The sequence below is a fragment of the Pseudonaja textilis genome, chromosome 2 (genome assembly GCF_049901715.1).
Source record: "Pseudonaja textilis isolate UNSWEBS1 chromosome 2, rPseTex1.2, whole genome shotgun sequence".
Taxonomy (NCBI): Eukaryota; Metazoa; Chordata; class Lepidosauria; order Squamata; family Elapidae; genus Pseudonaja; species Pseudonaja textilis.
Window position 1 is genome coordinate 257,059,696 of NC_141991.1, and position 60,948 is coordinate 257,120,643.

The 60,948-nt window shown below is 52.1% G+C and overlaps 4 protein-coding genes across 4 annotated transcripts in view; 2 read left to right on the forward strand and 2 right to left on the reverse strand.

Annotated features, from left to right (window-relative positions):
* Positions 1-5,675, reverse strand: part of LRPAP1 (LDL receptor related protein associated protein 1) — a 6,640-nt gene extending 965 nt beyond the window's left edge. The window contains exons 1-7 of the mRNA XM_026720810.2: positions 5,452-5,675; positions 5,203-5,347; positions 3,723-3,847; positions 2,807-2,927; positions 2,166-2,330; positions 1,650-1,732; positions 955-1,131 (exon numbers count right to left, since the gene is read on the reverse strand). Of these exons, the coding sequence (XP_026576595.1) occupies positions 955-1,131; positions 1,650-1,732; positions 2,166-2,330; positions 2,807-2,927; positions 3,723-3,847; positions 5,203-5,347; positions 5,452-5,619 (984 nt within the window). The 5' untranslated portion in view covers positions 5,620-5,675. The remainder of the gene's footprint in view (positions 1-954; positions 1,132-1,649; positions 1,733-2,165; positions 2,331-2,806; positions 2,928-3,722; positions 3,848-5,202; positions 5,348-5,451) is intronic.
* Positions 5,676-6,122: 447 nt separating this feature from the next.
* TMEM8B (transmembrane protein 8B) lies at positions 6,123-21,563 on the reverse strand. Its single transcript, XM_026720815.2, has 13 exons — positions 21,397-21,563; positions 14,789-14,978; positions 14,117-14,324; positions 13,386-13,519; positions 12,749-13,020; positions 11,264-11,619; positions 10,949-11,045; positions 10,699-10,822; positions 9,324-9,466; positions 9,002-9,180; positions 8,249-8,395; positions 7,614-7,730; positions 6,123-7,256 (listed from the first exon to the last, which is right to left on the reverse strand). Exons 1-13 carry the CDS (start codon positions 21,470-21,472, stop codon positions 6,903-6,905), a joined length of 2,397 nt encoding a protein of 798 aa, XP_026576600.2. The 5' UTR covers positions 21,473-21,563; the 3' UTR covers positions 6,123-6,902.
* Positions 21,564-39,494: 17,931 nt separating this feature from the next.
* Positions 39,495-41,217, forward strand: LOC113449699 (avidin-like). Its single transcript, XM_026720809.2, has 4 exons — positions 39,495-39,660; positions 40,065-40,275; positions 40,488-40,608; positions 41,082-41,217. The coding sequence occupies exons 1-4, from the start codon at positions 39,559-39,561 to the stop codon at positions 41,113-41,115; spliced, it is 468 nt and encodes a 155-aa protein (XP_026576594.1). The 5' UTR covers positions 39,495-39,558; the 3' UTR covers positions 41,116-41,217.
* Positions 41,218-43,748: 2,531 nt separating this feature from the next.
* FAM221B (family with sequence similarity 221 member B) lies at positions 43,749-50,802 on the forward strand. Its single transcript, XM_087927623.1, has 7 exons — positions 43,749-43,874; positions 44,340-44,809; positions 45,245-45,388; positions 45,745-45,855; positions 48,890-49,093; positions 50,195-50,314; positions 50,528-50,802. Exons 2-7 carry the CDS (start codon positions 44,347-44,349, stop codon positions 50,737-50,739), a joined length of 1,254 nt encoding a protein of 417 aa, XP_087783749.1. The 5' UTR covers positions 43,749-43,874; positions 44,340-44,346; the 3' UTR covers positions 50,740-50,802.
* Positions 50,803-60,948: the final 10,146 nt, after the last annotated feature.

Sequence of the window (60,948 nt, forward strand, 5' to 3'; positions counted from 1 at the left end):
AGGGTTGCCATGTGAAAGAGGCAGCAATGGCCCCGGGAAGGAGCAGAGGGCACCGCCGGCTGCCAGCCCGACTGGGAATCCCCCACCCGGCCCAAGACTCGGTTTGGAGCTACCCAGAGCAGCCTCCTTTCCAGCCTCCATGGAAGCCGCCCCTCTGCTCCATCCGGTGCTCTGCAGGTGGCGGGGGGGGGCGCAGGCGGCCTTCCCTCCCCCCGGCCTTCCACCCAGCAAGCGATGCCGAGAGGCTGGCTGTGAGGAGCCACAGGGGTTCCCGGCTGCTGAAGCCCCGGTGGGAGGCAGCCCATTGTCCCAACAGCTCCCTGGGCCGAGGGAAAAGTAGCTGGGCTTTTGCCAAGCCCCCTGCCAACCCCCGGTGCATTTATCCTCTCCGAATGGCCGTATTTGACCGTCTCTCTTCACGGCGGGAGGTGGGTTTGTCCCCTGCAGGAGCCCCTCTCAGGCTCAGCCCAGGGCCAACTCCCAAAGGACCCGGCCGAGCTGCTCTGCCTGTTCTGCTGTGGTGGGTCCTCTGTGTTCGAACGTAATGCCGACTTCTCTGCCCTCAAGGTCCCCGCAGGTGGTCAGGGGAAAGGAACACCCGCAGGGCGGGAGCTGGGGAGCGCCCCACAGGAAGGCTTCCGGCCTGACCCGGGGGCCCCTTGCCCAAGGGCCACTGCAGGGCTCCCCTCTTGTTCCGGGTCAGGGTCGAAGCTTAGGGAGGGAAAGGGCTTCGCAGGGCTTGGAGCCCCAGACCAGCTGCTCTCCCCCCTCTCCATACACGTCAAGGGCGGTTTAGGGATACCGACTTGGGATTCTTCACTTCTGCCACAAAGATTTCCTGGTCGGGGTTTTTTTTTCTGAGGCTGGAGGTCGGACGGGTGAGGACGTAGCAGCTTCTCTGCCCCTCCCAGGAGGGGCAGGAGGCCAGGCCAGGAGGTCCCCCCTGCTGCCCACCTTGTAGCCCAGCTCCTTCGTCTTCTCTTCCAGCACGGCATATTTCTCCTTGTTGCGGCCGAGATGCTCCTTGTCCCCGGTTCCCTCCACGTGCTTCAGTTTCTGGTGGGAGATCTCCAGCTGCTTCTGGTAGTGGTGGTGCTTCTCCACCTTGGCCTCAAAGTGCTTCAGCTCCTCCTGGAGTACAAAAGACGCCCCGGTCGCTGGTCACGCAGCCACCCAAAGGCCCCCAGCCGCTCTAGGCCACACCAGCGCTTGCCATCTCCTGCATGCACAGCCGCACAGCCCCTCTCAGCTGCCAACAGGCCAACCACCGAAGCCCCTTCAAAGAGTGCGGGGGGGGGAGGGAGGGAGGGAAGGGGGGGCAGTCGCGCTGGTTACAGAAGGCTCCCTGACCAGCCCAGAGACAATACACTGGACGGTCAGCTGAGATCACCCCAAGTGTGCAAAGTTACCAGACCAGGGCACCGCCTGGACATCCAGCTGTGGGGGACACCACCAGTGGGACTCTGCGCTGACCAGGTGGCCGGATTCAGTGGCCCCTCTCCGTTCTATGGGTCAGCCACAGGTCCGCAGGGGCTTTCGGGACCCCTGGGAAGAGTGAAGGGCGGAGGCCTGCGAGAGAGCCGCCCTCTCCTCTCCCAAGGGCAGAGGGCAGGAGCCAACGGGGTAACGGAGGCGCCCAGGCTGCCTACCCGGAGAGAGTCAAGCTCCTGCGCGGTGAAGTTAGTGGACTGAGCCAACTCCCACAAGTCAATCACACGGGGCTCTTCGAATTCTGGAGGAGGAAGAGACAGGCGCATTTCCAGGGCTCTGCTGGGATCTGTGTGTCTGGGATAGACGCCTTTCCGGCGGGACTTGGAAGAGGCGGCCAAAAACACTCAGCGCCTTCTGTGCAAAAAGGCAGAGCAAAAGCACGGGGCCCCTGGGCTCCGGCGGTTGGAAGCGGCCTGGAGGAAGGGCTGAGACCACCTGGCCTTCCCTCCCAAGGACTCTCAGCTGGTCTGGGCCTCCTCTCCCAAGGCCGGCCTGGAGTGAGTCCCAGGGCCCTTCCTGCCCCCTCCGGACAGCCTCAGGGCAGCCGCAGACCTGCCTCCAGGCCGTGAGTCCCACATTTGGACTTGACACCAACTAAGAGTGGGGAGACCCTTGGCTGCCTCCCCCCTCCCCAGGGCCTGCGGTTCCCTGGGGAGAGGGGAGGGAGCGCCTACCACTGGCAGAATCGTAGCCCTGGTGGCTGACTCTGCGCAGGCGCTCGAAGCCCTGGTTGATGCTGTGCAGCTGCTCCTTGAGCTCCGAGTGCTTGCGATGCAGCAGCTCCTTCCTGGCTGCGCTCTCTTCCTCCGCCGGGCGGTCGATCGTGTTTTTGTGGACATCTGCAAGGAGAGGAGCTGGCACCCACTGCAGGCCCGCCCAGGGCACCGATCTCGCAGCACAGGTGGGGCCCCACTAACCCCTCCTGGATGAACGATCGCCAAGGCAGAGCAGGAAACCCGGGGGAGTGTCTCTTGTTCAGAACCAAACGGGAGGAAGCAGCGCCCAGCAGTGCCCCAGAGAAAGGCCCTGCAGGGGCCCTGAAACTCCAGCCAAGGCGGTGGGCACAGGAGGAGATCAGGGGCTCCCTTGGGCACCTGCCCTCATGCCGGGTCTTCTTCCCGCCGGGCAGGGACCTCAAAGCCAAAGGGAAAGACTGGGAAGCAGCCCCGGGCACTGGCTTCCTGCTTAGAGACTGCTTCACTCCACGACAGACCACCTGAGCCAGCCGGGCGCCCTAAGGCAAGGCTCTGCCTGCCTGCCTGCCTCGCTGCCCCCCCCTCCAACTCCCTGGGGGCTCACCCCCCTCCCTCCCTACCTTCCGTCCGGCTCACAGTCTCCAGCAGGATGTTGTATTCGTGGACTTTCTCTCTGTGGTGCTGGAATTCCCTCCACAACCTCTCCAGCTCCTCCTCCGAGAACTTCCCGGAGCTTTTGGCCTTGAAGAGAGAAAGCAGGAGGGTTGCTCCTCTCTGCCCAAAAGTGGCCTCAGTGGAAGAGTCGCTTCCGAAAACTTTGCAATGGGACACTGGAGATACATTTCCCGGGGGAATCGAACGGGAAGCATTTAATAATTTAGCTGCAGTTGATATTAAATGTTAACATGAATGCTTCAATACCGAGTTGTTAATAGCGCTCTTACACGTTTATATGGTTTTCGTACACGCATGACTCTATTGGATTATTGCACGCTGCCCAAATTACCGCTGGTGAGGCGAGCGGCCCTTTAGATTTGATTCGTTAGCTAACCCCCCTGATATCCTATTCTCTGGAAAGAGATTCTGCTACGGGGCACCACTCCCGCCCCCCCCGCCCCCATTCTGCGGGAGGAAGGCAACTCTTCGGGGCCCAGCAGGAGGCAGCCCAGCAGGGCCTCCCAGAGCGGAGGAGGCCAGATCGGTTCCCAGCGGCCCTGTGACCGGAGGCTCCCTGCTTGCAGGCACCACCGGGACTGGGAAGAGGCAGCCAGTCTCTGCCAAAAGGGGCTCCGGGGGGCGTCCTTGCAGTACCTGAAGCCCCTGAACCAAAGGGGGGCTTCTTATCCCTCCCAACCAGGTTATAGGGTGCCAATGATCTTCCTTCTCCCCGCAACGCAACTGGGCATCGTGTCCCCTCAAGCCTGGCTTTTTAACATGCCCACTTGGGGGGAAACGGAAAAGAAAACTCTGATCCAATGAAAAGCCGAAGCCCTCCAATAAGCGCCCCCCCCCCCACTCTGGGGGCTCCAAACCGACCTTGTTCCAGAGTTTCTCCAGCCGGGGGTCCCCAAGGCCATCCTGCGCGAAGCCCTCCTGGATGTGGTTGGTCTCCCAGTGCTGCCCCTCCTTCTTCCCACTCAAGCCGTACTTAGTCATGGTCACTGGAGGGAAACCGAAGGAGAAACAGGCAGCGATTTGGGCCCAGGTCACCCGCACTTATTTTCACCGTTTTGCGAAACTGGGAGTGAGCAGCCACTGGACTCCCCTGGGGTGTCAGGAGGATCTGGCCCTTTCTGCACTTTGGGAAATCCCCCCCACAACCACAACCACAGAGTGGACTGACCTTTAATCGGATTCAGTGAAGCAACATATTCTGGACAAAGCAAGCGCACATCCGGGGCCATTTGACCTATTTTAGTCAAGTATTAACTGCTGCCACTTCAGGCTTGCTTGTGCCTCGCTACCACGAGAGACAGTCTGGGTGGGAGGGAGGGAGGGTGCTGTGGGGGGGAGTGAAAGCCCCTGCTGCGCCTTCCCCACAGGCCGCTACAAGGTTAGCCAGCAGAGAGAAAGCGGCAGCTGCCTACCGACCTACACCTGAAGCGACCCGTTCCAAAAACACCCTCCTTGACCCGGATCGGCCACGGGGGTCTGTCAGTGATGGGAGGGAGAACGCGAAGGAGTCAGGGGCAGCTCACACCCCAGTCAGCCCTTCTTCCCTCTCCCACCATCGGGTAGGAGATCTAGAAGCACAGCCAGCCGCACCAACAGGTTGAAGAACAGCTTTTATCTGGGGATAACATCGTAAGTATGTAGCATGGTGGACTCGCAGGGCCGGCACAACACGTTCATATTGGTGCAATATATTATAACGTAATGTTACGCACGGAGACGTGTGGAGGACCGTGTGTTGTTAGCACGATTTGTAGGGTGTGGGGTTTCCGTTCTTTCCCGGAGAGTCACTGATATGTACTGGCGCTGAGAGGGGGGCCCTAAGGGAGGCTCAGCCGATCTCAGGGTCCACGGGTTGTGCCCTGACCATAAAGGTCCAGCTGGGTTGGAGTTTGGCCTGCGATCCTCAGCTCTGGCTCGGCCACAATGCACCCGACGTCCATGGAGCCTTGGCCGGCCACGGGAGCCAAGGGCCGCTTCTGATCTGGGAACTGCTCCGACATCAGTTAATGATCCACCGGTTCCGGCGGGGGGGCTGAGGGGAGGGGGCTTCTAGGGGGTCCTGGCCAGGTGGAGAGGCCGGGCCAGCCGGGGCCCTTTAGGGAGCACAGGCAGAGGACTCGGGCAGCGGGACCGGGGAGCCCAAGACCAGCCCGCCTTTCAGGGGCAGCTCAGCGCATTCGCGGAGTTAACCGGCAGCCACGAGGCCTTCGCGGGGGGGGGGAGATGGAGGAACCGGCGGCCTCGGGGCAAGCAGGGAGGCAGGCAGGGAGGAGCCGCCGTCGGGGGAGCGGACCGGCCTCTCTGCCAAAGGGGGCGGTGGGGGTCCCGGCTCCCCTCTCACCCTCCAGGCGGCGCCTCAGGCGGGCCTCCCGCTCCCCGTCCTCGTCCAGCCCGGCCGCCTTCAGCTTCTTCCAGCTCAGCTCGTCCTTCTCCTGCAGCCGCAGGTCGCTGTGCAGCTCGGCCAGGCGCACCGCCGGGAGCCCCACCTGTGCCCGGAGGGAGGGAGAGAGGCGGCCGCCCCGTCAGTCCCGCCGCCCGGCCTCGCCTGCGCCCGTGTCCGTCCCCCCGCGCCCGCCCGCCCGCCACTCACGCGCTGCGCCTTCTCCCACAGCTGGTTCAGGCGCACCAGGCGGAACTCGGCGGCGGAGGCCGTGGCGGCGGCCTCGTTGGCCTCCCGCGAGTAGAGCCCGCCGCCCGCCTCGGCCCCCGCCAGCAGCAGAAGCAGCAGCAGCATCGGGAGGCACCGCGCGGCCGCCATGGCGCTCCCCGCACGACGGACCCCAGCAGCCGCGTCGCCGGAAGCAGGCCCCGCCCCTCAGCCTGGGCGGAGCCTCGGCGGCCGCGCCACTTCCGGGGAGGGGGAGCTCTGCCTCCCTGCAAAGGCTGTCGGGAAACGGGAGGGCGGATCCCGGAAGGAAGCCCCTCCCCTGGGGAGGGCGGGGCGGGCGAGCCGGGAGCCCCGCGGGGAGAAGGAGGGGCGGCGAGGCGGACCTGCGGGCTTTGCCGGGGCGGCCCCGCGTGGAAGGTCCGCGGCCTCCCTGGCGACTCGAGCGGCGCTGCGTGGAAAGCGAAGGGAACGGAGTCCGAGCCGCCCCGAGCTTGCCCGGGATTGGGGGCTGGAAACGGTGGGAGGCGGCCTAGAACTGCCCGCCCCATCAGCCACAGCCGGCCGCCCTGGTGGAAGCGCGGTGCCCCCCCCCCCCCGCTCGCCGGCCGGTGGGTCGGTGCAAAAGGCGCGCGGAGGCCGAGCAGAAACCGGCTGGACGGGCGTCTCCCTTTAATGCCGGTGCGATACAGCGGGCGGAGCGGGAGTTTGCTGGGCCCTGTTGGCGGGGCCCGGGCTCCCCTCGTTCCCCGGCGGCTCTCCCGGTGGATGGAGAGCCCGCGGGGCCGTGCCGGACGTGGCCCTGAACTTGGAGGCCGCTGCCCAGAAAGACCGGCCAGCTGAGGAGACCCCCGACCCCCCCGCATCACCAGGCCGTCGCAGCGGCCGGTCCCGTTGGGGGCCGCCAGGAGGTGGGAAAAGATCGGCGCCCAGGAAACTTTCCCGGCGTGGGCAGGGCCCGGCTGCCCCAACCGCTGCAGGAGGGGAGACTTCTGGGGAAATCTTGGGTCTCCCTCCTCAGTCAGGCGGGGGTGGGGGGGCACCAGCAGCCGCCTGGCCTTCCTGTGGGGATCCAGCCAGACCGGGCGGCTCCCCCAGACTTCTGAGGCTGGAAGCGGCTGCTGCTGTGCCCCTCTGAGGGTGCAAAGCCTTGAGCTTGCAGGGATGGGGGCTGCTCCCCCCTGGAAAGGCTCTTGCAGTGCAGTGTGTGCATATCGGGGAGGGGCGCAAGGGGAGGGCCTGGTGCGGGAGGAAGACTCCTCTTCTGCATCGTCCCTGGGCGGCCAGGCCGGTAGGAACATGGCAGGCTCCCCTCCCTTGGCACCAGAGGTCCCTGGGCCAAGGCGGGAGGGGTCCATAGTTGGCACAGAGTCCAGAGCAAGAGTGGTCCGCCAGGCTGCCCGTCTGTCTGAAGTCCCCTAAGCCGCCCCCCTGCATCAGCTGGTGCAGACGCTGGTGATGGAGACGCCAGGGCCAGCCGTGCCGGGATCCACCAGGCCCAACTCCTCCTGCTCATTGATGCACAGCTGGTAGCCGCAGCCCTTCCGGCGAGGCAGGGGCCCCGCCAGCCCGGACGCCTCTGCCTTGGGCTGGGGTGGCAGCAAGAAGCCCACGCTGCCGGCAATCAGCATGTGCCAGATGCTGTGGATGTAGAAGTAGTTCTCCTCCGTCTCCACAAATGCGTAGAGCAGCACGGCCGAGGCGGCGATCAGGGCCCCAGGCAGGAGGCAGAAGGTCCAGCGCTGCCAGGTGGGCGGGTAGCAATGCCGCCGGCGGATGCTGCGCACCGTCTGCAGGCGGAAGAAGGTTGGAGCCAGCCGAGGGGTGGCCGCTCGTGCCCCTCAGCCGTTCTGGGCAGCTCCACCCCCCACCGCCCGGCCATCCCCCTGGGGCTGCCTGCCACAGGAGGCCCGGCCACAAGGTTTGCTGGAAATGGAGCCCCCCTGCCCCCACCCCCCGCGCTTGGGGGAGCAGGCGTGGCCCCCCTTTTCTGCAGGGCGAGGAGGCGGCTGTTCCCCCAAAGCCAGGCTGCCTCCCGAAGGGGCTGGACGGTTCGTGGGTGTGAGGCCCTTGCTGCGCGTCCAGAGGCCTTTCCACCTGGAAGCCCCACAGCGAGGCTGGGGCGGGGGGGAGGCCGGGGTCCTTACCCAAGCAGCGGCCATGACGCCCACGGCAAAGAGGCTGGGCCCCAGCAGGTTCCAGAGGCCGTGCCGGTCCAGCTGCAGGGCCATGGAGAGCAGCATGGCTCCCAGCAGGTACAGCACCTGTTCAGGGGAGAAGCGCAGGGGGTCAGGAGCAGCGCCCCCTTCAGGGCCCTCCGCCTCCCCAGCCCTCCCTGCAGCAGAAGAGGCGGCCCAGCAGGGGAGCCCCGAGCCCCACAGGTGGCTGGTAGCAGCAACACACACATGCACACACGCACACACACACGCACGGGCCATGGGGCTTCCTTGCTGGCATGCCAGGGTCACCGCTCCTCTTACACACACACACACCCCGGCAGGGCCCGAGCCTCCTGGACGCTGCTGGGGCTCTCCTGCCCCACAGCCTCTGACCCCGATGAGAAGACTGTTCCCCACACTGGCACAGCAGCAGCGCAGGGGGAGGGAGCGTGCCCAGGCGTTCCTTTACTCTGGACTGCGGGGGGGAGGGTCAAAGCTGAGATGATGGCAATTTCTAGCCTTTCCTATGTGATCCAGGGCAGCATCCACCGCGATCCCCCTTTCCCACACAACAGCCCTGTGCGGGAGGCCACCCTGGGTTCCCGGCTGCTCCTTCTCTCTACCTGTTTGATGACGGGCTGTAGGCAGGCCATGGCGATGACGGTGACCCAGACAGACATGAGGGAGCCCAAGAAGTCGCAGAACTGCAGCACGTCGTAGTCCATGATGCAGAAAACCACGATGCCCGGCTGGTCACACGCGTGGTAGAACTGGCGGGGGCAGAACGGGTCACTCCCATGCGCTTGCCTCCACCCGGGCAGCCCTTGCCCTGCAGCCTGGCCAGCTGGCCTTTCCTGTGGGGGCCCCTGCCAGGCCAGACCCCCAGAGACTTCAGGGAGGTCTTGGGGCAGGGGGTGGGCGGGTGGGGGAGATAGAGCCCCCCTCCCAGGACTCAGTTGCACCAGAGCGGTGAGGGAGGCGACTCTTCTAGCATGCTGGGCAGCTGGACTGGCCATTGTGGCTGCTGGGGAGGCTTTGCCAGTTAAAGAGGCTTTGGCCAGAAGGCCACAAGGCTCCTTCGGGGCTCATCCAACCCAGGGCGTCACCGGGAACTAGAAAAGGGGTGGGCGCCCCCCCCCTTCCACCCAGAAGGCTGAGTGGCTGGCCAATCCCTGGCTTAAAGCCACTGGGGCAGGAAACCAAGTTAGAGAAATTTGCACGTCGGAGCAGGCAGCACCAGAGCCAGTCTGGACCTGCCTCCCCATCTCCCCCCCCCCCGAACACTGAAGGTGAGCCTCCCCCCACCAACAGCTCCCTGCCCTTCCCCTCCCTCTGTGTCTGTCTTGGGGAGGGGGCCCATCCCTGGCAGGTCTCACCGTGGAGAAGAACATGGTGAAGATGTAGACGGCTGCCTCCAGCAGGTAGCCGGTCCGCACCGCAATGGCCACTGGCGGGACGAACATGAGGTTGCTCAGGCACAGGAGGAGGGTGGAGAGCAGCTGGAAGCCGTAGGAGAAGGCGGCTGCATTGTCGGTGCAGCCCCAGCCGCTCCAGCCTGCAGGCAAGGACCGGCATCAGGGACGGCCCCTGCCAGGCTGGGCTCCCCCCACAGAGCAGCAGCCTGGAGCCAGGTGGGAAGGGAGCCCCTCCCTCCAGGCAGCATCGAGGGGGGGGCAGGCCCACCCACTACCCACTCACCTGCTTTGCACTCACAGGCCGCGTATAGGTAGTTGTTGGAGCGCAGAAGCTTGCACTGGCCGTAGGGGCCGCAGTCATTGATGCAGGGGGAGAGGAAGGCGCGCAGGTACACCTCGGCAGTCACGTTCCCACAGGACGAGGGCCTGCAGGGAGGGAGGGAGGGAGGGAGCACCCTGTCAGCATCCCCACTGCTGCCTGAGGCCAGGCAGCCGGGCCCAGCTGCCCGGAGGGAGAAGGCCCAGAGGCCAGCAAGCGGAAGGAGAGCCGGGGCTGGGGGGGGCTGGGGGGGACCCAGAGCCTCTTCCAGGGGTGCCACCCAAGAACTGCCAGGCCTCCCACTGATGGGGGCAAAAGGGGCGAGCCGCCTTTGGCGTTTCTGGCTCCTTTGAAGAAAGAAGACATGGTTGATATGGGAAAAAACTCAGAGAATTGTGTAGAAAAGTGAACTTTAATAACTCAAAAACTCCTCGTGGTTCAACCTCTTGAATATTGAAGGAGTTATTAACAAGGGATGCAGAGAATGTTACGGAATAATACGTGGTACAATGTACAGGTTCTGCGTGTTTGAAGATTGAAGTAGTGCTGACCAACTGAAAAACCCATTCCAAGCCCAATGTGTTTAAGGTGTATATAAACAGTCTCCCCCCATTTTTCCTGAGGGTCTTTCCACCTTCTTCTACTTGTGGGAAACCTATCCTTTGCTTAGGCGTAAATAAATGAGCCGTGGTGGCGCAGTTGTTAGAGTGCAGCACTGCAAGCCCGACTTCTGCTGCCGGCAGTTTGAATCTCACCGGCTCAGCCTTCCGTCCTTCCGAGGTGGGTAAAATGAGAACCCAGATTGTTGGGGGGCAAGAAAACCGCTTAGAGAGGACTGTAAAAAGGACGATGAAGCGCTATGTAAGTCTAAGTGCTCTTGCTATTCGTCTGCCTTTCCGCTTCAGATGCTGTTTTGAGCACCTTGGGGCACCTCGGGCTACGGCCTCACTGCGGAAGAGCCCCCAGCAGCTTCTGCAGGCACCCCAGGGCTGCTTCCTGCTAGATGAGGCATTTCCCCCCACAGCTGAGCCCCCCCCCCCTCCACACACACCCCCAGCAGCCCCACAGAGAGGCTCACAGAAGCTAGGGACTCTCCTGCCCTGACTGTTGCAGCACCGATATCAAGGGGGGCGGGGGACACATGGATTCCGTCCCTCCTTCGAAACAGGCCATGCCCTCTCAAAACATTTAGCTGGGCATTTGGACAAGAGGATCACTCTTAACTCAAGAGGGGCAGAATATAAACGGCCAGCAGGAAAGTTAACTGCCGGGCACAGGCAGGGGCATCTCCAGCCAAGCAGGCTTGCCTTCCTGGGGATGCCCCGCCAGGCTGCCCTACCTTCGGTCCATGGTGCAGAGCGAGCGCAGACTCAGGTACCAGCTCCCCGTCTGCGGGTAGGGAATCCGCACTCGGGCGAAGGGGGAGGCGGCGCTGATGGACAGCAGGAACCCAGCCAGCAGCTCTGCCGGGGAGAAGCAGCGGCTGAGGGCGGCCTCCTGGCCTTGCTTGTGCGGTGCAGCAAAAGCCCCCTGCAAGGGGAGCCCCTGCCGGTCACCGCAGATGGGCGGAGGGGGGCTTCTGACCTTACCTGTCTGGCAGGTGATCGAGGAGTCCCCTTCTGAGGCCAAAGGCACCTCGTGGTTCAAACAGGCAAAGATGGAGGCGTTCTCCCCACGCAGAGAGGACTAAAGGACGAGAGACGAGGAGGCTGCACCATCACCCCAAGCCCTTCAAAGTCACCCCTCGCTGTCTTGGGGTGCCACTTTGGGGCAGAGGGTGGCTGGAGGAGACCGACTCTCTACTCCTGCCTTCACCTGGGCTCCCACCCCTGCCCAGCCAGCTGCTTCCGCGCCCCGCAGCCGCTGACCCGCTGACCCTCCCAGGACCTGCCCAAAGGACGCACCACGTTCAGCTTCAGCTCCAGGTTGAGGATCCCTCCGCTGTCCAGCACGGGCAGGAGGTTGATGGCAAAGACGGCTGGCCGGTCAGGGGGCACCGAGACGTTGGGCCCAAAGAAGATGTAGAAGTGCACCGAGAAGGTGTCCAGCTCGTTGCGCAGAGTGGGCCGGGTGGGCCAGCAGTGCTCCCCTCCTCTGGGAGGCCTGGGGGACGTGGGGGTGGCCGGGGGCTGGAAACCGCTGGGGAGGGAGGGGGAGAGGAGGTCTGCCAGGGCCAGCCCTCCTGGGGAGCCGAAGGAGTGAGGCATGTTCAGGTGGGAGGCAGGTAGCTGGGCTTCCCCCAGGCCAATCCGGGAGCAGTCTGCAAAGACAGGAAGGGGCAGCTCTCAGCTGTTCGTCTGAGGTTGAGGGGGTGAATCATAAGACATCAAGTCGCTCCTGTAGCTTCAGTGAAGTTTTTTATTCGTCTTCCAGACCACAACAGGTAACCGCAATCAAATTATGTTTATAAAGTCAGCTCTGGGTTTCGGTGCAACCCAGAGCTGTATTTATAAAACATGTTATACTTTGGATAACAGCATAATTACTACAACCACCTTCCGTCTGGCTTCACTGCCTAACATCCGGCATCCTTAAATTAAAGAAACATGGGAACTGCACCTTTCCCCTGCTGGATGGGTCCATGTACCCTCATTTATTTCCTATCATCATTACAATATCACCCCCTTGACATCCAGCCGTGAATCATCATTATTACACCCCTCCTTGACAGGAAGCCGATGTTAGTTATTTGACAAATATTCATTCTAGCGTCCACGTGGAAACACTCGGCAAGTGAAAGAATGTGGCGGTATCGCATCCTGGCTGTGTCAGCTCCAGTCCGTTCTTTATTGGAGTCGTGACAGCAGCACTTGGATCGTGGCCCACCCGGCAGCCCCTCATTCCAGCAGCCCCCCCCCCCAAATGGGAAGCCTCCTCCAGGAGACCCTCCGTAGGGCCCTGGATCCAGTCCCAGCGGAGCCTTCGGCCAAGGGGGCCTTTCCACACCAGGGGCAGCGGAGGGAGCCAACCGGGGCCCCTCCCTCCCTTCATCAGGCCCCTCCCTCCCCCGAAGCTGCTGACCTGGGAAGAGGGAGACCAAGCGCTTTGCCACTTGGCAGTGCCAGAGGAGCAGCCCCCTCCCTCACGGCCCAGGCCTCCTCCCCCCACCTCTGTCTGCTGGACCAGGGTGGTCAGCCTCCCCCCCACACACAGGTTTCTCCCAGGAAAGGAGATGCCCTCCCCCTCAAGCCCACCTGCCCTCCGTCCCTGACATCCAACCTGCTGCCTGGGGGAGGGGGGAGGGTCTGGTCTCAGAGGGCCTCAGTGGAGGAAACGCCTCCCACCAGGCGGGCGGGCTCCGTTCCACGGAGTCTCCCACGCACGATTCTGCGCTGCCCCTTCCATGCCGCGTCCCCTGGGGTCCTCCGTCCCTCGTGGGCCCAGCTCACCCTTCAACTGCACCCCCAGCTGGAAGCTGATCCGGTCAGGCAGCGGCAGAAGCTTCTCCACCAGGACGAAGTACCAGTTTTGCCAGAAGGGGCGCTCCAGCACGAGGCGGCAGGGCAGCTGCTCTCGGCAGTCCACGGCTGTGGAGTTGTGCAGAGGGGGGGCCTTGCCACGCACTCTCAGCCCCAGCGGGCAGCCGGGCGCACTCTGGTTGCCCCTGTGGCAGTTGCGCAACTGCACGAGCACCCTGGAGGTGTAGCTAGGCACGAAGACCCTGCGGGCAAAGGAGTCTCATTGCCCCGCCTCAAGATGGCTAACTGGTCATCTTGGCCTCACTGGGACCCCCGGCTAGGCCAGTGGGAGGGTCCTCCCTTCAAATGTCCCTCGAGCTCCCCCCCCTGCAAAAGCCCACAGGGAAGAGTCGCAGGAGGAGCTTTTGTGGGAAGGTGGGAAGGAGCAGACCCTGCAGGAAAGGTGCCCCCCCCCCGAGGCTTCCCTCCCTCTTCCAGGGTCCCCTTGTGAGATTTTATGCTACCTTGGAAGCACCTGGGGCACCTCGTTCCCTTGGGCCCCCCTCAGGACGCCCACTTCCCACACCCCGGGGAGGAGGAGCCCCCCTTCCTCGGCCACGGCACTCACTTGTAGAGCAGGGACCTGTTGTGGGGTGGGAGGACGTGGTCCGTCTCATAGCCTGGGTGCAGCACCCCAATTCCCACCAGGCGCTGGACGATGAGCTGCGGCTGGAAGAGATACTGGCAGTCCTCTGCAAGTCCCTGTGGGGAAAGGGGGCCCTGTCAGAAGACCCCAACCCAGTCTAACTGTCCCCCAACCACAGACCCAGCCCTGCAGGAAGGCCTGAAGCTGCTGCATGGACCCCTCCTAAGAGTCCGGGGCCCGGTGGCCGCGCTCGAGACAGGTGTGACGCCAATGGCCTCCCTGGGGCTTCTTCCCACCCAAGGAACCCCTTGTTAGGTAATCCCTGCACCCCCCCCAAGCCCCCCCCCCACTGGGGCAGAGGCAGGGAAGTGCCTCCCATCCCCCACCCAAGCTCTTCATTCTGGGCTGCCTCCCTTTGGAGGAGCGAACTGAGCGGGGCAGGAGCTCCCCCGTCTGCCAACGGCCCTGCCCCGACCAAGGCTTCTTCCCAGCCGTCTCCTGGGGCTTCTCCCTCCCCAGGCATTTTTTTTGGGGGGGGGGGAGGTTACAAGCATCACGGCTTCTTTGGCCTTTTTCACTCCACGGAGGCCTCAAAGCGGCCACAACCTCCATCATCCCCACCCACTGCAGCAGATTACCTGCCCTCGTTCCTCCCCTGGGACCGGCTCTCCCAGATCCACCAGGGATCTGCCCCCCCTGCAGCCCCCCCTCACCTTGACAGAGATCTTGCCCTGCTCTTTGGGCAGGTGGGCAGCCAGGAACCAGTCCCCGGGCAGGGGGCTGGTGATGTTGAAGACCCCTGTGGTGCGGTTGGGCAGCGTCCAGGTGAGCGTGAGGGCAAAGGAGCCGGGCACAGCTGTGTCCCTGGGGAAGTGCATGCCCAGCGGGTTAATGACTGGTGGCGCTCCTGAGCGGAAATACCTGGTCAGAGAGACGAGGCAGGAGTTGGAGGCAGGAGAGCCTGGGCGCTGCGAGAGGAGGAGGGGGCTGGGGAGTTCACCTTTCTCTGCCAAGATGGGAATCCAGCCCTCTGCTTGGGCCTGCAAAGCTTTCCCTACCCCCTTCCCTGCCCCGGCCCTTCAAGGGGCTGCAGAGGATGGCAGGGCTGGACCCTGGCATCTGCCCCACGAATCAACAAAGCCAAACCTCCCGGCCCCAGCGCAAAGTTTTCCGTTCCCCGCGAGTCTTCGTTAGCTCGGGGCGTAAAGCTTTGGGCGTCCCGCAAATGCTGCAAGGGCCGGACCCTTCCCTCGAGGGGCCAGGGGCCGGCTGAAGAGTCCCCGGGCAGAAACAGCAGCGTTACAGCTTTGCTGGACCCTGCAGGCCGGCCGCGGCAAGAAGCGAGCCTGGAAGCGAGCCCGGCCAACAGCCCCGCCTGGACTCACACGGTGATGCTCCGGTCCGGGCATCGGTCCCCCAGGCTGCCGCCCTGCTCTTTGAAGGTGACCAGATTCCAGACGGCCGCCGCCGTGTCCTCCGGGATGCGGAAATGGAAGAGCTCCAGGCTGGTGAAGGAGCGGAAGGCATTCAGCTTGCGGGGCGTCCGGGTGAAGTAGTCGGTCACGAGCAGCCCAGCTGGGGAAAGAGAGGCGGGGCGGTCGGAGGCTGCTGCGCGGGGCAGGGCGCGAAGCCGGCCCAAGCCTCGCGGGGGCAGCTGCTTCCCCAAGGGCTGGGGCTGCTCTACCTCCGCCTACCCCGCCTTCCTGTCCCCGAGCGAGACCCGCCCGTCCCGCAGGCCTGGAAAGCCTCTGGCAGCTGAAGGGCAGCCAGGCGCCCCCGCGCACGGCCCGAGGCGGCGGTTCGGCGCCTTTCTCGCCCGCCCCCTCTGCCTCTGCGAAACGGGTTCGCAGCGCTTCCAAGCAGAAAGTTGTGTGCGCCCCAGAAGGCTCAGCTGGCCCAAGATCGGAGAAGCCCCTGCCTGCCCCCGAGAGACCTCCTGCTTCCCCACATCCCTCGCAAGCACACTTAAGCCCCACCACAAGGTCCGACTCTTGCCCCTCCTCCTGGGCCTGCCTTCTAGAAGAGGCCCCGGTGCGCATCTCTGCACCGTATTTGCAGCGAGGGGGCCTGGAAACGGCCCTGCTAAGGACGCTGAGCAGCCTCTGGTTGCAAGGACAGCTGGGCCCTCCTGGCCCAAGGCCTCCTCCACTCCTCTCAGCTGCCTATTCCCTCCCCACCCCCCACCCCCACCCCACTCTGGCTGCCCCAGATGGTCTGGGGGGGAAGGCGGGGCCTCTTCCCTTCTGACAGGGACAGCAGGGGGGGTGTCAGCTGCCCAGCAGGCAGGAGGTCAAGGCAAAAGGCAGAGAGAGGCTGCCCCTTGGGTGAGTGGCCTTTCCTCACTCTCTGCCACCCAGGCCCAGAGATGGGACCAAGGGCCGAGGCAGCCTGCCGGAGGGGGTGGGGGTGCCTATGTACATGCACACCCCGTCTCAAGGCAAACTGGAAGAACTCTGTGTGGAGAGAATAACCAGGCCAATCAGTGTGCGAGGCTGCCTTGCCTCAAGTCTCCCCCTCCCACCTTTGGAGCCCCTTGGGAACCCTGCTCCCCCCCCCCAGGAGATTTTCCCCCTGGGGCCCAGTTCCCCTTTGGGCCTGGGTGAAAGCCACCGCTAGGATGGTGGCATCTAATGAATTCGGCCTGAAACCGGCTTCCCTGCCTTCTGGAGCCAGAGAGAGCAGGCAGGGCCCCTCCTCTGTATGGGACTCAGGGGTGAATTTGTCTGTGGGGCTGGTGGGGCCTTTTAAGCTGTGCTTTCATCACTGGCTGTGTTCTGGGGTGGGGAGTTGATTATGGCTCAACTTACTATTATACGGGTGTCAGACTCACGGTGTCACATTGCCATCATGTGACATATCGCAGCGTTTTCCCCCTTCGCGGAGCAGGGGTGGGCGTGGTCTGTGCATGACGCATCCGGCCCAAAGGCCGTCAGTTTGACACCTTTGCACTGCTAGATCTTGCAAGCCACATTTGGAGTCTGTTGGAAAGGGTGGCTGCCATAAATATAAGCAGCTGAGACTAACATGGTTATTTTGTCCTTTTTCAAGGCCAAACATGCCCAGCTGATTCAGGGAATTCCCCCTTCAGGCCTCCTCGCAGGACTCCGGCCAGTCCAGCTGTGGACATTCGCCTCCAAGGTGCTCCTGCCGGTCGTCCCAGGAGGAGGAGGCTCCATTAGGGTCCTCCTTCTCAGGCGTTGGAGTCGTTCATGGGCTGAGGGCTTCTCTGTCTCAGTTAAGTGGGTGGGTTGCAAAAGGGGTGGGCTGCATCTGCAGGGAAAACCTGCTCACAGGTTCCCACCAGGTGAGAGGCCTCAGGTGTCCTGGGGAGCTGAAGGGATCATTAACCCCGGAGTCCTTGGTGGCTGCATCTTTGCTTGCAGGTATTTCATGACCCGATTGGGAAACATCACCAGGGCATCCGTGTGCACAGAGCACTGATGAGGTGACCTGGTCAGCTCATGAAATGCCTGCAAGCAAACAGCCAAGCAGAGGGTGGCAGGAGCCCGGAGTTCAACTCTCAGCTAGGGAGATTCTCTTCTGTGCCTCATTTATGCTTGGCAAACTGGGAAGAGAGGCAGCCTGTCCTCAGATCGCCTTTGGCTTGGAGCTTCACGAGCCTGGCTTAGACTCCCGCCCACAACAAGCCTCAGCTACTGTAGGCAGAAGCCCCCTTAGACAGGCAAAAACAGGCTTCGTGGGATGCGCAAAGCAGCAGAGGAACTGGGCCTCTCTCTCTCTCTCTCTCTCCTGTTGCTGCCTAGAGCAGCAGCATTTGACTTGTTTACGCCTGTCCGGCCCAGGGTTCAATCAGAAAAGGAGAAAACCCTCAAATAACACAGACAGAACTAGCTGGCCAGCCGGAGTAACATATGCACTAACCAGGCTAACAAAATCCCGTTCTGATAGTCACACAGCATCCATGGGCTTTGCAAAGAGAAGGATTCTGATGTAATCAGAGGGCTTGGCTCACCCCTGGCAGGGGCTGAATTCCCACAAGATGCTGAACCACAAACGCCCCAGTGCCATGTTAACCTCAAACGAAGGCATGAGGGACACTCACAGAGTGACCAGCGTGAACTTTAAGCTCAGTGTTGCAACGTGTCCTGACAGGGAGGCAACCTGGTCATGAATTCTGATGGGTCATTCAGGCCTGGCTGGTGCTGTCATCCGTTTTAGCCTCAAGAACATTTGGGACATGGGAAGTCTGTCCATGCCTGATGGTGAGTGGGGAGAAGCACCGGCAGCGAAGGTCAGCCTCCAAGATTGTCTTCCTTTGCTTTGCATCTTTCGGCTGTCATAAGTAACGGGGGAGGAGGGGGATATGGTTATGGGAAGCGAGCTGGAGGTGTTACAAACCAGAACTGTATAAGCTGGGGGGAGGTTCTTGCTTAGGCTTCTATCCTATGCTACGCGCAGCCACAACTCTTTATCAAAACATGTCAAGGTCAATGGACAGAGGCCTCATCACCACCTGGAGATGCCCACATGATGATATACACGACTTTTAAGGGGAAAAACCATTTGAACTGTTGGGGGTGGGAACGTTGCCATCACTTTGTATATGTGATGTACGCGCCCATTTTCTCAGATTCAGAATTCTTTTGTTGCTACCACTTGATTTCCAGTAAAAGATATATTTTCTCTGATTAATGAAGTCTAAGTATTTCTTTCTTGGATTTTGAATGGAGCACCAACTGACAGCGAGACTGTGGGGTACTAGAGGCCTCTCCCTTCCACTCCCAGCCACCTGCCAAGGCATGGAACAGGTGTGCCACTGGCATCACTTCTCAAGGTGCTTCTCCTTTCTTAGGTGCTCTAGATCAGTGTTCACCAACCAATGGGCCAGGGACCACTGGTGGTCCACAAGAAAATTTTGGTGGTCCACAGAGAAATGTCACCCCCAAAGCAATGAATCCAGGCTGCGTGGGAACACAAGGCTGCGCTGCCCACATGGCCCACAGGAACACAAGGTTTGCGTCACTTGCATTGCGAACAACACGAGATAGTGAGGGAAGGGGGGAAAGGATGGAGGGGGGAACTTGCCCCACTCACCCTACGTGCCTGGTCTGGCCACCGGGCTGCTTCTTTCCACTTCTTTCTTCTTCTGCTTTTGGCTGCACGCAAGGAAAGCAGCCAAAGTCTTTCTTTCTCTCCCACAAACTCCGCCAGAAATTAGTCTTTGGGACCCTGCAAGGCCTCCTGCTCCAAGAGGCTCTGCTGGCAAAGACTCATTTCTGGCAGAGTTTGGGGGAGAGAAAGAAAGACTTCTGCAGCTTCTGCTGCTTTCCTTGCATGAAGCCAAAAGTCTCTCTTTTTCCCACTGAGAATGGAGCTGGAGACGGGATCCTGCGATCCCAAATAAAGAACGATCGATCGGTAGGAAAATGGGGTGGGGAATTTTCCTGCAGACTTTTTGGGGGATTTTCCCAGGGTCTCTGGTCCCTGAGGTCCAAAGGTTTGGCGACCCCTGGACTAGAAGACTAGAAGAAGCACAGAATAATGGACATAGCCTGCACATAGGCTGAAAGGGAAGCATAAACATGGGATCCTAGGCAGGAAGGGGCCTCAGAGGTCTTTTAATCTACTCCAACCCCCTGCTCAAGGCAGGAGACCCTCTACTATTCCAGTCACATGGCTGTCCAGTCTGTTTTTGAAAACTTCCAGTGAGGGAGAAGCTGCAACTCTGGGAGGCAAGCTGCTCCACTGATTAATTGTTCTCACTGTCCAAACATTTTTCCTTATTACTATGTTGGATCTCTCTTTAACAAGCTTCCACCCATTACTTCTTCTCCTGCCCTCTGGTTCCCTGGAAAATAAGTCAATTCCCCCTTTTTGGTGACAGCCCCTCAAGTGCCAGAAGATGGCTATCAGGTCACCCCAGTCCCTCTCTTGGATAGGCCAGACATACCGAGCTCCCTCAACCATTCATCGTATGATTAGCCTCCAGATCCCCTATCATCTTTGTTGCTCTTCTCTGCACACTTTCTAAGGTCTCTGCATCCTTTTTTGTATTATGACCAGAACTGTATGGAGCCTTCCAAGTGTGGCCTCACCAGTGCAGTAGAGAATGGTGCTATAATGTCTCATGATCTTGATGCTATCCTTCTACTGATGCATCCCAGGACTGCATTGGCTTTTTTGGCAGCTGCAGCACATGGCCGGCTCATACTGAAGTGCTGATTCACCAGGACACCTAGATTCCTCTCACAGTTACTACTATCAACCCAGGTACCTTCCATTCCATCCTATCAACCCAGGTACCTTCCATTCTATACCTACGTGTTTCATTTTTCTGCCTAAGTCTTTTCTCACCAGTGAACTGCGTCTTGCTCAAGTCTGCCAAGATCCTTCTGGATTTTGACTCTATCATCTAAAGTGTTAACAATTTCCCCCGGCTTGGTGTCACCTGCAAATTTGTTGAGCTTCAATCGCCTCATCTAGATCATTTGTTAAGATGTGGAAGAGTCCTGGGCCTAAGACAGAACCTTAGGTTACCTCACTCCATACTTCCCTCCATTTGATGCAGTCAGCCAGTTGGTGATGCTGTCTATCCCACTTTGTTCTATCTTGCCAAGAACTAGGCTGTGGTCTCTTTTATCAAATGCATCACTGAAGTCCAAGTATAGTTTGCCACAGTATTTTGTTGGTCCACTAATTTAGTCACTTAATCCAAGAAGGATATAAGATTTCTCTGGCATGATCTGTGTTTGAAGAAACCCATGCTGGCTTCTAGCAGGCTGAGTCCTTCAGACAAACGTCCCTAATGGCTGCCTAGAAACTGAGAAGGGAAAGGGGGCGGGGGGAATCAGGGCCTAAACCATGACATCAGATCCATGACACCTGGGTTTGGCCTCAGGGTTGCCTTTCAGTTTGAGCCGTCTAGGGATCCTCAAGGTGGATTTTGAAATGCTCCTGTCCCCCGTGTCTTTTCCAGGAAACAAACACAAAGAAAACCTGCTCTGGTGGGGAGCTTGTGCATTCAGGATTCTCGGAGAGGACAGAAAGCGGATAAATAAATTAGGACAATCCCCAAACCCTGCAAGTTTCCTAAGCCACCAAAACAGCACCAATAACTCTCTGGGGTCATAAGGAGGATGGAGGCGGGGCTTCATCCTGAAGAACCTCCATGGCCTGCAGACCCATCAGTCACATCCTTTGGAAGTTGTGTTTGGACGGGTGCTGAGCCAAGGGCACGTGGCAAGACATGTGAGCAGCCCTGCCGTGAAACAATTCTTGCAAGTTCAGGGAAGCCCAGAGAATATTCCTTCACCTGAAAATGAGCTCTCTGCTGAAAGCCCTCAACCCCCAGGTCATTAAAAGCCCTGAGAGCTGATAGGCAGCAGTTCCACAGGAAAGGCGTCCCTTTCCATTGGTTGGCAGACTGGCAGGTACCTCTCTCTCCCTCTCCCCCTCTTCCTGTGGAGGAGAGGAAAAAGGAAAACTCCTGGCCTCTGAAGCTGGAGACAAGGAGAGCGGCGCCAAAGGGGAATGGGGCCCCTTCCACTGGGGACTGTATTCAGGCCCCATGGATGGAAGAGGCATGGGGCCTTCTTGTTCTCGTTTAAGGGCCTGCTCCAGGGCTCTTTGGGCTCGGAGGAACGGTTCCCACTCTCACCCTGCCCCACCGCCTCCGCTCTCCTTCCCACGCTGCTTCGCGCCCTATTAGCACCGCAGGGGCTTTGGCCCGACCGCCATAGGGTTGGAAGGCAATTCTGCTGGAAGCGCAGGGCCGGCTGGGAGGCAAGACGGCCAGCCGTTCCAGAAAGGCGCGGGATCTCCTGCGAAGCTGGGCAGAAGCTGCTGCTGGGCCCCGCAGCGCCGCAGCTCTGCCTGTCTCCCGGCGCGGCTCGCGCTCAGCACCGCGGCGGCGGCGGACAGCTCCGAACAGCTGGCCGGAGGGCTCCAGGCGGCTCCTTCAGCACCAGGGGCCTCGGACAGCTCCCGCCGGGCCCGCTCCCCCCGCCCGCCCGCCCGCCCTCCGCGCACTCACCGGCCGGCGGGCGGAGGCTGAGCCCGGCGAGCAGCTGGAACAGCAGCTGGAGCCGCCCGAGAGCCGCGCAGCCCATCCTGGGAAGTCCGCGCCGGGACGGGCCGCCGCGCTCGGGCTCCGGCAGAAGTGGCCGCAGCCATGACGTCGTCGGGGCCAGCTGCCGCCCGGGGGCCGCGCCTTCCCCATTGGCCCGGCGCGGGAGGCTGCCCGGGAAGGTCGAGGCTGCCCATTGGCCGGCCCAGCCGCCGCTCACTCACCCGCGGAGCAGGGAAGCTCCGCCCCTGCCACGGGCTGGGGGCCGCCGGGGCGATCGGCTGTGCGCTTGCCCGGCGTGGAGGCGGCGGCGGCGGCAGCGGCGCAAGATGCAGGCCCGGAAAGCCGCGGTTTGACCAGCACAGGGCCGTTGGCGCCCGGAGCGCCGGAGCCTCGCCCTAAGGAGCGGGCCGGCTGAGGAGCGTGGAGGTTGCCTTCCGGCCCCCGGAGGGCCCCCCCCCCCCTCAGGGAAGCGCCCGATCCGGCCACGGCGGGGGCGCAGGAGGCCCGGTACCTTAGGCAGCTTGAAACTCCATCTCCCACAGTGGGGGATCCCCCTCAGCAAGGTTTTCCCTGAAGGGCTTCAGGCAGCTGGCGACTTGCCTTGGCGGACTTTCCCTTCGGGTTCACCACTGCTGGCCGTGGGGACCTCCGCCACCTTCTTCACGCATCCCATTGACCTCAACCCACCTGATGTCTTAGCAAAATCGGTGACGTAGTGCCAGCCCACGATTCCATCAATCACACTGCCTTGATGGGCAGCAGAGAAAGACGGATTTGGTAGAGCTGGCAGGAGAACTGCCCTGTTTTATCACCGGTCTTCCCAGTCTGAGGAGGGAAGCTTCCATCTGTAGTATCAGTGTCTCATTGTGAGTAAATCGGTGGAACAAGACAATGCAGTTAGTACAGTACATTTAGATTTTTAGTAAGGGACCTGATGAAGTCGAGCACAGCCTGGGAGCCAATCTGGCTCAGTCACCCGAGGTTCCTTCTTGCTGCAGCCCACCTCGGGGGACTTCTTGGTGAGACAGTGCAACCACCAGATGACCCTGCGGTCAGGGTGCACGCAGCCTCTTTTTTTTTAAATAAAAATTTATTAATTTTCAATAAACAAACATACACAAACAAAACACAAAACATGTAAACATAAAACTTCTTTTTGGAAAGCAGCTTAGTCCCGGGTTACATCTTTTTGTACAGACATAAATCAAATTCATGCTCACTTTGTATACCATTTCATATTTTATTTACCATTCTATATTTTCTATATAACTTCTCCCCTCTTCTCACTCTCTTAATTCTATTTTGTATATTTCATCTCAATTTAAATCATTATTCTTGTAACTTTCGTCCGTTCTGTAATTATCTACTTAGCTTTTCTCTTTAACACATAATTTCTCCTGCAATCACTGATTGAAGTATGACACTTTTATATCTTTCCCCTAAATTTAACACTTAAAATAAAATATAATTTTCATTCTGATTCTGCTTAGTACATTCAAAAGCTACATACTATTTTAAAATAAGAAAATAATAAGTTTATAATGTAATTAAAACAATAATCCATAGCAAATTTAAACTCTATCATTAAATCTTAAACATTTTACACATTCCCTTTAATATTTTATTAAATCATATAATATTCCAGTTTTCTAACTTTTTTTCAAATACAAATACAACAATACAGTCTTATGTACTTTTGCAGAATCTCTTTTTTAATTATGTTTCTACCCTTTATCTCTGAAAAAAAACTGTTTTTTTACATCTTGTTTCAAACCTTTGTAACTTCTCTTCCTTTTTTCCCTTCCTTCCTTCTCCGATCTAGCCTTTTTACCCCTCCCCCATTTCTCTTGATCTCCACCCTCTTAATCTTCACTCTCTTCTGCATTCCTCTTTTCTGTTGCTTTCTGACATTGTATCGATTTTTCACCTTATTTTTCCCTTTTTTGGTTATTCTTTTAAGTCTTAAATTCTCCATTCTCTTTCCCCTCTTTCCTTTTTCTTCCCCAGCTAAAGTTGTTAGTTCATTAAAGATGGCTTCTTCTTCTTCTTCTTCCCAATCTTCTTGTTCTTGTAATTCCTGGTAGGTAGAAATCGCCATTTCTAAGAAATGAAAAACAGATCTTTAAGAGCCTTCCCTTCTTGTTCCTCTTCTTTTAGCTTTTTAAATTCTATTTTCAGTTCTTCAACAGATAATGCCATTGTAAAAGTTTTTTAAACAATCCAAATGTTTTTAGTCTTTCAAATAATAATTTCCAAAAGTCCCAAAATCACCAAGCAGTCCAAATAAACACAAGCTGTTTTAGCACTTTCTTCTTTTTATACTTTCTCTTCCTGGGGTACAGTTCTATTGCAAAGTTCCAAAATGTATCTTTTAGAAGTCTTGTTACAGTTTAACTCTGATCTTACAAGCTCCAAGCAGTCTCCTCCAGCGAGGTCTTAATATTAATTCTTTACCTCTCCCTTCCCACTTATAGCAAAAAAGAATTTTTTTTTTAATTCCAGTGTTCAGAAAGCTTTACACACTAGTGTGTAAAGCGTTGGCAACAAGGTGTGGATAATAAGCAGCAAATCCCCAATTAGATATAGTCTTATAGTTAAAGTTCCCGTGTAATAAAAATCCGCTTAAGCCAGTGAAGTTTTGAATTACTGCAGGAGTGCAAACAGGAACTAAACATGTAGAAAGCAAATGTTCCATATCATAGGCTTCTGATAAGCAAAAGACATCATTCTGTGTGTAGCTGTAAACAATCAAGCATAAACAAATGAGCCCAGATTGGACACTATGCCATCTGTAGAGTCACATTTCTGGGACCAGATCCAGGGACTGGGGTGGTGCCGCGACATCCTTGGCTGGGTGGACACAATGAGCTGGAATCCACAAAGGTCCTGTAGGAGCAAACAAAGCAGCCCAGCTCTGCCCGCTCTTCCCCAAAGAGTTAACTAAAACATTCAATGAATTTAAGGTAGTTGGAAACATTCAATTGCATTCAATTGGTTTAAGGTAAATAATACTTTTTAAAACTTTTTAGAGACCCTTTCCACCCTCTTTTATTTAGTTGTGGAGACAGGCCTTAAATGACCGGTGAGCATGTTCCATTATGGGTATATTCCAGGTTGTACAAAATTGCAAAAAAGCAATGTTGTAAAAAAGAGGGTGCTTGCCTAGTAGGTAACATCCATTTGCCAAAGTTGATAATGAAACAATCTGCTTGACCTGAGTAACTGGAATATGGCAAGCTTGTGCCAGGCCTCTAGCATTTGGATGGGAAAAAGAGTGACTGAACAAAATCAGCAAAGCTATAGCCTTCAGAAAAAGGCCCAGAACGGAGGGGAGTGAAACATAAGCACCTGGAAGATTAAAAGAAGTTAACACACATAATGAAAGTCAGATATTAAATTAAAAGGCTGCTGAGGAAAAGTTTTGAAAGTTAAAATAGCAGGACACTTTCCAGGTATCATCATGAGGATCCTTGTAAGGTGTGCTGTCCAGCCAGTGTATGGGAATTGGATAGTTAATTAGCTAGTCTAGATAGTCAATTTTTATGAACTTTGTAACAAATGTTATGAGGATACCTGATGAACCAATAAAAAAGACTTTGTTATGGATGTTTTGTGGAGTTACTCTGTCTGCTTTATACCATCCAGAAAATAAAAAGCAGAACACAAGGACCGAAAAGGTAGAAGTCATTAAGCAAGCAAGCCAAGGATCGTTAGACAAACAATACAGCTTATAAGTCAGGCAAAGGACATTGAAGAGATAAGTTATTCTGAAAATAAAATTGCAAATCAACTCCACCATTTACACCCAACTGCACTTTATCAAAATCTTTGGTCTCCACTTGTCCACCTACTGCACCTTCTTCTTTTCCCATCCCCTCATTTGGTCCTCTTGAGGTTCAATTGAGATGGTCTCTTTTTCCGTCTCTATTTCTCTTCTTTCGATAAATTCATTGTAGAATATTTCTGCTTTCTCAATTGAGTCAATTCTGTGTCTCTGTTCTTGCCATGTAAACATTAATCCTTCTGGAATCAGCCATCTGTAATTCACCTCTTTTTTCAATAACATTTTAGTCAGGAATCGATATTCTCTTCTCATCTCTCTCACTTTTCTGGGTACTTGTTTTAAGACCACAATCTCTTTGTCTTTATATTTCAACGCCTTCTCTCTTGCCACTTGTAATATTTGTGTTTTAATAGTTTTTTTGGTAAATCTGACATGGACCTCTCTTGGTAGATTGTTCCTCATCGCATATCTTGTGAAGACTCGGTATATCTCATCTACTCCATCCATCACCTTTTCCTCTGTTATTCCCAGAGCTCCAGCCAGGATTTCTATCATTACTGCAACCAAATTTTGTCCTTTTTCTTCCTCTATATTTTGAAATCTGAGATAGAATTCTGACCTGTCCATCTCCCACTTCAACATCCCACTTTTGTCTTGTTCAACCATTGTTAATCTGCTATCGATATTTCCAATGGTCTCATCTCTTTGTTTGTCTTTCTCTTCCATTTTTTGGAGTCTCTCATCGTATTTCACCATTTGTTGAAAATTTTCAATTTTTTCATCAGTCTTCCCAATTCTTTGTTCAATACTCTCCGTTCTTTGTTCAATACTCGTTTTAAGTTCTTGTATTCCTTGCATAATCACCGTTAAATCCACTTGTGCTTTATCTTGCTTCGCCATTGTTAAAAGTCGTCCTCCAGCTGATGGGGAGGCAGGAGCAGAGGTTGAAATGCCAGAAGGTAAAATTTTCTTACTCCTTTGGGTAGCTCAGGGTCTTCAAGCTCTTTTAATCCAGTTAGTAGGATGGCCAATTATAATCCAGTTAGGAAAAAGGAAAACATAAGAAAAAGCCAATAAAAAATAAAAAGCCCAAAATTAAAAAGAAAAGAAAATTGAAAGGAAAAAAGAGGAAGTTCTTCAGGTTCTTCTAGACCTTAATCCTATTGTGGGATAGTCAGTTATGATTCAAGAATAAAAATTAAAAATAAAGAGAAAAAGAATAAAATAATATTAAAAAGTAATAAGAAAAAAAAAAGAAAAAGGAATTCTTCAGGTTCTTCACACCTTAATCCAATTGAAAGGTCTCAAAAAATAAAAGATAGCCATAGAAGTGAATCAAAAATGAAAATGGAAAAGGCAAAAGTCCCAATAAGAAAAAGAAAAAGATATTCTGAGGCTTTCCCTTTAAAAAAATAAAAATAAATAAAAAATAAATATACAAATATTACAAGATACTGTGGGATTGAAGAGGAGGGATAAGACAGCTAAGAGAAAATAAAAAAGGGAGCACACTGCATTTTATTTAATTATCCGAGGCTCTTATTATGGCTTCTCCACAAATTTCAAAGCCAAACTTCAAATGTTCAATTGATGGTAGAAGTCCCAAAGAACACCTGTAAAAACATTCTCCAGTGTTCTTCCCTCTATCTTATCAAGTTCCAGTGTCCTTGAGAGAGAATTTTTCACAGTCCTCTCAGCTTCAAATAAAGTATTTTCAAGCCTCTAGTTGGCAGTGTTACAAAGTTTCTTTAATCCACTCCCCCTTTTTTCCCAGAAAAAGCCTAATAGAAAAAGAAAATATACATGTATATATATATATTTAAAAAGATTACTAAAGGGAGCCTCTATTCTAAAAAATATAAACAGTGAAAAAGGAGAAAAAAGTATAGATAAATATAAGAGAAAAAAACCAGTCTAGTTACAATTACTAGATCGCAATTGAAGTTCAATAAAAAAAGTAAAAGTAAAAAGCCAAGCCTCACTTTGACATTTCTCTTTTAAAAATCGCCGCTAAGTCAATGTTGTCAAGTTTTGTCAAAAATCTTACAGATTTCTTCTCATTCTAGAGTGTCCTTAAGTCCCAAATATTTAAAAAAAAAAAAAAAACGTCCTCACCAGCCAACCCACTTGCTCTTTCTGCCTCTTCCTTCCGGAGCTGTCCCAGCTTCAGCAGCTTGATGGCTGCCTCTCCGCCGATGGTAAAAAGGCTTCTCCTGGATCAACCAGGGACTTTGCGATGTCCCTGGGATCAACAGGATGCACCCCTTACTATCACAGTCTCTACGGGACGGTTTAGGTCCGTTGGGACCGACCAGGGGAGGAGATATCAGCTGCGATCTCGGAGCCCCGAGATTGCACCTGTATGGCAGCGACGAAGCTCCAACCATCCAGAAAATAACAAGCAGAACACAAGGACCGGAAAGGAAGAAGTCATTAAACAAGCAAGCCAAGGATCGTTAGACAAACAATACAGCTTACATAGTCAGGCAAAGGACATTGAAGAGATAAGTTATTCTGAAAATAAAATTGCAAATCAACTCCACCATTTACACCTTACCGCACTTTATCAAAAATTACAAAGAAAAAGTTATTTGCAAAGCCCATTGTAAACCTTTCATGATTTTACCTATTCTGCTGGCAATAGCTATGCATTCTTCACATTCTTGTTGTAAACCCTCCAGATGGAGTCAAATTTTAGTGTCAATCTCTGCTTTAATCAAAATATGGATTAAGAGCATGTACAAAGTGCAGCTAGTTTGAATTTTGATTCCCCTTGCTGAAACTGGGAACTGAGCCACCTTTACAGATAACGTTCCAGGCAAATCGCCAATCTCAGCCTGGCTATCTGAGGCCCCTTTGTATTTCTCCAGCGATGACTGCAGGTTTGTATGTAACCTATATAAAAAAATTACTTTCCAGCCCCGCCTTACGCAAAGCAGAGAGAAAAGGGGAAAAAAATCACCAGAGTGATCAAAAGCCTCACTCTCCCCTCCCCTCCTGCCTCCCCCTTTACAAGGCAAAAAGTTAACAACCAGCGAGGACAGGAAGGGGGGGGGATTTTTTTTAAAAAATACTACACAGAAATCTCATCCATTTTTTTCAGCTCAACAAAATAAATCTCTTTCTCCACACACAAATAACTTGCAACATCAGCAAAGCCTACACAAATAATAGCACACACAAAAAATAATTCTCTCTATCCAGGAAATCACATACATTTCTCCATGGGATCTTTGTCATGTCCGGACCATTCTCATTTCCTTGCACACGCTATTTCTTACTCTCCTTTCAATCCGGGACGGGGGTCAACACACAAACAGTTATACCACCATCAACATACTCACACATTTACACTGTAATCATAGTGCTTGCATACTTAGAATTTCTTTTCTGGGAGCCAATAAGCTCCATTGTACAGGATCTCATCCTCCAGGACTGGAAATGATTACATACAGACACATTCTCACACACAACATTTCCAGACCTGGGGAGGTTTTGTCCCTTTAAATCTCCACATTTTCTTTTTTGGGAAAACCTGTAGTTTGTTCCCAGAGCACTGGAAGAACTCAAGGAGTGGTTCCAATCACAAAGGCGACTGTGGGCCCGAACCACTGCCCATCTGCCTCCCACAACTCTAAGCCCAATCCAAAAAGCCAATTTAATTCTCTAGCTGCCAAACGTGTTACAATTAATTTATTTAGAACTGCAGCAGTTCCAGTTAGGGCTACATACAGGTAAAGGATATTTTCTTCAATTCAATCCTATTCAGTTCTGCATACAATTATTTTACATTATTATACATACACAGCTAAGCTCTATTCTGCATGCAATTATTCTACATTATTATACATACACATCTAAGAAATTTTAATGGAAATCACATCCTGAAAAGAATAATAAACATTTTCTTCTTCTCTTAGTTCTTCCTAGCACAAATACAGCAGCATAAGTTAACCGTATTTTCTTTGATCAGCCCCAATGTTCTTCATGGAGGGCCTCTATTTGAAACCCGGATCTGTGTCTCATTCGATGCTTCTGAACAGCAGAACTAACTGTGGACCATTGAAATAATCCGTGGGGCCTGCCTTCCACGTTCAACTCTGCCATCCAGGGCATCAGAAGGGAGCAGCTGCCCGCATTCTAGCTACACCCATTGTTCTATCTCTTTAAACACTAAATAATTAAAAAGATTAAGCCTAACAATTTTAAACCAATACATTTGTATCTCTATCCTAGGTTTCTAGTTTCTAGCTTGAATCTGCCCCTTTTTCTAATTGTCCCTCTAATACTTTCCTTACGGGGGTGTACAATGGCCCTGGAGAGTCGAAAGATTTCCACTCCTCAGAAGGAGCTGAAAGTCCAATTAGAGAAGATTTTGGAGTGACAATTTTTACCTGATCCTAATCAGGAGGGGGGGGCTTATAGTCAATTATTATTTTGCTGAGACATCAGAGCCAGATGTTTCCACTGCATGACAGCATTGATACCATCGATGTAATATTTGGACTGGAGCCCTGGGTTCAAAATAAAAAGTATGCCCTATCCTTATCCAATCCTTTAACGTGAGCATCCCGCGCTCAGGATACCAGGGACCATATTTCCCTATCCCCCAACCAGCTTCCTTATGTTTGCCTCAGGCGCGTAACACCTGATTAGTGTACAGGAATGATGAGTTGCGGGTCCCAGTACCAGGATGAATCACTTGACGACCTTCACCCAGGCAGACTGCCTGGGTGGGCTCCTTTGATGGCAAAGATGACAGCGACACAAAGGTTTCTTTTGGTGAGAGGAAGCCCAGATAGTACTACGCACCTCTCTTTTATTGTGCAGCAAGCGGGGGGGTTAGGTTACATGAGGTTAGACAGGAACAGGAAACACTGCCATATATGGTTAATCCTTACGCTATAGCTGACTCAGGTTTTTATACAGGAACAGGAATCATTGCCATATATGGCTAATCCTTATGCTATTGCCAACTCAGGTTTTACACGTAGCTGTTCCTATAGTGTCGCCCTATATGTGTATTGTATGTCTGTGTACGTGACTTCCTACTGATGTGTCATGATATCGCAACATCTCCTCTGTTTTTTATTATTTTGAGGCCTCTCTGTTCTTTTATGCTGCAGGATCTAGTCCTCTTCTGAGTCCAAGTCCTGCCGGCATATCAGAATGCGAGGGCCGTCTCCTTTTTCTGGGTATTCATCTTCGTTCTCCTCCGAGTCCGAAGTGAATGCCAATAGAGACCTTTTTTCTGCTGGAGTGTTGATCTCAGACCTTATTCTTACAAGCATGTTTATGTTGGTAATCTCAGTATCAATAATGGCTAGTCGTTTTTTGAGGAATTGCATTATTTTCCCAAATACACAAGGGCCCATGGCACACAGCAATAGGAGCAATATTAATGGTCCGGTAATTGAGGAAAGAAGTGTTGTGAGCCATGGGGAGAAATTAAACATATTATGGTACCAAGTGTTACCTGCTTCCCTTTCTTTTTTGCGTAATTCCAATCGCTCTTTTAATTTATCTAATGAATCTTGTACTAAGCCGGTATGATCAGCATAGAAACAACATTCTTCTCACAGGCCCACCATGAATTGTTGTCTGGAACAAAATACAAGTTCTGAAAAACAGTATTGAAATTCCCACCAGTACTCCAAAGTGCCCTTGAAATACCATTGAGCCATAAGTAAGTCTGGTTACAATGATGACTTTAGGTACATTTCCCAGGGAATATCCTGTCCCTATAATGTTACCAATGGTTTGAGTACCTTGTGACCAACGACAAGATGAAGGTGATTTTTGGGCAGTGAAATTGGTGGTGCTACCAACGGCCTCATAGTAAGGGGGGGCTGCATTAAGACACAGCCAACAATCATTGGTAATTGCAGGGTTGCTGGCATTGAGGAGGAGGTAACTAGAACTTATTAACCGTAGCAAAGGTTGGGGAACTGTATGGCCTGGACGATATTCTACCAGGGATATGTTTCTATTGGGACCTACTTGGATAGCAGGCCGCTCAATGATGAGTTTTATGGTAAAGGTATTGCCATAGTCGTACCCATCAGCATAAATCCGGATTCCCCAGGTAAGACCCGCCTCCCACCGTGTAGTCAGCCTTTTCCCTCCCGCTGAAAACAAAATATACATGGGATTACATGGAGTCCATATGCCCCCTGAGGAGCAATCATCTTGATGCCAAGAACCATTTTTGAAGGCAAAGATATAATCGTCTTTGATCGGTGGTGACCAGGAGATAGAACCAGTGGAGAGGCATGACCAAGCGGCACAGAAAGCGTCTGCGGGGCCTCCGCAAACGCGAATGTTCTCGCGAGTCTGCTTATGTCCAGGGCAAATATAAAATTGATAGCGATGGACGAATCCTGGAGAAGGTGTGGGTGTCTCGGTCGTGCTGGTGTAGGCGGTGAGGCCTACCAATATCTGTCCGATGTCAGCTTTGAGGGTAGGCCACCAGGTGTATGGGTGAGTGGTGTTGCTGATGGAAAATAAGACACGATCGTAGGCATCATATATTGTCCCAAGTTTGTTTCACTGGCTTGTGTAGATTGAGGGGGTTTGCAGGCAATGTTTGTAGGAAAAAGGAAGAAAATAATGCAGTGAAGAAGAGGAAGCAGTTATTCATCATGGAGCTTCAGCCAGTGGAGATCCAGAGGGTCTGCGTTGGGTTGTGGCTGATCAGGTGGGGAGGTGTGGCAAGGGGCACACAGTGACCAGGAATCCAGAGAACTTTTTCAGGTAACTGAATTGCAGCGTAGCCTCGCCCCCAGGTGATAAGTTCAGCAGGACCCTTCCAAACTGGATCTGGGAGTTGCCTGTAATAGACAAGTGGTCTTGCAGTGGGGAGAGAGGGTTTAGTGAAATGACGAGACACAGCAGACGAGGAGGGTTTCCAGTGAGGTTAAGGAAATTAAGAGTATACAAACAGACATTTAACAGATTTTGCAGTGTCGGGAGGTTGGGGCTAATCCCTTTTGACCCCGTGTACCGATCAAGGGCTTGTTTAAGCGTTTGGTTTGCCCTTTCTACAATAGCTTGCCCTTGGCTATTGAAAGGATTCCAAATTTGTGGTTAATGGACCAATGATGGCAAAACTCCGAAAAAGCAGAGCTTGTGTAGGCAGGTCCATTATCCGTTTTTAGTATTTTTGGACATCCCAACACTGAAAAGGTTCGAATACAGTGGTTGATTACCTGTTTTGCATTTTCGCCCCTTTGGGGCGTGGCCAATATGAATCCTGAATAAGTATCTATAGTAACATGAAGATATTTCCATGGGGCAAAAGGAGGGTATTAAGTAACATCCATTTGCCACGTATCACATGCCTGAAGTCCCCTGGGGTTAACCCCTTGAGGGATAGCTTTCGCTTGGAGACTGCATGTGGGGCATTGTTGGATGATGGCAATTGCTTCAGCCATGGTAATGCCAAATTGTTTGACCAGAGCCTTTTTATTTTGATGAAAATAAGCATGGCTTTCTCCTGCCGTTAAGGGGGCAGGTTGTGTTTGAGCAGCAAAAACCTGTTGGCAAGCAGTATCAGCTCTGACATTTCCCTCAGAGAGGTAACCTGGGAGTTGCTGGTGACTCCGAATGTGAGCAATAAAAAAAGGGTGTTGACGAGCAGTAATGAGCTGCTGTAAGCAAGAGAACAGTTTTAGAAGGGAAGTCTCTACAGAGGGGGAAAGATAAGAGCCATATATGTGAAATACTACTTGAGTGACATACAAGCTGTCAGAGATAAGATTGATTGGGATGTGAGGAAATTTTTCCAAGGCTAAGATGACGGCTGCTAATTCTGCTTTTTGGGCTGAGGTCTGAAGAGTTGTATGACTGGAATGCCATACTTAGAAGCAGCAGTTTTTAATTCCTTTAGCAAAGCCCACTCCAATGGGGTATAATGAGGGACAGGATTACCCCCAGCAGCAGGGGTTTGAAGAATCATAGGGAAACAAGAAAGATCATCTGCAGATAGTTTTCCTTCTGCCAAAGCCGATTGAAAGGCATTACGGACAGGAGGATCTGTCACCATGGAGGAAGGAGGCAACAGAGAAGAGGGATTCGGAGAAGAGTCAAGGGGTGGGGGGGGAGTAGGGGGGAGGTGCTGAGGCAGCAACAGGACAGAGTTCAGCAGAAGGTGGGTCTGAGGAAGACTGGATAGAATCATCAGGAAAGAGAATATTAAGAGCAGCCATAATGGCACGCCAAGAACAAATAATCTGAGGCAGAGCCCTAGGTGGTTCATGCATCCATTTCCCCATCCGTTCCCAAGTGGAACGTTTAAGAGTGCCTTCCGCGGGATACGCGGGGCAGTGTTGTTGAACATAACTCAAAAAATCATTCAAATACTTTTTTGACAGAGGATATACATTTGTGCCGTTAGCCTTTTGCAAATAATTTGCCTTCTTCACTAAAGAGAGAAGTTCATCCCTATGCTTGAGCTGAACTTGAGAAAGTGAGGAGCCCATACTTACGATGCGCGAGCCTGTTCCAGGTGCGTAGGTACAGGAGTGAAGGAAGCGTATTCCTAGACAAGAATCACGCCTTGTTGGGGACGTATCGTTGAGACGATCACGTCGGGGTCACCAGTTGATGAGTTGCGGGTCCCAGTACCAGGATGAATCAGCTGACGACCTTCACCCAGGCAGACTGCCTGGGTGGGCTCCTCTTGATGGCAAAGATGACAGCGACACAAAGGTTTCTTTTGGTGAGAGGAAGCCCAGATAGTACTACGCACCTCTCTTTTATTGTGCAGCAAGCAGGGGGGGGGGGGTTAGGTTACATGAGGTTAGACAGGAACAGGAAACACTGCCATATATGGTTAATCCTTACGCTATAGCTGACTCAGGTTTTTATACAGGAACAGGAATCATTGCCATATATGGCTAATCCTTATGCTATTGCCAACTCAGGTTTTACACGTAGCTGTTCCTATAGTGTCGCCCTATATGTGTATTGTATGTCTGTGTACGTGACTTCCTACTGATGTGTCATGATATTGCAACACAGGAATCTTAGTTCCTGTACATTATTATACTGTTGTCGAGATAGATTGCAACCCATATTTACCATTGATGGATCCCGTAGGACCTGGGTCCCATAGGACGAAGGTGCGCACCTGAGGGGTCTATTCCAGACGATGGTAAACACGTTGGCTGTTGCCTACCCCGGAGTGTTGATGTCCCTGGTCAGGCACCATATGATGGGTTTCAAAGACCAATCATTATGCAGGGTGCCAAGATTTCTGACCACATATGTGGCGTTTATTACTTTTATACCATTTTTACAAGCAAGGAAGAGTAGCATAGATACAGTATTTGGATTGGAGAATAGATACCACATGGGTGAAACCTCCCATCCACATTGGTACAACCTCCCAACCAATCCTTAATACTAGTGGTGATGTTAGTAAATGAGATCACCTATATGTCTGGAAAGTCCGGGACTTTCCACCTTCACCAAGATAGGGAATGAGATTGTGCAAGTAGCCAAGAGGCCCTATATAGGTTCTTAGGCACTGCAGTTTGCTGCTAGCATCTAGCACCATCCACAGGATCTCAGTAGCTACTACAACTACTTGACCCTTGGGCTACATTGCAAGGGTTGTAGAATTTAGGAGACTCCGTTGAAATCCACTGGTTGACCACTAGAGGCTTCATTGCAAGGTCTAGTAGACGCTGGTGCAGTACGCAGGTTGGTCTCTTTGGGTATGTTGCAAGCGGGTAGATGAATTTAGGAAACTCCTGTGAAATTCACTACTTGACCACAAAGGGTGCTTTGCAAGCGGGTAGATGAATTTAGGAAACTCCTGAGACATTCACTAATTGACCACAAGGTGGAGCTGCAAGCGGATAGCTGAATTTAGGAAATTCCTGTGAAAATTCATTACTTGATCATTAGGTGGTGCTGCAATCTGGTAGCTGAATTGCAGGCAGTTATGCTATGAAGAATAGTCATCAAAGGATGCTATGATTTAAACTAGTGGTTCCCAAAGTGGGCAGTACCTCTCCCTGGGGGGCGGTGGGATGCCTTAGAGGCGGTGCTAAGAGGCAAGGGGGCCGGCAAGGGGGCACTAAGATGCGGCAGGGGGTTGTTTGAGGCACTGGCCCTGCAGGTTTACACATTGAGTGTAGCACCGCTCCGGAGCCAGCACCTCCAATGGGGAAGCGGTGGCACGTTACGTGCCGCCACGGCCATGTTCGATGCACCGCCCCCCTGCCGCCTCTTAGCGCCTCTGCTGGCCCCCTTGGGGATGCTAAGAGGCGGCAGGGGGGCATTCAAGGCGCCGGCTGGCCCTGCAGGTTCACCCATTGACTGTACTAACACTCCAGAGCCAGCGCCTCCAATGCGGAAGCAGTGGTACATTATGTGCTACCGCAGCCGCATTCGACGCGCCGCCCCCAGCCAGCTCTTAGCATCCCCAAGGGGGCTGGCAGAGGGGTGCTAAAGGGCAGCAGGGGGGCATTCCAGGTGCTGGCCGGCCCTGCAGTTTCACCCATTGACTAGCACCACTCCAGAGCTGGCGCCTCCAATGCGGCAGCACGTTGGGAAAAGCCGCCGCCACCGCTTTCCCAAAGTGCCGCCGCTGTCACATTCTGTCTGTCTGCCTGTCTGTCCATCCATCCATCCATCCATCCAAAAGGTCTGTCTGTTTGCCTGCCTGCCTGCCTACCTGCCTGTCTCTTTCTCTCTCTCTATCTATCCATCCATCCATCCATCCATGTTTGAAGTGCCGGCCCCGCAGGCACATCGGGAAAGTAGAACAACGCCAGTCTGAGAGGGAGGGAAGGAGGGAGGAAGAGAGAGAGAGAGAAACCTGATGGATCGGATTGAGTGAGGCCTAGTTTAGACTGAGGCCCTTTTCCACATTGAAACCTCTTTGGCTTCTTATTAAAGGTTTTGTGGACGAAACATGGTCAAGGCTTTCAGGAAGCTCTCACATTTTGTTGAGGCTTTAAACAGGATCCATTGGACCAGATCTCCACCCTAAAAATTACTTTTCCCCAATGTATTACAGGGCCAATTCTGAAGAAGGCAAAACCAAAATGTACTGGTAAATTACAAGGAGAACACACACACACACACACACACACACACACACACACACCCTTCTAACCCTGCTGGAGCAGGTGATTGGACCAGAATAGATATCTCGTTTTCTTTCTCCTCCCTCTCTCCCTCCTCCTTTATTTCTTTTTCTTTCTGTCCCTTCCTTCCATCCCCCCTTCTTTGTCCCTTTTTCTTTCTTTCCCTTTTCTCTTTCTTTTCTCTCTCTCTTTCCCTCTTTCAGGCTCACCCCTTTAGATCAGGGGGTGCCAAACTTTTGGACCTCAGGGACCACCAAACTCATAATTTTAAATCCCGGAGACCACTAATATGAATTTTGACTGATGGTGGCTTTCTGGCATTTGTGGGACAGAGAGAGGGGGAGAGAGAGAGAGGGAGAGAGGGGGAGAGAGAGAGAGGGGGGAGATCTGATCCAACCTCTCTCTCTCCCTCTCTCACACACACACATAGGCAGGAGTGGGATTTAGACCCCTGATCTAAAGCTGTCAAAACTCCAAAAACAGGTCAAGTAGCTCTGGGGAGGCCAGTCATAAATTAGAACATTTGCTAAACAACTGGCCATTAAGTGAGGACCACTTGTATTTGTTTTGCCAGTCACCTGGCCATGCCCACGCCCACCCAGTCACATGACCAGCAAGCCACCCCCTCCCAGTCACTTGACCAGCAAGCCGCACCCTCAAATTAGGTGACGCCCATAGAAATTTGAATCCCACCCCTGGGTGGGGGCACCGAGGATGAGTTTGTAGCACCAAGGGGACAATGGGCCACTGATTTGAAATAATGCTTGGGGCAAACTATGATCAGGTGATTTCCTTTTGTTGAGGAATGTAGGCTGGTGTCTTTTAATTTAATTCCAGTAAAATTCCAGTAAAAGGAATCCCCAATTATAACTTCAAAGAAGGCAACTATGATCTTATAAACAACAATCTCTCATCCCTTGATTGGCAATTTCTATTCACTGGATGCAATACTGTAGAAGACTATTACAACATATTTTTACTTGAAGTCAAAAGAGTCATCAAACTATATGTACCAATAACAACTCCCAAAACCAGAAAAAAACAATTACCCATAACAATAACGAAGCTTCAATCCAAAAAGAAATCACTTTGGCGGAAAAACAAATCTGGTCACATTGCCAACTTCAAAAGCCGATACAAAAATGTATGCCACCAGATAAAGACTGAATGCACCAATTATCACATTAAACAAGAGGAAAACCTTCTATGCACCAATTCCACCCATGGTTTCTACAATTTTGTAAACAACAAAATAAAAGACACAAGGTCCATCCCACCCCTGATAAAACGTAATGGTAAAGACTGTAACGATGACACCATCAAAGCCAACCTCTTTAACACATTCTTTGGCTCAGTATTTGTAAACAGCAATGAATCATGCCCAGTATTTCCTAGCCGAACAACAGATAACTACAATGATCTAATACATATCGATTTTGTTGAATAAGCACTACGCAATCTAAAACCATCTTCATCTATTGGACCAGACAGAATATGTACCTACTTCTTAAAAAAGCTATCCACTGCCATAGCCAAACCTCTAAGTATAATCTTTGAAAAATCTTGCCAAACCTATGGTCACAAGCCACGGTCATCCCCATTTTCAAAAAGGGAGACCCCAGCCTAGTTGAAAATTACAGACAATCTCCTTATGCTGCGTCACCTGTAAAGTCATGGAATCAATTATTAACCAATCCATTATCCTCCACGTGGAGACAAACAACCTACTCTCTAATAAACAATTTGGTTTCAGAAAAAAACTATCCTGTAATCTGCAGCTCTTATGCTGCAAAAACATATGGACTACACAACTCAATCAGGGCAAAACAATACACACAATCTACATAGATTTCTGTAACGCCTTTGATTCAGTGGTACACGAATAACTACTATTAAAACTAAAATCTTATGGTATCTCTGGACACCTGCATAACTGGATAGAAGCATTCCTGTCAAACAGACAACAAATGGTCAAAATTGGAAACATCCTATCAAATTCTGTACCTCCAACAGTGGTGTCCCCCAAGGCAGTGTTTTAGGACCAGCTCTCTTCATACTCTACATAAATGACCTCTGTGATCCTATCAAGAGCAACTGCATTCTCTTTGCTGATGATGTAAAGCTATTCAACACCACAGACAATACTGCTATCCTTCAAAAAGACCTCAACTTTGTATCAGAATGGTCAAACAAAGAGCAACTACAAATCTCAACAAATAAATGCTCTGTCTTACATATTGGCACACAAAAAAAATCAGAAAATAAAATACAAGCTGACTAGTTAAGACCTTGTTGATGATCCAAGCTCTGTCAAGGACCTTGGAGTACTCTTCTCAAATGATCTAAGTGCTAGAGGCCATTTTAACTACATAGCCAAAAAGGCATTAAGAGTTGTTAACCTAATCCTACGTAGCTTTTTCTCTGGTAATATCACACTATTAACTAGAGCTTACAAAACATTTGCTAGACCAATACTTGAATACAGCTCATCAGTCTGGAACCCACATTATGTATCTGATAGTAACACAGTTGAGAAAGTCCAGAAATATTTCACAAGAAGAGTACTCCACTCCTCTACTCATTGCAGAATACCTTATGCCACCAGACTTGAAACTCTAGACCTAGACAACCTAGAACTACACCGCCTTCGGTCCGATCTAAGTATGGTATATAAAATTATATATTGCAATGTCCTACCTGTCAATGAATACTTCAGCTTCAACCATAACAACACAAGAGCAAACAATAGATACAAACTCAAGGTTAACAGCACCAAACTCAACTGCAGGAAATATGACTTCAGCCACAGAGGTCAGTGTCTGGAATCCTATGACTCTGTGGTTTCTTCCCCAAACCCCAAGAACTTTAACCTTAGACTGTGTACTATTGACCTCACCCCCTTCCTAAGAGGTCTGTAGGGCGCGTGCATAAGCGCACCAAGGTGCCTACCGTCCCTGTTCTATTGTTTCTTTATTTTTTTATTTTTTCTTATATGTATCCATGTATTCATAACTATTTTTATACTTATACCTATTATCTTGTAAGCAATTGACAAATCAAATCAAATAAATAAATAAAAATAGAAGCGTCGGCCCCCTTGGGCGGGGATCCTGGGCCACCCTCCCTCTCGCGAGGGGTGGGCGGAGGTGGCAGCTGAATGGGGGGCGGGCGGGGATGAGCGGGGCCCCTTCATAAGGGGCCGTCCCGCCCGGGGCTGGCAAGTCGAGGTTCCTGGAGAGCACCATGGCGATGGGCACAGCACTTCTGGGGCTCTTCGCTCTCCTGCTCGGCTGCTCCGGCACCGCTGCCGAACCCCGAAACTCGGAGCGCTTCGCCCCGCGGAAGGTAAGGTGCGGGGTGGCGGGCAGAGGGTCCCAGCCTCCCTGGTGGAAATCCCCCGCTGCCAGGCTCTGCTGGGGTGGGCCGCCGGTGCTGCGCAGAGGGTGCCGCTCCCTCGCGGTGGGTCGCGCCCGGTCCCGTCGCGCCGAGCGCCAGAGCCTCTGGGTCCCTGACGGCGGCCGGGCGGTTGCTCCTCTGCCGCGACTTCGGCCGGCTGCTCGCCGGGCAGGTGGCAGGCGCCTCGAGCCAGGGGGCTTCGGGAGGGGCCGCCTCTGCCGGCCCTCCCGGCGTGGGCAGCCCGGGGGATCGGGCGCGTGGGAGCAGCGGGAGTTTTCAGAGCCCCGGAGAAAAGAGAGTCAAGCAGACTCTCTCGCCCGGCGCCCTGACCTGCTTTCCTCCCGCTCCTTTAGTGCGCCCTGACCGGCAACTGGAAGAATGACCTCGCCTCCACCATGCAGATCGGCAAAGTCAGCGACTCGGGGGTGTTCAGCGGCGTCTACCTAACTGCCGTCTCGGCCTCCTCCAGTCGCATCCGGCCATCCCCTCTGCAGGGCGTCCAGCACCAGGTGGACCGGCGAGCCCAGCCCACCTTCGGCTTCACCGTCAACTGGAACTTCTCCGGTAGAGGCACCCACTATTTGGACTGGAATCAAATAGAATGGGGGGAGGGAATCTAGGGGATCTCCCCCTCCTTAGATCGGCCTCCTGCACATTCCTTCACTGAATGCCGGCCCCCACCGCCCCCATTAGCTGGAGCTGCCAATCAGTGACGGGGTCTTTGTGGGAAATATACCCCTCCCCCAACTGAGTCTCCGGCCGGATTCCTCCCACAGAGTCCATCACCGTCTTTGCGGGCCAGTGTTTCCTGGATGGGGACGGAGAGGAGCAGCTGAAGACCACCTGGCTGCTGCGGGAGGAGGTGGAGTCCAGCAACAAAGATTGGGGGGCAACCCGGTAAGAGAAACCAGGGGCCGAACTGTTGTGCCCCCTAACTGGAAGGGCCCTGGGGAGTTTCGCCGGGGCGCCCCTTCTTTTCCTCTCTTTCCTTCCCCTCCCCAAGGGGCTCTTGAAAGGATGCCCCAAGGGCTCCCATCCTTTCAAGAGCTTTTTCAGCACCCAGAGCTGAGTAGCTCCTGCGGGACTGGCAGGCATTTTTAGTCCAGTAGACGGGAAGTTTCAGCCACTTCCTCCACAAAGAAACCTACGGAAGCTTTTGAGGAGATTCCTCAGGTCATCCTCACTGACAAGCTGTTGAAGGGTGGTTTGGGTAGCATCATCACAGTCCGGTGGGCCCACAGCTGGCAACACTCTGAAAGCCGTTGGGTGGAAGGAGGGAATGGAGTGGGGGGGGAGGATGCTCAGTCTGGGGGGACCGCAATGATGCCACCATGAATTTTGAAATTTTCCTCCTTCCTGCTTCATTGTAGGGTTGGCACGAACACTTTCTACCGCACCAAGTGAGAGGGTGAAGAGCGCAAGGCTTGCCCGCTTCCTGCCTTGGTGGGGGGAGCCTTCCTTCCTCCCCATCAGCCACTCTCCCCCAATAAACTCTTTTCCTGAGCAGCCTCAGAGCCTCCCTGCTCCTTCAGAAGGTCCCTGGGTGCCAGTCTGCAGGCTTCCCGCGGATACTGGGCAGGAGGGTGGGTACTGGGGTTCCAGAGTTTCTACTTGTCTCTACTATTGCTCTACTATTGCTCTGGCCTTTACACAGCCTTTGGTCCTTGAGGACTATTGGGAACCTGCAGCTAATCCACTGAGGATCTGGCCTATTAATTTATTAACAAATTATTAATGGGTTTTTGCAAATGAGCAATGAATTGGCTTCACCCAGAGGTGGTCCATCTTAATTACTTTATCTGCACGTTGCTTGGTAGAGTCATAGTTACAACTAGCAGTTAGCTAACCCCTATTTCCACACTTACTTGAAGAAGCCAAAGAGATTGACCACAAACGGTCCAGTCACAGGAAAGTGGATTTGCAACCATGCAGAAGAATTTTGCAAGTGTGGCCATTAGTGTCACAAGGAAAAATAACGTGGCTTTTGGCCAGGAATGTCTGGGCAGAGGCCCAAAAGCAAAAAGCTCAACGTTAGCATGTCACAAAACAACCCGAGAAATGGAGAGTTTATTTTATTTATTTGTTAAATGTTTATGCCACCCATCTCACTCATGCAGTAACTCTGGGTGGCTTACAATGTAATAAAAGTTAAAAAGTGCTAAAAAGAATTGAGACTAGAATGAAAAGATTAAAGTTAACCAAGATGATGGACAGCCTGGGGGTGAGAATCCTCTCTATTCCGACAGACCCCCCCTCCCCCCCCAGGAAGTGAAAGGCTGAGGCACAACTGGAACAGATGCTGCTCGAAGAAAAGATAAAAGCAAAGGAAAAAGGGGTGGGGTTTTTTTTTGGCTGGGTCAATAGTCCAAGGAAGAGGAAGGGAGGGAGGGACCCAGGATGCCACGGGTGAGTTGAAGTCTCCAAGCCCGGGGACATTATATGTCTGACTTCAGCAAAACATTTGACAAACATCAATGAAATCCTGGTAAAGAAGAAGGTGACCTGTAGACCGTTTAATGGGCTACACTACCATTAAATGGATACAGAGCCGGTTGAGCAATCAGACCCAAAAGCGGGGGGGGAGGGGGGGTGTTATTAAGGGCTCCAGATCTGATTGGAAGGAAGTGATGAATTGCAGGGCTCCGTTTTAGGCTTTGTGCCATTTAACATATTTATAATGAAGTTAGTTCAGGAGTTAGAAAACACTGTAATCTGTTTTGGACCTGATACTTCACAGGGCAGAAGGAAGATTTCAAAGGATCTTCAAAGGCCAGAATAATGGGCAAAAATCAGGATGATTAATTTCAACAGGGATAAATGCAAAGTCCAACATTTGTGTAGAAACAAAAGGGGTTTTGTAGTATTTGGCGAAAGAATCACATGGGCGTGGATGGATCCCAAGTGAAACCAGCCATTAATGCCAAAGAAACAGTTGAAAGAGGTTGCCCTGTGAACATACACACAAACACACACACACAATTCATGAATCAGAGCACAAAGCTAGAAATAGGTAGGAATAAAAAGTGGGGGAACAATACTGGTGTCAACTCATAAAACATTCCTAGGCCTGTTTTAGTAGTTGCCATAAAAAGTGGGAGGGGGGAGGAAGGACACCTGGAAGAGCAGTTGAAAGTGAAAGTACACGCCAACTCTTTATCTTTAAAAGGTTGTAAGTAAAATACCAGAGTTTTTGCCTGTGAATATATTGAATTGGAGAACGTGAATGAGGACACCCAGCTCGTGAAGGGGCTCAGTGGGGGAATCTGGTTGATGAGACTCCCAGGGGGGAGGGAGGGGGAAACAGGGTCCCAGGGGACTGTGAGTGACGTAGGCCAGAGTTGGCTTCAGACAGGGCAGGGCCAGGATGTTGCCTCAAATGAAGTTTCTTGAAGTTTGGCTCGAGAGTCATGGTTTAATTAGGGCGATTGCTGGAATCCTGACAACTGGATCCCTTCAAAAGAGGTTCTTATGGAGCCCCGGGGTGGGCAGAAGACAAGGCCGGGTCTTTCTGCCTCCGATGACCAGAGAGGCTTTCAGAGAGACGGCCAGGGTGGTCAGTTATCCTGGCCCTCCCTTGCTGACAGCCCCCTTGAGTGGGAAGAAGATCAGGAGGAGCTGCTCTCCTGGACCTCACCTTCACCAAAGGGGGGGAGAACGGCTGACTGAACCCCCGCTCTGGGTGTGCACCAAGTGTGAACCAGGGATATCCAAGCAGGCCACACCTGGACAACCAGCAAGGCCACCAATCTAACCAAGAATCCCAGGCCGAGTTCAGCACCTCCGAGCTCCGAGCCGTTGGGGGGTGGCTTTAGACCTTCTCAGGGCGAGCTCTGCTGCCCTCCCAGGCCAGGCTCCCTTTCCCCAAGGCTGCTGCGGGGGGGCGTGGGGGGCGCAGGGCTGGTCCTTGCGAGCCTCCCTCGTTCCCATGGGTGCGCCCTGTGGCCCAGGAGGGGTTGATTTCGGGAGGGGCCAGCCGGGGAGCGCCGGTCCCGGCTGCGGAAGTGAGGCGGGAGGAGCGGAGCAATAACGCCGGAATCCAGCCGGCCGCTGCCATGCCAATAAACCAAGGCTTCTGTTGCCCTGGAAACATTTCCTCCTGTGGCCGGGGAATCCAGGCTTCCAGGCCGCCGCTGCTCTTCTGCCCGACGGGGAATCCCACGGAGGTAGAGGAGCTGCGGGACTTGTGTGTGCCCGTGTGTGAAAGAGAGAGAGAGAGAGAGAGACTCCTGCACCCCCGGATCCGCGCCGCTGCCAGACCCCAATTCGCCCTGCTCGCTTCACCGCATCCGCAGCAAAAAGCACCTCGAGGCGCTGGGAAAGAGCCGGCAGATCAGATCGCGAGGGCTGGGGGGCTCGACGGGCCGGCGCTCGTCCCAGGCGAGGCGGCTCTCGCGTTTGCCCCCCAAGACGCGCAGCCCTGCGGCAGAAAGCCTGTCTATGGGCCCCACACCAGCTGCTCGACGTAAAGCAGCCAGAGGGAGCGGGTTCCCTCGAGCGGCCCGCGGGAGAGCCCGCCAAACCCGGGAGCCGCCTTGCCCTCTGCCCGGCTGCCTCCCATCCAGCCCTCCCGGCGCCCGTGTGCAGGCCACGCGGCCCGCCCGATCGCCTCCCGCGCTTGTCTCCAGCAGAGCCAGCATGGAAGCGGGATCCATGGAAGCATCGGCCCCGCTGCCTCCGGCGGCGTCCTGGGAGGAGGCGGCGGCGGTGGAGGAGGAGGCAGCGCCCAGCAGCACGTCGCCCACGGCTCGCGAGGTGGAGGAAGAGCTGATCCTACCCGCCTCCACCTCCCTGGGGAGCGACGAGGACACGGTCTTGCCGCGGTCGAGCTCCTTGGAGCGGGGGGACGACCTCCCGGAGCCCTCCCTGCCCTCTTCGTCCGAGTGGCCGGAGCCGCCGAGCGCCGGCCCCAGCGAGCCGACCTCCGCGCCGCTCGAGAGCTCCCCTTTCGTCTCCTCCTCGCTCTCGCCGTCGCCGCTCTCCTGGAAGGCGCCCTCCGACGGCCCGCAGCGGCGGCTGGAAGAGGCGGAAGGCCGCGGGGAGCAGGCCGAGCGGACGAAAGCCAAGAAGAAGGGGCCGCCGGCCAAGAAGGGCGCGCCAAGTCAGTGGGAGCCTGCCGGGGCAGCGAGCGGGCCCAGGGCAGGGGGCGGCGGGTGGGCGGGAGCGCTGGGGCCGCGGCTCTTCGCCCAGGTGCTGCTTCCCTTCGGCCGCCGGGCTGCGCTGGGGCCTTGGAAGGGCGGGGAGCCAGCAGCGAAGCGGGTGGGCTCCGTCCAGGGTTCCCGCCCAGCGGAGGAGAAAGTGTCACCCCTACCCCACCAGCAGGAACCTTCGGTGACGGGGAAGGAAGCGGGGCTGCCGGTTTCCACAGCCCCCCTCCCCCCAGTCGAAGTAGCAGGCAGGCAGAGAGAAGGGGGGGGGCTGGAGGGCAGCAAAGGGGGCGAAGGCCCCTCCTGGAACCCAACAAGGAAGGCAGCTGACACCAAGCAACTGGCAGCCCAGATGGGGCCGCTTCTGAGGCGGGCTGCTCTCCCCACAGGCTACAGGGTGAGGACCATCGTGCCAGCCGAGAAGGGAGAGCTGGTGTCGGTGGCCAAGGCCATGCACCGGGAGAAATTCGCCCAGAACGCCAAGGAGCTCTTCCACTTGGAGAAGGAGGCGGCCCTCAGGTCCCTCCAGACAGGTGGGTGGGAGCCTCAGCAGGGACCGTAGTCACCCAATTCTGGGCAGGAGGGCATTGCAACCGGGAGCTGCTTTCTGAGCAGCAACCGCCAGGCTCTGCTTTCTGCTGGTGAGGAGGAGGAGGAGGAGGAGGAGGAGGAGGAAGACCTGGGCAGAGCCCAAGCCGTTTCCCAGACTGGCATCCGGGAGGTCTCCCCTCTGTCCGTCCATCCATCCACACACACACCCGCTAGAGAGAGGCAGGAGCTTTGAGGCTGCTGGGTGGGACTTGAGCTGCCTGGGGCAGGGACCGGGCCCTAAACAGCCCCCAGGCCCTGCAAGGCCACCTCCTGAGCCTGCCCATCTGCCTCTCCTCAGGCCTCTACATCGGCTGGCGCTGCCCTGAATATCTCTGGGATTGTTTCCGAGTGGGGGGTGAGTCCAAGTGCTTCTGTGGGCACCTGCTGAAGCTGCACCAGGTGTACGTGGGTGAGTTCCCTTGGCAAGGGGGAATCGGCACATGCTGTGGCCTCTGCCAAGAAGGCCTCTCTCCTTGCCGGAGCCCTTTGCCTACCCCGGCAGCCCTGCTTCCCAGGGTGTTTTCTCAACTGGGCTGCCGAGTTTGGCTGGCACAGATTTTCTGGGTTTGCCTAAAAGGCAGAAGCCTCCGCCACCAAATAAGCAGAAAGTGGGGAGGAATCGGGCTGCGCCGTTTCATGCTTTTTTGCCCCCCACCCCCGGGGAACACGGCTTTCCTCGGGCAGGACCCATGTTTTTGCTCTAGGGGTCTCTTTTCACGTCCTCAACGGGGACGTCCTGGACTTGCACAGACTATCAAGCACACTGCTTGGCAATGGCAATTCCAGGACATGATTGTACAGCCAGGACTTCATGGTTCGGTTCTGCCACATTCGTCTTTGGTTCACTGCCCCGTCCATCTCCTTTCCCCCTCCCCGCCCTTTTGGCTGTCCTGGCTCTGCTGCTGCCCCTTCCTTCCTTGGCGGCTGCCAGCTGACCTCCTCCACCTCCTGCTGGCCAGGGATCCGGGCACCTGAGCGAGGCTGCCATGCTGGGCTGCACACAGTGAGCACAACCGTGTGGCGGGGCCTGGTTTGCCACAGAGAGCTTGCATGGCCCAGGTGGGGAGGCGGCAGCAGGACAAGGAGCCGGGCTGGCTCACGTGGCCAGGACGCCGAATCTGAAGACCAGGGAGAGGTTGACAGCTGAGCAGTTCAAACCCCGAGACCGAAGCTCTGCCTGATGGAATGAGCTCCTGCCAACCCAGCAGTTGGAAAGCATGCAAACGGAAGCCGGTGGAAAGGTTGCACCTCCCCTTGGTGGGAAGGGTAATGGGGACACGAAAGCAGCTCCCTCAGGGTCCCCTGGGCAACGGTGATGTCATGGGCTAATCCTTTCAGACCTTAGAGGTGGGGCGCTCCATGTTGCCAGGTGAGGTGCAGGTGGGGAGGTGTGGGAGGAGTTCTGGGGGGGGCCTAGCCAGAAGAGCAGGAAAGGTGCTGCATGTGTCGGAAGGGCTCCTGGAGAACCGGCCTGGGGGTTTTCAGTGAGGACCGGAGGAGAGTCCAGGGCTGGGGAATCTCCTCACGGGGTCCTTGCTTGCTTCCAGCCCTGCCTTCCTCCTGCACAGCCTTGAGAGGGTCAGCAGCTCAGGACCCGCTGAAGCCCGCAGACTGGCTCTCCGGGGCGCTTCCACTCTGCGCCCCGCAGCTCCTGGGAGACGCGGCTGGCCATTCTCCAGGGTGCTTCTGGCACATGCCTCGCTGGGAGGCTGCAGCTGATGGGCTTTGCCAGTGCACGGCTGGCCTTCCTCCCTTGCTGAAGTCCGCAGGGCTGTTTGCCTGCAACCCCAGACGGCCCAGACGGTGCACACAATGCGGGGGTCCTCCGGGACTCATGGCTTCCACTGCAGGAGCAGGTGGCAGACATGGCTGGGGAGGCCTTTCACGGCAGGCGGTGCCCATTCCTGGGCTGGGGCCCATTGCTGACAGCCACTCGTGCCTTGGTCGCCTCCTGGTGGGACTCCTGCAACACGCTGGGCATGAGGTCGTCTTTGAAGATCAGCGGGAAGACACACTCCCAGCTTCCAGCTTGGTCACGTTACACGGTAGCTTCCGGCTTCCTTCTGGGTACAACCAGAGGGGCCTTTTCTACTCATTGGCCCCTCCCGAAGGATGGCTGCCATTCCACTCCTCTAGCCCAGGTGCAGCGGGCAGGCTCCAGCCCGTGGGCCTTTTTGCGTGACCCGGGAAGCCACCCTTGACTACAGCTGCCCCTGTCCCCTCTCGGCCTTCCCAAAGGGTACCAAGTGCTGGGAGGGTTGCTGCCCAGAGGGTCCTTGATGGAGTGGGCGGGGTCTGGTTCTTACTTGCTTATTGCATTATGTTTATTGTTTGTGTTGTCATCGCTGCTGTCAGGTGCCCAGAGTTGTGTGGCACAAGATAAGTCTTTAAATAAGCGCAGGACTTATGACCGGTTTCTTAGCAACCATTCAAAGCTATGATGGAGCCCCAAAGGCCCCCACAACCTGGTCCCAAGGGGCTTCCCACGGCCACGTGGCCACATTCTGGCCACTCGGTGGCTGGCGTGGATTACTGCCATTTGCAGCATCCTCCAGCCACGTGGCTGCAATTTACAACGTTTTTGGCAAAAGTGCCCCATAGTGAATAATGGGTTTGCTTAAAGACCACGGCATTTGTTTAATGACTGTGGACTCACTTAACGATCGAGGACCACCTGTAGCTAAATGTCCACCTCAAATCCCGGCCTCTTCTCGGGTGGAAGGGACTCCTCCTCCCTCCAAGGGAGGGTGGAAAGCGAGGCCACCCTGTGCCGCGGGGCCGAATGCTGGGACAGCAGAGCCGGCCTCAGGCAGCCTGCACCCTCTTTCCCAAACGGGCAGAAGGCAGAGCAGCCTCTTAAGCGGCCGAGCGGGGCCATTTACCTCCCTTTGGGGGTCACCGTGGCCAGTTCTACTCCAGGGAGTCCGGGGTCCGGGAGTCTCTGGGTCTTCAGAACTGAGCTTCTCTGCTCCCCGGCAGAACATGGTGGCCCTGACCTGCTTTCCGGACTCCCCTCGATCCGCCTGAAGGATGCGCGCTTGAGAGGCGGCCCCCGGAGGGCACCCCCTTTGGTTAACTCACGTACCCCTATAACTTCCCTAGTGCCTGATCCAAAGGCCCTGGGCTTTTCCAAAGAGGCCTCCCACTGTGGCTTCCATGGACCCCCCCTCTTCAGTACAGGGGGCCTTTGAAGAGGACTTCACAGGCCACCGTTCTCCTCTGGTCCAAGGGGCAAGTACCAGGCCTTCTCTTGTCTAAAATGAAGCCGAATGCGAGAACGTGAGGGTCCTTTCCCTTCCTGCTTGGGGAGGGTCTCCCTGCCCAGTTCTCCCCCCCCCCCCGAGGAGGCTTTCGGGGCCCAGAGACTCCCTGCTTGCTCTGCCGGGTGACCTGCCATCCTTCCTCCTGGTTTCCCCCTTTTGATGGCCAGTCCTGTGTTCCAGAGAAACGAGCCACGGTGCCCTGCACTGTGGCCGGCTGCCGATGCCAGGGGTTCCTGTTCGTTCCTTCATGCCCTGAGGAGGTGGGCGAATTCTGGCTCCGGCGAAGAACTGGCTTTGATGTGGCATCCTGGCGAGCAAAATGCCGGTGCACACACACGCACGAGGAGCACACGCCCATCGGAGCACGGGCCTGCTGCGTCCGAGGTGAGCGCCCCATTGCCTGCCATCCCAGTGGCTTCTCTGGCCAGTCTTGGCCCCTTCCTCCTCTTAGCGCGCAGACTGGCTCCTGGCCTCAGGCAGGGAGGAGGCCCCCAATGTCTTGGGGCTGCCAGGCGACTGCGGAATGCAACCCCCCATGGCTACGGCTGTCCCCACAAAAGCAGCTTTGGTCCCTGCAGAGCTCCTGGGTCCCTTAGCCTGGTCCCTCCACCAGGGCGGATGGCCGTGCCTTGCAACCTGTGCGTGCTTCCCCTCTGCCACCTTCTTGAGGATTGGGGCCGGGGCCCGTCTTTCCCTCCACGGCTGTTTGGGCTGGGTGGAAGCCACCTTTAGGCGATCACCGCTCTGGTAACTGCCCTTCCCCCACCCCCCCGTCTGCCAAGGCCACCCTCTCCACACCTTTCCCCTCTCCCATCTTGGCAAAGCAACGGGGCCGAGCCTGGCACTCCTCCACTTCCAGCCCCAGGGTTTCTTCATCATGACCCCCATCTCTCACCAAGGCAATGTAATCTCCGGCAAGTCCAGGCACAAATCTGAGCCTCCTCCCCAGTTGGCATGGATAGGTGACCTTTGGGCTGCCTGCCAATGCCAAAGCGGCACGACTAAGGAGCCCCTCCCCCAGCCACCTGAGGTTGAGGCTGCTCTGGTCCAGGCATCGTCCCCCAGGACCATCAGTGCCAGCTCAGGACCTTCCGGCAGGTGTTGGCATCCTGCTTGGGGGACACCTTCTAGCTAGGGGGCAGAGAGTGGAAGGAAGGGAGGAAGGGGGAAAGGCCCTCAATCTTGCACAAGGCACCCCAGCCCAGGAGCTGGACTACCAGGGCGTCTTTCCTGTGAGGCTACATTAGGAGAAGCTTGCCAGGCGCAAAGTAACCCTGGTCCTGGCCCGTCTCTGGCGATCTTTCCCACTTGCAACTCAGCTGGCCCTCACAACAACTCGGCACTTTTGCAGCAGGTTGGGAAGTCCTCCCCCCGCACCCCCCACCGAAGGGCTCTGCCTAGGCTCCTTCAGGTGCCAGCTTCCTTTCCCTCCCCCGTGCCCGGCCGTTCTGGCCCTGACCTGTGCCACTCCTGCCTGCCCACCAGGCTGCTCCTGCATGGCCTTCACCTCCAGCTTCCTGTGTGCGGCCTGCGACCGACGCTGGGAGGAGCATGAAACCTTCTTTGAGTCAGAGGAGACGCGGCGCAGAGGTGGCCGGCCTTACGGTATGCAGGGGGGGAATTGTGCCCCTTCCCCGCAGGGCTTCCTCCAAGTCCTCCAGCTGGGGAGGGGGTGTCTGTCCCTCTGGCCTTGGCAAGGACCTGCCCAACATCTGAACACTGGAGCCAGATCGGGGGCTGCCCCATTTCCTCAGCCTTGGCCCCACGCAGGCCTTTCCCTGGGGGGCCCTCCAACACCTGTGGCCTCTCTTTCCCCAGGAGAAGCTTACCTGCCCTTTGCCGAGCTGCCCGAGCTGCGTGGGGCCGTGCTGACGGGGCGCTCTGAGGACCCTTCCACCTCCTGGGCTCTGCAGGGCCAGGCCTGTCAGGCCCCGCCCACCTCCTCCTTCTCCTCCTCCGGCTCAAGGGCTCTGCCTCTTCCCCCCGCAGGCCCCCGGCGGTTCCTGCAGAAGGACGACAAGAAGGCTTGAGGCGCCCCCCCCCACTTCCTGCTGCGCATGGGAGGCAAAATAAAGAGAGAGTGCTCCGCTGCAGGGCTCTTTGTGGCCGTATCTTCTGAGCCACGGGGGGAGGGGGTGGGCGCTGGGCTCAGTGGGGATGTCAGGCTGAGGCCGGGATTCTGCTCCCCACGGAGGGGGCTGGCAAGATCCCCTTCTGTGCCCGGAGAGAGGTGGGGATCCCATGCTCTCCTTGCCAGCCCTGCAGGGATGTTGGGTGGAGGGGAGAGACCAACGTCCCCTTTAGAAAGCAGCCCCAACTGCTGGGACTGCTCCGCGATGCCCACGGGTGTGTGTGTGGGGGTCCTGCACTCCCCTGGGGCCGTATCCCCCTTCCGGCTCCACTGCTTTTGTGCAGCTCCAGTGAGGCTCCAGCACATCCAGTTGAGGAGCTTGTTAGGATATGTGCAGAGTAACCCTTGTATAAAAAGGATATGTACACAGAAAACAGTTTATGAGAACAGTTATGAAGAAATATACAGCCACACAGAGTTGAACAAGTTGTATTAATGTTTACTTGAAGAAATAGTACAGTCCAATAAACAGTCCATGTCATACACATTTTTAACAGTCCAGAAATATCCAGTTATAAAGTCTTCTTATATCTAGTTATAAAGTCTTCTTACCGGTTCCATGTCTTTTACAGCAGACAAATATCAAACCATAATACAACAAATAACCTTCGATATCAACAGAATATCAAAATAAACAGGGTTAGTCAGTATCGGTATCAAGAGAGATCATCAGTGAAAAAAAGAAAGAGAATTAAACCATGATCTATAGCTCCCTCTTATGGCAACTTGTAGCATAATTAACCAGAACACAGCATAATACATTACAGTCTTTTTCCTTAAAGCTACAAACATATATATTTGTAGTTTATATATTGTCAATCCAATTATGTTATTTACATATACATAGCAGAGCTGCTGCCCCCGGCCACTGGCGACCACAGGGGAGTGTAGAGTTGTAAATGTTTACAAGTAATTACAACTCAGGCAAACAAAGTCACTAATGTAAAGGAGGATTAGAGAGAGGAAATAAACATATGTTAGACTTTAACTAGAGATAATTAGTTGTGTTAATTACTATGCTAAACAGTAACAAAAGTTAAGCAATAACCAAAGTTAACCAGTGTTAGAGGATTACTAAAAATGTGTATAAATACAAGACTAGACTCCAATAAAGTCATCATGATTCATTTGATCATGATCAAACACCTCAACTGCCTCATCATTACAACAGGGGAGGGGTCTAGCTGGAGGGGGCGGCTGGCTGGCAGCATTGAGGGGCTTTTCCTCACTCTAAGAGGGCACCCAAGCCTGCCAGAAGAGCCGTAAGCAGCTGGGCTGAAATGGCCTTTCTCTAGCAGAGGGATGTGCTCAGCATTCGGCTCTTGGCAGAGGCAAAGGAGTGGCTCTTGCCCTCCCTCATTGGGATACGGGAGTTGGAAATTGGGGGGGTGGCGGGGCTGGAATCAGGAAGGCCCCGAGCTGGACGTCATCCATCCTCCCGAGCAGCACAGGTCAGATCCTGATTCGTTGAAGGGAAGTCCGGAGCTGCCTGGCTGGCTCTGCCCTGGCGGGGCTTTTCACTGACCAGCAAGTGGGGGGGGGCACAAGCCAGGCTCTGGCCAGAGGGTCATTCCACCACAAAGGATGCTCAGTTGCCTTTCCTGGGCTGGGTGGCTTGCTTTGAGTCCCCTTTGAGTCAAGGGCTCCGCCTGGGCTGCCTAGGTAGCCTCCCCACCCCTTTCTCTCTGCTTCTGCCCAAAGAGCCCCTGGTCTATGCCAGCCAACCCAAAGCAGAGCAGGGTGTGTTGGTTTGGTTTGCCTCCTGGAGGAGGAAGCAGGAGTTGCTGCATCCAGGCTTCTCCCGGGTGGGGCATGTTAGGAATTGATAGTCACCTAACAGTTGGGTTGGAAATATATAAACCATGATAGACATTTAATACTGTCTCTTTAAGGGAATACTAAAATTGTAATTGGGTGTGGTTCCTCAAATGGCCATAAGATGGAGCTGGGTTGTTAGTTCTGTTATTGTTAGTTGCTAGTTGTTCTGATGTTCTGATGGTCGATGTTCTTGGTTCCGGCATTTTTTCTCGATTGACTCTTGCTGATCGTCATTCTTCTTGGATTACTGTGTGTTGGGTATAACATTGATACACCAACTAAGTTTGGGTGAATAAATATATAAACCAAGGTTTGGGAGTTTGTAACTTGTAGCTTTAAGCACAAAACTGCTTGTAATTAACTAATTAAGGGTGCGGTTACAAACGGCAATAAAAGGCAGTAAGAGAAACGTAACCTCTCTCTGCTTGTTATCTGCTTGCTACTGTTTGTTTTGCTACTGTTTGCTACAACTGTTTGAATACCTGAACGAAAGGACTATTTCATTGATGTGCTGATATCCTGTGAATACTCAGCGTTGTCTTCAAAAGGAAAGGTATCAGAGGAGAAGATATCTTTACAAGCAGATAAGGATATAGAACTGACTAGTAAATGGACTAAGTTACTGAATGGATATATTTGTGAATGACATATGGACTGATTGACAATGTTTAAACTCTAATTGGATTAAACAACTATTTAAACTACAAACAGTGTTTGTCATCAGTGTGTGTAAACTCTAGGGCCCTTCCCCTCTCATTTGGCTGCCTGGCTTGACTGCTGCTGCACATTCTGTTTGGGGGTTTGTCCCCAAACACTAACATTGGTTATGGGCCCAGTGAGCACAGTCTAACTAACCAGGATATAGCAGTGAGAGTTGGTGTGAGTTGCACATTACTGTAAAAACAAACTGTTTTTCATTAGTTTTTAAATAGTTACATATCTGAAGAGCAATGGCACAAGTAAATTTGCCAAATCTGTCCATGATATCCAGACTAGATGGAACAAACTATGTTTCATGGTCAATGAAATGTAGTTTACTTCTATGAAGAGAAGGTTTGTGGGACATAATAACAAACCCACCAGATGTGACTAACTTAGATCCTAATGTTGAAGAGGATGACACGAAAGAATGAGCAGGCTTTATGCATCATAGGACTGACTCTCTCTGACCAGCAACTTATCCATATCCGTGGAGAAGAAAATGCTGCAAACTGCTGGGAGAACCTCAGGAAGATATATGTTCGGGACAGTGTAGGAGCTCATATATATCTTACACGCAAACTATTTTGAACACATCTTCAGAAGAATGGAGACATGTTAACTCATTTAAATTGTATGAAGAGCATTTTTCAGGAATTACAAGAAAAAGAGCTTATATTTAATGAGTTGCAACAAGTATACATCATACTGTCTTCATTAGACCAAAGCTATGATGATTATGTGACTGCTTTAGAAGTATTGCCAAAAGATAGTTTATCATTAACCGAGATTACTGGCAGGCTATTAGAAGAAGCCAGAAGAAGGAGTGAACGTGACCAGCTGAGAGAAGATAAACCTAATAAAGAAGAGAAATTATCTTCAAAGCTTGAAAGAAACCAACTAAGTAAATTAAAGCACCCGGAAGAAGAGAATTTATCTTCGACGGCATACACAATTAAAAAGTGTTTTAATTGTGGAGGCAGAGGACATTTGGCAAGATTCTGCAGAAAAGAAAAAAGAAAAGAAAAAAGCCAGAATGTAAAAAAGCCAAAGAAATCCTTTGAACTAGCCACGTTTAGCAACTGTGATGTGAAGAATGATTTATGGGTGGTGGACAGTGGTGCATCCCACTGCATCACGAGAGATAAGACAAACTTTATAAAAATGTCTACAAGCTCTCAACATATATCACTTGCTAATGGCTGGAACCTCAAGGCCAAGGGAGAAGGTATTGCATACTGTCCATGCTTAAACCAGGATATAAAAATGTTGTATGTACCACAGTTAAAGGTGAACTTGCTTTCTGTAAGGGTATTAGACAAACTAGGTTATGTAATTACATTTAAGGATAATAATTGCATAATTGAAAAAGATAACAAAAGGGTAACTGCAGCTTTAAATGGAACATTGTATGTATTACATGATAGTAAGAAAGGGGAGGCACAGACTGTATTTAACAATATAAAGCCTCATAATGAATGTATCCATTTATTGCATAGGCGTTTGGGGCATGTAAATTTTAAAATGCTAAAACGTACAGTAGAGTTATCTGATGGAATAAGGTTAAAACCTTGAGATAAATATTTGCGTTGTAATGTCTGCTGTGAAGATAAGAGTAAAATATTGCCTGCAAATAGGCTAAATGGTTTCAAAACTAAAGAACCTTTAGAAGTAGTATTTGCAGACATTATAGGTCCAAAGAAACCCAGTATGGGGGGTGCTCGATATATACTGAGCATTATGGACCATTATTCTAGATATGGGTTTTGCTAAATAATGAAAAGCAAAACTGAAACATATCAACATTTCTTCAACTGTGTTGGGTATATGGATACACCAACTAGGTTTGGGTGAATAAATATATAAACCTAGGTTTAAGTGTTTGTAACTTTAAGCACCAAACTGCAATGTAATTAGATAATTAAGGGTGCGGTTGTAAGCTGCAATAAAAGGCAGTGAGAGTAACGTAACACTCCCTGGTCCCTGGTCACAGCCCTGGTTGCTGGTCTGGTCTCTCTGCTATCTGCTGCCTGCTGTTTACTCCTGTATGAGACGTCTGTTTGTTAATGCTTGTTGGCTACTGTGCTGAACAAAAGGACTGTTTACTTGGTGAGCTGATATCCTGTGCATACTCAGCGTTGTCTTCGAGAGAAAGGTATCGGAAGGAGAAGATTTACAAGCAGATAAAGACATTGTACTGACTAGTTAATGGACTAGGTTACTGGATGGATATATTGGATAATGACATATGGACTGAATGACAATGCTTAAACTCTAAATGAATTAAATAACTATTTAAACCTACAAACAGTGTTTTTGTCTCCAGTGTGTGTATACTCTTGGGCCCAGCCTCTCTCTCATTTGGCTGCCTGGCCTGACTGCTGCTGTGCACTCTGCTTGGGGGTTTGTCCCCAAACACTAACATTGGTTATGGGCCCAGCAGTGAGCACAGTCTAACTAACCAGGTTATAGCAGAGAGAGTTTTGGTGTGAGTTGCACATTACTGTACAAACTGTTTGTTGAATAGTTATTTATCTGAAGAGCAATGGCACAAGTAAATTTGCCAAATCTGTCCATGATATCCAGACTAGATGGAACAAACTATGTTTCATGGTCAATGAAATGTAGTTTACTTCTACGAAGAGAAGGTTTGTGGGACATAATAACAAACCCACCAGATGTATCTAACTTAGATCCTAATGTTGAAGAGGATGCCAAAAAGATACAAGACTATGAAAGAAAGAATGAGCAGGCTTTATGCATCATAGGACTGACTCTCTCAGACCAGCAACTCATTCATATCCGTGGAGAGGAAAATGCTGCAAACTGCTGGGAGAATCTCAAGAAGATTTATGTTCGAGACAGTGTAGGAGCTCATATCAATCTTACACGGAAGCTGTTTAGAACACATCTTGAGAAGAATGGAGACATGTTAACTCATTTAAACTGTATGAAAAGCATTTTTCAAGAATTGCAAGAAAAAGAGCTTATATTTAATGAGTTGCAACAAGTATACATCATACTGTCCTCTTTGGATCGAAGCTATGATGATTTTGTGACTGTTTTAGAGGTATTGCCAAAAGACAGTTTATCAGTAACTGAGATTACCGGCAGGCTATTAGAAGAAGCCAGAAGAAGGTGTGAACGTGACCAGCTGAGAGAAGATAAGCCTAATAAAGAAGAGAAATTATCTTCAAAGCTGGAAAGAAACCACCTTAGTAAAGTAAAGCACCCGGAAGAAGATAATTAATCTTCGACGGCATACACAATTAAAAAGTGTTTTAATTGTGGAGGCAGAAGAGACATTTGGCAAGATTCTGCAGAAAAGGAAAAAGCCAGAATGTAAAGAAGCCAAAGAAATCCTTTGAACAAGCCACGTTTAGCAACTGTGAAGTGAAGAATGATTTATGGGTGGTGGACAGTGGTGCATCCCACTGCATCACGAGAGATAAGACAAAGTTTATAAAAATGTCTACAAGCTCTCAACATATATCACTCGCGAATGGCTGGCACCTCAAGGCCAAGGGTGAAGGTATTGCATATTGTCCATGCTTAAACCAGAATATAAAAATGTTGTATGTACCACAGTTAAAGATGAACCTACTTTCTGTAAGAGTATTAGACAAACTAGGTTATGTAGTTACATTTAAGGATAATAAGTGCATACTTGATAAAGATAACAAAAGGGTAACTGCAGCTTTAAATGGAACATTATATGTCTTACATGATAGTAAGAAAGGGTAGGCACAGACTGTATTTAACAATATAAAGCCTCATAATGAATGTATCCATTTATTGCATAGGCGTTTGGGGCATGTAAATTTTAAAATGCTAAAACGTACAGTAGAGTTATCTGAAGGAATAAGGTTAAAACCTTGTGATAAATATTTGCGTTGTAATGTCTGCTGTGAAGATAAGAGTAAAATATTGCCTGCAAATAGGCTAAATGGTTTCAAAACTAAAGAACCTTTAGAAGTAGTATTTGCAGACATTATAGGTCCAAAGAAACCCAGTATGGGGGGTGCTCGGTATATACTGAGCATTATGGACCATTACTCTAGATATGGGTTTTGCTACCTAATGAAAAGCAAAACTGAAACATATCAACATTTCTTCAACTGGTTAAAGTTTGCAGAAAGAAAGACTAAACGGCGACTGATAACCCTGGTGACAGATAATGGTACGGAATTAGTTAATAACAAATTCCAGAATAGATTAAAGGTAGCTGGAATAGAGCACAAGAAATCTGCACCATACAGACCACAACACAACGCATTTATAGAGAGAAGAGGCCAAACACTACAGGCAATGGTTAGAACCATGTTAACTGATTCTGGATTACCTGATTTTGTGTGGGGGGAGGCTGCAATGTGTGCTAATAACATATTGAACAACGTTGTTAACTCAACTACTGGTGAAATACCATTCACCATGTGGCATGGCAGGAAGCCTGATCTGAGTTACCTGCACACATTTGGTGCACCAGCATGGGTGCATATCCCTACACAACTCAGGCGTAAAGGGCAACACAGAGCTAAACAATTCTTCTTCGTTGGTTACCAAGCTAACCATAGGGCATATAGATTTTGGGCGAAAGGCACAACTAAGGTGTTATGTAGTGCTAATGCCCAATTTCTAGAGCACGTAGGATGGGATAAGTTAGAACAGGATAACAATAAAGAAGTGGTTACTGAATCCTACAGAAATCCCATTAAGTATCCCTGTAACTTTAAGAATACAGTAAAGAGAGAAGTACAGGAAGAAATTGTGCCCATAGAAGAAGAAATAGAACCAATAGCTCAGCAAGATGAGGAACATGAACAGGTAGTAATTCAAAAAAGTCCTCATACAAGCCCTGTAATTCCCAGAAGAACTACACGTATATCTAGACCGCCTGATAGATACCAGGCTAACACAGTGTGCCAGGTTAATAAGGTTCCATATACTGTGGATGAGATAAAAAAGTATCCTACTAAAGAGAAGGAAAGTTGGTATGCAGCAATGAATAAGGAATTGAAATCCTTGAAGGATATGAAAGTATATGAAAATGTGAGATTACCTGTAGATATAAAACCCATTGGCTGCAAATGGATTTTTAAGATAAAAACTGATAAAGATGGAAATATAATCCATAAGGCAAGATTAGTAGCCCAAGGTTTTAGACAAAGTGCCAATGACTATGATGAAGTATTTGCACCTAGTCTTAAAGCAGCAACGTTAAGGGCAGCTTTAGTGTGGGCAGCAAGCAAGAAATATATAGTTAACCATTTAGATGTGGAAACTGCTTACTTGCATGCTCCACTAAGACATACTGTATATATGAAAAAGCCTAGTGGATTTAAAGGTGAAAATAATAATGATTGTTGGTTGTTAAAGAAGAGCCTCTATGGTCTTAAACAATCGGGCTATGAATGGAACCAGTATATTGTAAAGGAACTGAACAATATAGGGTTTAAAGCTGGTTTAGCCGATCCATGTCTGTTTAAAAGGGAGACAAATGGGAAAATATCATTATTATTATTATTCACAGATGATATTGCTTTGATTACTGAGTCTAATGATGAAGCTAATAAAATTATAGCATCATTAGAAAATAAAATAAAAATCAAGCAATTAGGGGAGATAAAGAGATATCTAGGTTTAAATATATTGAAAACACAGAAAGGTTTTAAGATATCTCAGGAGGATAAGATATCTAAATTGCTAATAGATTATAAGATGGAACTTTGTAAGCCTGCAAAGACTCCAATGAGTCAGGATATTTGCAAAATGGATGCTCAAAGTCCCAAGTTTGATAAGGCAATATATCAATCTTTGATTGGTAGCTTATCATATATTAGCAATTGGTCAAGGCCAGATATAGCTTTTAGTATTAATCAGCTGGCACGACATAATAATGATCCGCTTCAATGTCATTGGAATGCATTGAAGAGAATCTTAAGATATCTTAAAGGAACATTACACCATGCACTGTATCTAGAGCCAAAAGGTGATCTCATATTGAGTGCTTATGCAGATGCTAGCTTTGCATCAGAAAGAGACACAAGAAAGTCGACTTCAGGAACAGCCATAATGCTGGGTAAGACTTTAATAGGTTGGAAGTCAATAAGACAACAGCATATAAGTTTGTCTACAATGGAGGCAGAATTCTCCTGTTTATCGCTATTATGTACTGAATTAATTATGTATAAACAAATGTTGAATGATATGGGTATAACTGTAAATTATCCTATAATTGTACATGAAGATAATCAGGCAGCAATTCAAATGGCCACAAATATTGCAGTAAAAACTAGGAGCAAGCATACAGATTTAAGGTACCTAAACGTTAGACAATCTGTAAAGAGTAAAATGATACAGCTGGAGTACTGCATGTCGGAGGACAATATAGCTGATAATTTTACTAAAGCCCAAGGTGCCATTAAGCACCTAGAGAGTTGTGAAAAGTATGGGTTTAAATTGTAAAGGTATTATATATTTATATCACCCAAAAGGGGAGAATGTTGGGTATATGGATACACCAACTAGGTTTGGGTGAATAAATATATAAACCTAGGTTTAAGTGTTTGTAACTTTAAGCACCAAACTGCAATGTAATTAGATAATTAAGGGTGCGGTTGCAAGCTGCAATAAAAGGCAGTGAGAGTAACGTAACACTCCCTGGTCCCTGGTCACAGCCCTGGTTGCTGGTCTGGTCTCTCTGCTATCTGCTGCCTGCTGTTTACTCCTGTATGAGACATCTGTTTGTTAATGCTTGTTGGCTACTGTGCTGAACAAAAGGACTGTTTACTTGGTGAGCTGATATCCTGTGCATACTCAGCGTTGTCTTCGAGAGAAAGGTATCGGAAGGAGAAGATTTACAAGCAGATAAAGACATTGTACTGACTAGTTAATGGACTAGGTTACTGGATGGATATATTGGATAATGACATATGGACTGAATGACAATGCTTAAACTCTAAATGAATTAAATAACTATTTAAACCTACAAACAGTGTTTTTGTCTCCAGTGTGTGTATACTCTTGGGCCCAGCCTCTCTCTCATTTGGCTGCCTGGCCTGACTGCTGCTGTGCACTCTGCTTGGGGGTTTGTCCCCAAACACTAACAAACTGGTTAAAATTTGCAGAAAGAAAAACTAAACGGCAACTGATAACCCTGGTGACAGATAATGGTACGGAATTTGTTAACAGCAAATTCCAGAATAGATTAAAGGTAGCTGGAATAGAGCACAAGAAATCTGCACCATACAGACCACAACACAACGCATTTATTGAGAGAAGAGGCCAAACACTACAGGCAATGGTTAGAACAATGTTAACTGATTCTGGATTACCTGATTCTTTGTGGGGGGAGGCCACAATGTGTGCTAATAACATATTGAACAACGTTGTTAACACAACTACTGGTGAAATACCATTCACCATGTGGCATGGCAGGAAGCCTGATCTGAGTTACCTGCACACATTTGGTGCACCAGCATGGGTGCATATCCCTACACAACTCAGGCGTAAAGGGCAACACAGAGCTAAACAATTATTCTTCGTTGGTTGCCAAGTAAACCATAGGGCATATAGATTTTGGGAGAAAGGC

Bases quoted from the DNA above. Each gene is read 5' to 3' on its own strand.
- TMEM8B (XM_026720815.2), bottom strand. From the start codon at position 21,472: ATGGGCTGCGCGGCTCTCGGGCGGCTCCAGCTGCTGTTCCAGCTGCTC. The intron at 14,325-14,788 runs GTGAGTCCAGGC...CTCTCTGACCAG, and splicing joins CCGGACCGGAGCATCACCGT to GTATTTCCGCTCAGGAGCGC. The intron at 9,181-9,323 runs GTGAGTGGGTAG...CCTTGCCTGCAG, and splicing joins GGCCTGTGAGTGCAAAGCAG to GCTGGAGCGGCTGGGGCTGC.
- LOC113449699 (XM_026720809.2), top strand. From the start codon at position 39,559: ATGGCGATGGGCACAGCACTTCTGGGGCTCTTCGCTCTCCTGCTCGGC. The intron at 39,661-40,064 runs GTAAGGTGCGGG...CCGCTCCTTTAG, and splicing joins AGCGCTTCGCCCCGCGGAAG to TGCGCCCTGACCGGCAACTG. The intron at 40,609-41,081 runs GTAAGAGAAACC...GCTTCATTGTAG, and splicing joins AAAGATTGGGGGGCAACCCG to GGTTGGCACGAACACTTTCT.
- FAM221B (XM_087927623.1), top strand. From the start codon at position 44,347: ATGGAAGCGGGATCCATGGAAGCATCGGCCCCGCTGCCTCCGGCGGCG. The intron at 44,810-45,244 runs GTCAGTGGGAGC...CTCTCCCCACAG, and splicing joins GGCCAAGAAGGGCGCGCCAA to GCTACAGGGTGAGGACCATC. The intron at 50,315-50,527 runs GTATGCAGGGGG...CTCTTTCCCCAG, and splicing joins CAGAGGTGGCCGGCCTTACG to GAGAAGCTTACCTGCCCTTT.